The 60,622-nt window shown below is 48.2% G+C and overlaps 1 protein-coding gene across 1 annotated transcript; it reads left to right on the top strand.

The window, feature by feature from the left end:
- The first annotated feature begins 22,091 nt into the window (after positions 1-22,091).
- PLA2G4D (phospholipase A2 group IVD) lies at positions 22,092-44,645 on the top strand. Its single transcript, XM_065547579.2, has 20 exons — positions 22,092-22,178; positions 23,697-23,898; positions 24,090-24,226; positions 25,201-25,332; positions 26,010-26,050; positions 26,402-26,444; positions 27,776-27,839; positions 28,221-28,357; positions 29,502-29,609; positions 30,053-30,090; positions 30,272-30,407; positions 30,749-30,885; positions 32,436-32,658; positions 39,865-39,982; positions 40,337-40,474; positions 40,703-40,810; positions 40,939-41,133; positions 41,372-41,538; positions 42,155-42,341; positions 43,309-44,645. The coding sequence occupies exons 1-20, from the start codon at positions 22,092-22,094 to the stop codon at positions 43,533-43,535; spliced, it is 2,625 nt and encodes an 874-aa protein (XP_065403651.1). The 3' UTR covers positions 43,536-44,645.
- Positions 44,646-60,622: the final 15,977 nt, after the last annotated feature.

Here is a 60,622-nt window from a genome sequence, read left to right as displayed (position 1 = left end):
TTTTTTTCTTTATCTTTGGTTTTCTGCAGTTACTCTACAATATGTCCAGGATGAACTTTTTAATTTATTCTCCAGATTTGCTGTGATTCCCGAATAATAGCTTATAATAATAATGTTATAATATCTGTTCAGTGTTAGCTGTGTGATATGGTCTGGATTTGTGTCCTCACTCAAATCTCATGTCCAGTTGTAATCCCAATGTTGGAAGAAGGGCCTGGTGAAAGTTGATTGGATCACGGGGGCAGATTTCCTCCTTGTTGTTCTCATGATAGTAAATGAGTTCTCAGGAGATCTGGTTATTCAAAAATGTGTAGCACGTCTCCCTTCTCTCTCTTTCTCCTGGTCTGGCCATGTGAAGATGTGCCTGCTTCCTCTTTGCCTTCTGCCACTATTGTAAGTTTGCCTTCCCAGCCATGCTTCTTGTACAGCCTGTGGAATCTTGAGCCAATTAAATTTCTTTTCTTTATAAATTACCCAGTCTCAGGTATTTCTTTATAGCAGTGGGAGAACTAATATACTCTGTACCAGGCGCTAAGTAAGTGTTAACTCATTTCATATCCACAATGATGCTTTTATCATATTCATTTTACAGGCAATTAAGTCACACAGTGGTAAATACTGAAGGTAGGATTTGAACCTAGGTTTTTCCCAGGGCTTCCCATGGACTTTATGGGACTCCATGAATTGCTTTTCTACTTAAGCCATTTCAAGTTTGGTTTCTGGTACTTGCAACCGAAAAAATACTGACTAGTCTATGGGCTAACTGGCTGGATATACCTGCGAGGGAGAAGTTCTTCTTTTGAAAAAAGTAGATACAGCATGATCTTGTCTCATCTAGAAACCTGATGAATGTCAGGAAGTTTCATAACCATCTCTTGAACTTACTGTTGCTGTACTCCGTGTGTTTCCTGCCCATATGGCCTCGCCTAGAATTGAGCATCTAAAGGGAAAAAACTGCCTCTGAGCTGTGGTTTGCAGTCCAGTGGCAACTAGTTGTGATATGTGTTTAAGTCAGTTATTATTAATGACAAAACATCCACATTTTCTTTTTTTTTTTTTTGAGACGGAGTCTCGGTCTGTCGCCCAGGCTGGAGTGCAGTGGCCGGATCTCAGCTCACTGCAAGCTCCGCCTCCCGGGTTCACGCCATTCTCCTGCCTCAGCCTCCCCAGTAGCTGGGACTACAGGCGCCCGCCGCCTCGCCCGGCTAGTTTTTTGTATTTTTTAGTAGAGACGGGGTTTCACTGTGTTAGCCAGGATGGTCTCGATCTCCTGACCTTGTGATCCGCCGGTCTCGGCCTCCCAAAGTGCTGGGATTACAGGCTTGAGCCACCGCGCCCGGCCAACATCCACATTTTCAAATAATTTTCATTTAATTTGAAATGTTTATTTTGATCAAGTAATTTTTATTTTATTTATTTTTTTAGACGAAGTTTCGCTCTTGTTGCCCAGGCTGGAGTGCAATGACGTGATCTCAGCTCACTGCAACCTCCGCCTCCTGGGTTCAAGCGATTCTCCTGCCCCAGCCTCCCAAGTAGCTGGGATTACAGGCATGCACCACCACACCCGGCTAATTTTTGTATTTTTAGTAGAGACGAGGTTTCTGCATGTTGGTCAGGCTGGTCTCGAACTCCTGACCTCAGGTGATCTACCCACCTTGGCCTCCCAAAGTGCTGGGATTACAGGCATGAGCCACCATGCCCGGCCCAAGTAATTATTTTTTTAGAAAGACAAACAACTTTACAAATCTTATGATGAAGAAACATAAGCTTCCTCCCCTGCTCCTATTCACCCAGCAGCAACTGCTGAGGACTCTTTTAGTTGTGTCTTTTGGTATTTATCTCCAGATTTCCAGATTTCTTTCTTTCTTTTTTTTTCTTTCTTTCCTGAAACACAGTCTCGCTCTGTCTCCCAGGTTGGAGTGCAGTGGTGCGATCTTGACTCACTGCAACCTCCGCTTCCTGGGTTCAAATGATTCTCCTGCCTCAGCCTTCTGAGTAGCTGGAATTACAGGCATGCGCCTCCACGCCCAGCTAATTTTTGTATTTTTAGTAGAGATGGGGTTTTACCTTGTTGACCAGGCTTGTCTTGAACTCCTGACCTCGCGATTCACCCACCTTGGCCTCCCAAAGTGCTGGGATTACAGGCGCGAGCCATGGTGCCCAGACCTATCTTCAGATTTCTAAATAACATGCTTATACTATTATTTCTTGATTTTTATTGACTTCCTATTATGGAAGATGACAGCTTAATTTTTTGTTGCTCTAACCTCTCTCAGCGCCTCAATATTGTTATGTTATAATTTTTCAGTCAATATTCATTTTTTAATTGTGATTATGTAGCATGATATGGTTACTTTCATTCTTCTGGTTTTCCCTGGAGTTAATAATTACCTTACTTCCTGATTAGCTTAGATTTCTGTGTTACTATCAGTAATTTGTCTTTTAACTCTCCAACAGAAGTATAAATCTCCTCTCGATATATAAGGTAATCATCAGTTTCATTATTTTCTCCTCTTCAACTTCCTCCTCCTTTAATATCTCCTTATAGGTCCTAGTCTGGACTGGTTTCCCTTTAGGTAATGCCCTGGGATCTCCCTTCAGCATCATTTTGGATATTAACTTGCTTTTATGTTGGATCCTTAATTTCTTGGGTCCTACTTCTTCCTTTTTGTTGGTTTATTCTTTCATTTTGGTGAGACGTGTCCTCTAGCACCTCACTCTCACTGTGTGGGATACAGATCAGCAGCACTGGCATCACTTGAGCTTGTCAGAAGTGCTCAGGCCCCACTCCAGACCCGCTGAACCAGAATTTGCATGGTAACAGGTTCCCATGTGATGCATGGCACTTTAATATCTAGAAAGCATGTTTTGGTAGCCTATGGGAAAGGCTAAAAAAATTTGAGTCCTTGCATTTCTGTATATGCCTATATGCTACTCTCACTTTTGACTAGCAGTTTGATTGGGGAAAAAAACTTCTAAGTTGTAAATAATTTTCCATAAAACATTTCAAGACATTCCTCCATTGCCTCCTAACCTCCAGTGTTGCTGTTAATAAGTTCAATCCCATTATGATTTTTAGTCCTTGGTGTGTGACCTTTTTATTTCCAGTTTTCTAAAATTTAATAAATATCCTTTGGTGAGGGTTTTGTTTGGTTTTTTTACTTGTTTGCTGGGTGTTCTGTGTACTCAGCGACCCCTTTTATCTAGAGACTCTTCTGGTCCTGCAATCTTTTCTTGTATTATTTCTTTGATAATTTTCTTTAATTATTTCTTTTATCCACTCCTGGAACTCCCAAGAAGAAGATATTACTCCACTCCAGCTGAGCAACAGAGTGAGACCACATCTCTAAAGAGGAGAAGAAGAAAAAAATGGAGGAGGAGGAGGGGGAGGAAGAGAAGAAAAAGGGGGAGGACGAGAAGAAGATTGGGGAGGAAAGAGGGAGAAGGCAGAGGAGCGGGGAAGAAAGAATAAATTAGGCTTCCTAGCATGCTCTTTTAAATACATAGTCTTATCTTATCTCCTATTTTCATTTCTTTGGTTTTTTTTTTCTTTTTTTTTCTTTTCTTTTCTTTTTTTTTTTTTTTTTTTTTTTTTGAGGCAAGGTCTCACTCTGTCACCCAGGCTGAAGTGCAGTGGCGCCATCACGGCTCACGGCAACCTCTGCTTCCAGGGCTCAAGCAGTCCACCCACCTCAGCCTTCCAAGTACCTGGGACTACAGGCATGTGCCTCCATGCCCAGCCAATTTTTGTATTTTTTTGTAGAGACGGGGTTTCACCATGTTGTCTGGGCTGGTCTAGAACTCCTGGGCTCGAACAATCTGCCTGCCTCAGCCTCCCAAAGAGCTGAGCTGGGATTATGGATATAAGCCACTGGGCCTGACCCATTTCTTTGAATTTTTGATTTGCTTTTCTAGGGAGATTTTCTCAACTCTATTATCTAATTCTTCCATTAATTGTACTTATTTCTGCCATCATATTTTTAACATACGAGGGTTCTTTATACTCTGAACATTCCATTTCATGGCATCCCCACCCTTTTCATTGCAAAGATCCATCATCTTTTATCTTCATCATCTTTTTTGTGTCTTTTCATGTAAAGACATTGTTGGAGCAAACTAAATATGGCTTGAGAAGGATTCTGTACTTCTATATTTGAGTCCTTGTGGACGAACTGCAACCTAACTAATAGGTAGACAAGACTGAACCTACCTTGGGACTGTGTGCCTTAACAGTGGCTGGGTCTTGGCCAACCACTCATATACTGTCGAGTGTTTAAACTGTGTTCAAATATGGCAAATGCTGAGCTGTAACCAATTCAGCTATTTCTGTACCTCACTTCTGATTTCTGTACATCACTTCCCATTTTTGTCTATAAATCTTCTTCTACTACATGGTTGCATTGGAGTCTCTCTAAGTCTGCTGTGATTCTGAGGGCTGCCCAATTTGCGAATTGTTCATTGCTCAATTAAACTCCTTTACATTTAATTTGGCTGAAGTTTTTATTTTAACAACATTACTTACAGCTTTGTAAAAAGTTTTCTCATATTTCCAGCATTGTCTCTGTTTCTGTGTCTCTTTATTTGGTTTGTAGTTTTAATCTTTAATCATGTTAGAGGATTTCTTCAAATGTTTGGTGATCCCAGGTTGTCTGGTCACATTTAAGAGTGAGGCACTAAAGTGATCGCTGGAAGCTCTGGGCACGTGGCCTGACCTGGCTGAATAGGAACTTCCACGTAGGTTGATTAGGCAGGGACCTGGAACTCTGGAGTACAACAATCACCTGTTAGTATTGGTAGTTTTTTGTTTGTTTTTGTTTTTCCTTTTGTGTTGGTGTGTTTCCCTGGAAAGGGATCTTCTGTTCTCTTGCCTGGTTATACTGGTGGTGGTGGCAGCAGGGGAGGTGTAAGACTGGATGCCAGCATTCTCAGGGCTGAGTGGAGAAAGAGGTCTGAAGGCAATGACTCCCATTCCAGTACGTGGACTCCCATGTCTTCTGCCTGCTCCTCCCTAAAGAGCAAACCTTTAATCTTCTGCTGAGGCTGGACAGGTGGTTTGTGGGACTATTATGCTTCTGCCAACTTCCAACTAATCCTATTTTCAGGTTAATCTGCACCTTTACCTTTCATGGTAACTAAGCTCTTCTAGAAGTTGAACCACCAATCAGTTTGCTTATAGCTCTTTGCTTCCATCCCCAGCTGCAGACTCTTAATGTTTTTGTTTTTTTTAAAAATGTTACTGAGTATAACATAGACAGAAAAGCACAAGACCATAGGTGTGCAGCTGGATCAATGCTTATATATCTCTACCCCTGTGACCACCACCTTGATCAAGATACAGAACATTTTCATCATGTGTGAAGATTCCCTTGTGACTCTTTCCAGAAAATACCACTCAACCAGAGGTAACCACAGTTTTAAGTTTCATCACCATTGATTAATTGTGTTCGTTCTAGAGCTTGGTATCCACGGAATCACACACTATGCACTCTTCTGTGCCCGGCTTCTTTCAGGATACATTATGTCTGTACAGGTATTTTGTTTTGAGTTGCTAGTCTTGCTTTCTGATTCACCATCCTTTCTTCTCCACCTCTTGACTCTGTGGCCTCCCCTGTCCCTCTTCACAACTCAGCGTCTCCTTTATCAGCTTCCTGATGGCTGTGAAGGGACAAACCCATCCCGGCACGGCTCCAGCTGGTGGGTGTGCACAGTTTCCTTGATAATTATCCACAGTCAGCTCTTTGAACTTGGGCCAGGTACATAACTGCCACCCCATGCAAATACATTCTTTGTTCCTGGTAGCTAAACAGTGTCTGTGAGAAAGTGTGCATGGCAGGGTATGTAAGTCTGATCTGAATTCTTGGCTCTTTCACGATGCATCTTTTGATCTGGGCAAGTCTGTTTCTCTGTCCCTCTGATTCTCATTCCTCCAAGCCCCTTGGATCCATCAAATATTGTGAGTTTCTTTAGGGTCAGTAGATTTTAGGCTGTGAAGAAAAGACTCATTCTCAGCCAGTGGTGTCTTCCTGACACCCTCTGGCCTTTTTAAATGTTATTTATTTATTTATTTTTCAGACAGAGTTTCACTCTTGTTGCCCAGACTGGAGTGCAATGGCACGATCTTGGCTCACTGCAACCTCCGCCTCCCAGGTTCAAGCAATTCTCCTGCCTCAGTCTCCCAAGTAACTGGGATTATAGGTGCCCACCACCACATCTGGTTAATTTTTTGTATTTTTAGTAGAGACAGAGTTTCACCATATTGGCCAGGCTGGTCTTAAACTCCTGACCTCAGGTGATCTGCCCACCTCAGCCTCCCAAAGTGCTGGGATTACAGGCATGAGCCTCCAGGCCCGGCCCCAACCCCCCTTTTTAAAGACCAGTGGGAACAGCAGCAGAAGCCACACAGCAACCCCACTGCGGGAAGCTCAGCACGGCCAGGGTGACAGGCATGACACTGGTGGGTCAGAATGAGAGTAACACGTGAGATTTTTGAAAAGTATGCTGTTGAAGAAACTGAGTGTGTCAAAGCTGTTACCTTGGAGTTAAGAGCCAATAATTCTACCTGCTAGAAAAGCTCTTCTGAATCTATATGAGCCATGGGAATGGTAAACAGCTAACTTGAAACTAACTTCAGACTTTCAAACTTCTAGCTTTTCTCTCAGTCCTTCATCTTCAAATAAGGCCACCCCTTATTTGAAAACTGAGGACATCTTCTTTTTTTTTTTTTTGAGACAGAGTCTGGCTCTGTCGCCCGGGCTGGAGTGCAGTGGCCGGATCTCAGCTCACTGCAAGCTCCGCCTTCCCGGGTTTACGCCATTCTTCTGCCTCAGCCTCCCGAGTAGCTGGGACTACAAGCGCCCGCCACCTCGCCTGGCTAGTTTTTTGTATTTTTTAGTAGAGACGGGGTTTCACCGTGTTAGCCAGGATGGTCTCGATCTCCTGACCTCGTGATCCGCCCGTCTTGGCCTCCCAAAGTGCTGGGATTACAGGCTTGAGCCACCGCGCCCGGCCGACATCTTCTTAATAAAATTTACTTCATATCTTTTTGTAGAAGTTGCATTTTTTTTTTCTTGCTCTGTCACCCACACTGGAGTGTAGTGGTGCTATCTCGGCTCACTGCAGCCTCGACCTTCTGGGCTCAAGTGATCCTGCCACTTCAGCTTCCTGAGTAGCTGGGACCACAGGCGAGCACTCCCATGCCTGGCTAATTTTAAAAAATTTTTGTGGAGACTAGTTCTCACTGTTGCTCAGGCTGGTCTCAAACTCCTGGGCTCAAGCAATCCTCCCACCTCAGCCCCTCAAAGTGCTGGGATTACAGTCATGAGCCACTGCATCCAGCCTGCGATGTTTTAAGATCAAAGAAAGCATTTACCGGTTGTCTTGGTCTTTGATTTCATTGTATACAGACGGCCTATTCTATTCAGAATGATCTTTGCGGATTTCAATACTGCCACGTTTATAGTCCAGATACTCTCTTTCTTGAGACAGAGTTTCACTCTTGTTGCCCAGGCTGGAGTGCAGTGGTATGATCTCAGCTCTCTGCAGTCTCTGCCTCCCGGGCTCAAGCAATTCTCCTGCCCCAGCCTCACAAGTATCTGGGATTACAGGCATGCACCACCGGGCCCAGGTAATTTTTGTATATTTGGTAGAGACGGGGTTTCGCTATATGGGCTAGGCTTGTCTCAAATTCCTTACCTCAAGTGATCCACCCACCTTGGCCTCCCAAGGTGCTGGGATTACAGGTGTGAGTCACTGCGCCCCGCCCAGAAATTATTTAACTAAAGTATACATTATTTTTGCAGTAGGAGTTTTGCCTTGTTGATTATAATTTTCTTTCTTTTCTTAAAGATTAAAGAAGTATAAAGATTAAGGAAAACTTTGAGAGGTTTTAGAAACAGAATGCGCCTTAGTTTGGCTTCACATTTTATTGCAGGGCCTGCCTGTCTGTACAGGGGAGAGCTGTATTCAGCAAGTATTTTCAGCTTACATAGAATTACAGAGTCACTCATACTGCCTTCAAGATGATTCTGATTCCATATTTTAAATGCCGAAAGGATTCTAGGGCCTTGTTCCTCTGTCCTCCTGGCTCTGACACCTCTGATCTTGGTGCCATCCTCCCTGGGTGTCCTCAGAGGGGCAGCCCTTGATGAAAGGGGCTGATTTCCTTCCTGCTCTTCGAGGCTTCTAGGAATGGAACTCCCAGGACTTCTGCTTCTGGGCTGCTGCTGTGCCCTGGTGAAGGGGCTGTGGTGGGTGCCTAATCCCCCCGCATGCCTGGTGGAGCATCTGCTTTGGAGACCTCCTCTACTCAAGCTTTTGTTTTTTGTTTTTGAGACAGAGTCTCACTCTGTCACCCAGGCTGGAGTGCAGTGGCACAATCTCGGCTCACTACAACCTCCGCCTCCCATGTTCAAGCGAGTCTCGTGCCTCAGCCTCTCGAGTAGCTGGGACTACAGGTGTGCACCACCACGCCCAGCTAATTTTTGTATTTTTAGTAGAGATGGGGTTTCACCATGTTGGCCAGGCTGGTCTTGAACTCCTGACCTCAGGTGATCTGCCTGCCTTGGTCTCCCAAAGTGCTGGGATTACAGGCATGAGCCACCGTGCCTGGCCCAACTCAAGCTTTTTTGAGAAGGGCTGGCAGTATGATATGGAAGAGATGGCGGTTTGCAGTAGTTGAATGAGGAAGAGGGCTTAGGATGGAGTGTGGTGAGAGGCTCTGAGAAGAGGGTAGACGGGGATATGGGGAGGGGTTACAGACAGCCAAAAAGGCTGAATGCAGCTGCTGTATGACCTCTGAAGTAGAGCTTATGTCTAATAATGGTACTCCACTTTTAAACAGCACAGAATGCTGTAAATTGGTGTTGCAATAATCTGTAAGCACCAACCCATCTTCTAAAGGCTCAACTTAAGAAATGCCTCTTCTGCGAGTCTCTTTCCAGATATCCCCTTTAGATTCCTTTTCTGCTTCGTAACTTGTGACATCTTATTTCCTAGTCCCCAAATCTCTGGACAGTTGTGTAAGGAGGAGGTTGCAAATAGGCTGGGAGGAATTACAGTTTCCCACTTAACATAAGAAATTCAGGTTCACTTTTGGATAAACTGAGCTTCTTTTAGGAAATGCTCATTTTGGAGCTCTCTCTACCCCATCCTTGTAGCCGAGATGGCAGCTAAGCATGCGGGACCCTCAGTGGTCTTGGGAGGGTTATAGTCTAGGATCTATGTGGGGTCTTCTGAGGTGTCCCTGGCCGGGCCTTTGCGTTCCTGCTTGTATGCACAGCCAAAGCCACAGCTGATGGGACCACTGTTGTGTTCCATGCTGGCCAGGTCGGGGCAGGCCCTGGCTCAGGCTGACCACCCCCAGCTTCTGCCTCACCTCATCCTATCCACGGCAGCTCCAGGCAGGCCTCTTGCTCTCAGCTGAGCTACCTCCACACCCCCAGTGGGAGTTCAGGAAGACTTCTGGATCTTTCCATCAGGATCCAGAAGGGCACTAGGGGCCTAGGAAGATGAGAGAGCACCACCACAGGCCCCCCATCCTGCCTGGGCCCTTCCCCAATCATTTCCCACACCCACGGTCGACAGGCATCACTGTGAGGGACACAGTGCTCCTGTCCCGGGACGTGACTTTTCCCAGGATGTGCCTGTGGAGACAGGGCCAAGCCCACAGTTAAGGGATTTCACCCACGTGATTCGTTCATGCGGAATACCCCCGAGGGCTTGGGCTGGGCCGGGAGGACATGTGAGTCCTTCTCCCTGCTCCCCTCCTGGAAGTAGGGGGGCTTTCTCCTTTCATCGTATGCTGGGTGGGCACTTTCTCCAAGACTCTCTCTTCACAGGACCCACATTTCAAAGCCATGCTTATGGTCTGTAAAAGGAAACTTTGGGAATTTAGAAAAGTCTTTATTTTCCTCACAGTGGTCAGCCTTCGAGCCTTGTTTCTGGAACATTGGCTCTGAGACTTGAGGCAGAAGGAGCCCCCCCCCCACCTTTTTTTCTTTTTCTTTTTCTTTTTCTTTTTTTTTGAGACAGAGTTTTGCTCTATTGCCCTAGTTGGAGTGTAATAGTGCAATCTTAGCTCACTGCAACCTCCACCTCTATGGCTCAAGTGATTCTCCTGCCTCAGCCTCCGGTGTAGCTGGGATTACAGGTGTGCACCACCATACCTGGCTAATTGTTTTGTATTTTTAGTAGAGACGGGGTTTTGCCATGCTGGCCAGGTTGGTCTCGAACTCCTGACCTCAGTTGATCCGCCAGCCTCAGCCTCCCAAAGTGCTGGAATTACAGGTGTGAGCCACTGCGCCCAGCCAGGAGCGCCCCTTTCTTTCTCTCATCTCCAGCTTTAACAGTCGGTGCCACTGGCCGAAGATGGGAGAAATGAGTAGGAGGAAGGGGAGAAATGAATAGGAGGAAGGGGCAAAACATTAAAAGCACATCCACATATGCACTTCAAATCCTGTCACGTGAGGGAAGTCATCAACTGTGGCTGGTGCTGAGGGAGTGTGATGGGGAGGGCTGGGCTTGGCCCTCAGCTCTGGGCTTCACCTCAAGTCCCCCTGGGCCACCCACGGTGGCGCACAGAAGGGAAGTCTCCTCTGCACTGGCGGGGGGCTCAGGTGCTGCTTCCTCAGGGGCAGGAGGAGAGCAGGGTGGCTGGGGCCCTTGGCCTTGCAGGTGGGAAACGTGTACCCCACTCCCTCCTGAACCCAGGGCAGGCTGGTCGTTACCTCGCAGTCATCCACCTTGGCAGCTGTTGGTGAGCTGGGTGTTTACAGGAAACCTATTGCCTTTCAGATGAGTCAGTGCTATGTGGGGAGGGGATGGCAAAATTTCATAGAACTCCTGGCAATAGAGTGTTAGGATGAAACTCTGAACATAGAATCTGGACTGGGGATTCTCTTACCAAATCTGCGGTCAGCAGGGGGTCACTACTGGAGTTTCGAGAAAGATGTGTCTTCTATTCAGATCAACCAGCCTACAGAAATAATCTTTTAGAGGGCCCTATTCATACCTAAACCAGTTTTGTTTCGGTTTATGTTTTGAAAATGTATAAAAGTCTCAATCTATTTTTTAAAAAATATTATGAACTAGAATATGAAAGTGACAAATACAGTACATTTAAAACACACATACACATTTCCATTGCTTGGAAGCTTTGCGAAAAACAGAAATCAGAGGAAAAGGCCAACAGGGCAGAGTGGGGAGCAGGGAGATGCCCTCGAGGTGGAGAAGGCCTGGTGAGGAGAGGCAGAGGGGTTCTGGGAGAGGTCAGAGCAGGTACCTCAGGAGATCTTAAAACATTGTTCTCAAATAAAACGATAACCTCTGATAGTGTTTATAGAATTCAGAAATAATATTGATTTAACTTTATTATGAGGCAACATGTATTTTCCTGGATTTCTAGATATAGTTTGGAAAACTCTCTTTAATAGTCTGTTTTATATGCCTTGTATTTAAAAGTTTGTTTTAGTCATTTTTGAAAGACTATTGCTGCTGCAAATAGTTGTGTACTTTACATTCTCAACTTCAGTCAATTGTTATTTAAGAGCATCGTAATCTAACCAGAGCATCCACTTGGAGAATGTTTTTTTGTGTGTGGTCTAGGGTGACAAAAGACCACAAAAATGTGTGGCCTAGATTTTTCCAACTATGTCATTAACTTTATGATTCAAGACCAGTTATAGGATGAATCTATATGTAAAAATAAAGTCTGATTTACAGAAGGAATTATTCTAAAGGAAAAACCCAGGCTCAAGCTATATCTTTTCTGTCCTCTATATTGTGTGTCTATTTCTGTTACACAATGTGTTATTTCTTCAAATTTCCTATGGTAGCATGACAAATCATCAAAGAATCTGTTGGGGATATAAAACTTTCATAGAAAATACTTGATGAGTATCTTGATTATAACCTAGAATATGTACACATTAGTAAAATAACCAGATATACTACAGAATTCTCTGTTGGCTCAAACGGGGTGACCTCAATCCAGGTTTACTCTTGATATCACTCTATGGGCTGAGGGAGGAAACTCAAACCTCAGGGTTTGTTTTCCCAGCACAGATAGTACTGATAGTGCATTCTATTTTAATAAGAAAAACCAGGAAACCTAGAGAAATTTTAAAAAGCATAGTTGAGGCATATTTTTTTCATAATTATATCCTTATCTATTTATTGTCCATGGAAAATACATGTGTAGAAGTATTTCTTCTGTTATTTGTTACTACTTTTTAAATTTGTTCCGAAGATAATACTGCCACACTGTATTCCCTCTGTAAGGAAAGCAAACCAAACCAAACTCACTCAAAACCAGCAGTGCTGCTGTCAGATAAGTAGATGTCAATGTATACTTACAAGGAAAGACTAAAAAATGTAATGTGTTAGTTAATTCAACCTTTTTCTATATAGTATTTCCAAGTCAGACTTTCCTACATTCCTGGAATTTAGTTTGATATACCAAGAATAATATGGTAAAAATAATGATAAAATGTTTGCTTTGATTACTGTGGGAGGGATGAAATGTTCAATTGTATTAAAACAAACAAAAATTTCAGAGAAAAAACAAAACGAAACATGGTTCTATTTCTTATCCCAAAGCTCAAGGGCCTGCTACCACTGCCTCCAAACTAAGTTAATTAGCTGACTAATATTTGTTTACAGTTCTTCCATGGCTCTTTACATGGAATTCCAGAGGCTCTGTTCTGGGTTGCATATCTGCCCCAGCACTCCAGGGCCTGAGGTGTAATGTCCCAGGTTCTGGAACATTGTACTTACCCCGTTGGCTGAGAGACATGGAGTGGAAGGTGGGTTGTACACCGGAGGTGGGGATCAGGCCTGTTTTTACTCTCACAGCTGTCTGTCTGGGACATGGTAGATACTCAATAATGATTTGTGGGATGAATGGATGGCTTGGCTTGGTGGTGCCCTGTCCCTTGCTTACAGCAAGGCTTATCCTTTCCAGTAGCCCTAGAATGCGGACAGGGGTGAGGTATCCCTTTCCTGGTTGGTCCTGAGCACTCCTGGACAGGAAATGGTCCTTTGTCTCATGTCAGCAGAGTAAATAACCACTTCCTCATGAGGCAAGAGTACAGGCCCACTTGTGCCTTCCCATGGTACTCAGCGCCGAACACTGAAGCATGTGTCATGCCTGCCTCACGCTACGTATCTTGCCATCTGACCAACCACCTGCTCCAGGGCTTTTGCCTGGAATGGAAACTCAACAGATGATCGGCCCTGATGCTTCCTACACCCCTTTCAGTCAGCTGCCTCCTCTTCTCTGTGACATTGTCATCGAGTGCTGTTCTAAGCAAGGATAAAGGGAAGGGGGTGGCCAAACCCTTCTTTCCTGGGGTAGGTGGGGAGGTGCTGAGACCCAAGGGAAACGCCCAGGACTAGATCTACTCCTTCAGGCAAGGCTTGATCCAGGAACTCTATGCTCCCTTTTGCCTGCACTTCCTCTGGAGGGAGACTGTGCTGTGGCCTCTGGGCTCTACTCCCAGGGTGACCTGGGGGCAGTTCATCAACCAACTCCTGCCTCCGTTTTCTCATTTGTAGAATGAGGATAATAAAAGTTCCCCATCTGACAGGGCTTGGGGAATCTCCTTAGCCAGATCCTAAAAACATCCATAGCCACACCAATGTCGGTAGAGAGGCAGAAACAGGAAGACAGCCAGCTTCACCAATTGCAGATAAAATAACAATGTTCTCTGTATAGAGTGCTTTGAACAGTGTGACACAAGGGTGTGTATTACGGAGCCTGAAGGTTATACAAGTTGACACAAAGTTAGGTACAAAAGTTAATATTCTTTGCAAATGATAAAAATAAATCACACAAAAATTCAAATTTTAAAAGGTCGATAAATTCTAAAATATCACAAAATTTTTAAAAATACCATGATATGGGCCGCGTGCAGTGGCTCACGCCTGTAATCCCAGCACTTTGGGAGGCTGAAGCGGGCAGATCACTTGAGACCAGGAGTTCTTGACCAGCCTGGCCAACATGGTGAAACGCTGTCTCTACTAAAAACAGAAAAATTAGCCAGGCGTGGTGGTGCACACCTGTAATCCTAGCTGCTGGGGTGGCTGAGACACCATAATCACTCGAACTGGGGAGGTGGAGGTTGCAGTGAGTTGAGATCATGCCACTGCACTCCAGCCTGGACCATAGAGCGAGACTCCATCTCAAACAACAACAACAACAACAACAACAAAACACCATGATATTTGTGTGAATCAGCTGCCAGGCACACCTCCAGGCTTCTCCCTCCACTACTTGCCTGAATACACCTTGATTGCCTTTTTGTTCAACACCCATTTTGTGAGGTTTTTTTTTTTTTTTTTCATTTCTTCCTTGCTATATAACAATATCAATTTTGTAATATCATTTTCTTTGGTGCAAATAGGTAGCAATCTTTCCTCTAGTCTGGTGGTTTGGAATGTTTAGAAAATTACTGATAGTTAATAGTAGTTCATTATTGTTTCTTTCAGCTTCATAATTCTTTAGTGGTAATGTTACATAAAACTTCAGGATCATTGCCAATTTAGGAAAACCTCTGCTTTACTTACTATGGCTATGTAATAAATCACCCAAAATGTAATGGCATAACACAGCAACCACTCTGTCAGGCTCACAGATATTTCGTGTGTCAGAAATTCAGAAAGCGCCCTGGCTAGGGGTGACCCAGCGGCTGGGGCTAAAATCATGGGAAGGCTCATTCGTCCATGGGTCTGGAGCCTGCGCTGGGCCTGCAGGAAATTAGGGCTGCTGACTCCAGCGCCCACTGGTGGCCTGTCCGTATGGCTGGGCTTCCCAACAGTATGGCCGCCTCAGGGGAGCTGGGTGTTTCACCTGGTGGCTCAGGGCTCTAACGGGGAGTGTTCTAGCCATTAAAAAAGAGAGCTGCATCACCTTATGATCTAACCTGGGGAGTCAAGCAGTCACTTTTCTCACATCCTGTAAGTTACCAATCACAAGCCCACCAGAGTTAAGAGAAGGGGAGTTGGCCTCTATTTTTTGATGGGGAGTGGCAAGGTGCTGGAAGAGCATGGACAGGAGATATTGGTGCAACCATTATTGGAAAACAGAATCTGCCGCAGCCTCTATCAAGCTTCTTTGGTGTATAAGCTGTTGTAGGTGTTGTGCTAGCTGCTGTAGTATAGGAATCATGATACATATTCTATTAATATTTCTTAAAATTACCCTCAGATAAAGGAAAACATGCATTCAAGACATGATGGGAAACACCTTTTTCGAGAGAGAGAGTTTCTGTTTTGATCAGGTGTCAAGGAAAACCAGGTCTTCCACATATAATGTCATGTGTTGGATTGGAGGAATTTTTCAGATTGGTTTCTGGCTCTGGATATTTCAGACCTCGTTTCTCTTCCTCTATCCAATTCTTCTGGCACCAAAGGACACACCCACATCACAGTGAATTTCACTATACATGAAGCTGACTACATGTGAAGCTGACTTCACTATATGTGAAGCTGACTGCCAATCCCATAAATATATCTCACTAAACTGAAACAAAACATACCTCTAACTCAACCTCTCCTTAACCAGATCCTAAAAATATCTATAGCCACACCAATGCTAACGGAAGTGTAGGAATGGGAAGACAGCAGTCTTTACCAATTGTGGATACAATCGTTTACTACTGTGAATTTTACTAAAATGTATGATCACAAGAACCTACTGCTAGGGCTCCCTTTGGAGCCTTGGAAGGGCATGTGTGTGCAAGGAGAAGACCCAGCTTAGGCATCATTACCTGCACAATAAAACTGCCTCTGCCTGACACATAGGAAGTGTTAGTTATATAGGTATTTATCATTCTTGGCTCCATTTTCCTGACAAATTTTCCTCTCGTGGTGGCAATATGGATACATTTAGCAGGCCCAGCTTCATATCCTCCCAAGTTCTGCCCAGCAGGAAAGACAAAGTGTCTTTCTCAGAACTTCATGCACCAGCATTTGTTGTGATTGCACCAGCTGGAGTCATGAGTCCAATGAACCAAATACCTTGGTCAGAAAGATTCCAGGAGCTGACTGGCCAGCCTTGGACCACATGTTGTGTTTTTGCAGCTGGAAGTGGAGTCAACAGCACCCAAACCCAGGGGAAAGAGAGTAGGGGAGGGCTGGTTTCCAGAGAAAATCTGGGGAAATTAAAGGAGCCTTGAGTGCCGCATGAAAAAAATGATGTTTGTTTACTGTGAGTGTAGAGCAAACGTTGAGAGAGACAGTGGTGGGAAGGATACCCTGTAAGGGAGAGGGATGAGAGAGTGGAAAGCATGGCGCCCAAGACCTCCTCCAGTGTGGCTGCTTAGGTCAGGTCTGCTCTGATGGGCTCTCCAGGCGTGGCCCTCCTTTGAGGACCCCCCTGGCCTGGGTGAGCAGAGCAGCATGTGGCCTCAGCCCAGCCCCGCTGTGCCTGCCAGCCCTGTTCCAGGCTGACTGCCTCCAGGTCACCTCTGCCTGTCTTCTGTCTTCTTGTCCTGACCTTTGTCGTTCTTGCTCTGATCCCTATTCACAGCGCCCTATTCATAGCCCTTGGAGGGTTGGAGTGGGGAGATCTTTAGGACTTCAGCCTAAGGCCAGCCACTGTGCTTCCCTGCTCCGGGTGCTTCTGCCTTCCCACCTTGGGTCTCCACCATGTGTCAAAACCCTAAGTCTTGGCACATAATTCATGGAAACTGTGATGGGAGCATCCTAAATATTTCCTCTCATCCGTGCAGAACCCTGCGGCTCTCTTCAAGTGGGGGTAGCCACGTGCAACCTGTTGAGCAATGGTTTCCCATCTATTTCAAACTCTTTTTGAGAGTCTGATTAAAGTTGTAGACCTGAGTTCTCTGGTAAGGTAGGCTGTAGCCACATGCAGCTGCTGGACTCTGGAAATGTGGCTGGGCTGAACTAAGATGTGCTGCAAGCATAAAACACAGTGGATTTTGAAGTCTTAGTATGAAAAAAAGTAAAATATCTCCTTAATAATTTTATATGTTGATTACATGTTGAATTGATAATACCTTAGATTACTGGGCTAAATATATATTAATTTCACCTGTATCATTTTACGTCTTTTTGTGTGGCCACTAGAAAGTTTAATACAACATCTGTAGAGCTCCCAAACATTCCTACTGGACAGTGCTGTTCTAGACCCCTTCTCTAGAAACATTCACACATGCATACATAATCACATAATTTTTATACAATTTCAGGGCTGGTTAAAACTATCCTAATTCCCATCCATGGACCCTAGCCCCAAATTAAGAATCTCTGAATTAGGAAGTTCGTGGTTTTCACCAGGCCCAGCATCTACCACACCATCATTGCACAGGTGGGGAAACTGAGCACCATGCCCTCCTCCGGGCATGCCCAGCTGTCCTCTAGCGGGGAGGGGGTGCCTGGCCCTCCCATACTGGAGTGGGGTGCTGGGGCTGAGGTCACCTCATGGAACGTCTTGCTACAGCTCTGCCTCCCTAGGCTCCCCCAGTGGATCCCAGCGGGCGTATGGAGATGACGGGCAGGGAGGTTAATCAAGACTCCTAAGGTCCCAGGATTCCTCTGGAACAGGCCTAAACAATGGAGGCCACCAAGGACCAGGGAAGTTCTGGTGGGTGGGCTTCAGGATAGAGAGTACAATCCCAGCCTTTCCAGTCACCAGCTGGGTGACTTTCTGTATCGCTCTGTCTGTGACCCACTTGAAATAAGTTGTCCTTTGTAGTTTTCTCCATCTTACACTTACTTCCTTTTTTTTTTTTTTTTCTTTTTTAAAGAGACAGCGTCTCACCCTGTTACCCAGGCTGGAGTGCAAAGGTGCAATTATAGCTCACTGCAGCCTTGAACTCCTGGGCTCAAACAATTCTTCCACCTCAGCCTCCTAAGTAGCTGGGACCATAGGCACGTGCCACCATGCCCCACTAATTTAGAAAAAATTTTTTGTAGAGATGGGGGTCTCACCATGTTGCCCAGGCTGGTCTCCATTTCCTCCTCAAGCGATTCTCCCTCCTCGACCTCCCAAAGTGCCGGGATTACGGACATGAGCCACCATGCTCAACCACTCCATTCACTTTTTTATTAGATTTTATATCTGGTTCATGCAAATGACAGGTATTTCCATCCAAATAATGTTTACTTGTTCATAGACCATTAGATTTCTGTTTTGGCCAACTCTAATACATTCGAGATCCATTTGTAGTAATTTAACATTAACTCAGTTTCATTTGCTTTGAAAAACAAATCATCACTGTTCAACTGTATACAGAATTGATGGTAAAATGACCGAATTCGTGTCATTTTAGGAGAGTGTTCAGTGCTCTCGTGCACACTGAATGCTTTAAATGGTGAGGTGGCTTCACAAGGTTTCTTCTACAATTTTCATAACCTAGGAGTCTCCTGATTGCTCTCTCTTACCTTTATTACAAAGTCTAACGGAAATCCCCTAAATTCTTAGGGCCCGCCGCGTGGAGGTGGGGGGCTTGTGATGGGGGATGTCCAGACCCCTCTGCCGCTCCCTGGAGCCTGCTCAGGTCAGGTGAGGAGGACGCACTAGCCTGGGCCTGTCACCATGACTGCTCTTGTTTTCATCCCCTGGACAGGGATCCCTGCTGCACAGAGCTGCCCAGGAGGGCTGGCCCCTTGCCTAGTCTCAGGTGCTCAGCCCTCCCCCCCTCTAGAGGCTGCCCTGGCTCTGGTGGGGCTGGGGGTTTCCTCAGCTCTACCCCTACCCCAGCCTCTGCCCTCAGCCTCAGGGGAACCAGCTTCCTGCCACCACTCCTGGGACTCATCTGCCTCCCCCTGGCTGCGTCTTCTGTCGTGAAACTCCAGGTCTGGAAGAGGTGCTCCACCTGCAGGTCCTGGAGCCCTGCCAGAGGTTTCTGGAGATGCTGGTTGACCCAGCCTCCTGGGGAAGAGCGGCAGGTGCAGGGCTGAAGGAGCGACCTGGGGGTGGAGCCCCAACCTGTTTATAGGATCGTGGCTCATCGAAGGCTGGCAGATTCATGCTGGTCCCATCCCATTGGGACCGTCGCTGCCACCCAGCCAGAGAGGTAGCATCTTGGCAAGGGCTGGGCCTGGAGTGAAGCTGGAAGGGCTAGCATGGAGAGTCTGTCACCTGGGGGACCACCTGGCCATCCTTACCAGGTAATAGTGTCTGCAGAGCATGTGGGCACCAGTCAGGGCAGGCCTGGGGCCAGGGTGCTTTCTGGGAAATGTGGTAGCTGGAATCAGGGTGATTTCAGTCTCTACCAGACTGGGCCAGAGGGCGAGGGAGTCTGAGATTTGGGATGCAGAGTGGGTGGGGTGGGTGCGCAGCATCCGTAGATGCGGGGGCTGGGAAACATGAGTCTGGTCAGCAGAGCTTCCTTTCGCCACCACCAGTGACCGCAGCAGTGCCCTTAGGGACCTGCCCCCCACCAACATCGGAGAACACAGTGGCTGCGTGTGTCACAAAAGGAGACCCACCAGGTCCACAGCCCCATCACCACAGGCCAGCAGACTTCCTGGAACTGGCTGGACTCCTGGGATCACCCTGTGTGTCTCCGGAGCTCTGGGGGCCCAAATCCCCATCCACTGCCAAGTATTTACTAGGCCCAAGAGCTGGGGGCTGCCCCCAGGCCAGGGAGGCCTGCAAACTGCTCGCGCCCACCTCTGGCATGTGTTTCTCCAAAGCCCAGAGTTGTCATCCTCTGCCAGGGACCAAGGCCAGCAGGGCTGGCTCCTGGTCCGGTGCCCCAGGTGGTGGCCAGGAATGAGGCTAAGTGTGCCAAGGTTACTGTCACCTACAGGTGACTGGGCTGATGAATGTCCTCCAAGAGCCTCTGGGTTCGTCATCAATTAAGCTGGTATTTCAGATGGGAAGATCTTTCACAAGGGAAGGTGACACCCCTATGCCCTCAGGAGAAAAGATTCCTATCAGTTAATTATGTCGGTTAGCTCAGTAATCGTATTAGTCAAATCTGTGACCAATCTATGAATATCTATTAGTCAAATTAGACAAATCTATGAAAATCTAGTGTCTAGATATCCTAGATATCCGTGGGGCAATGAGGGAAGAGTTGCATGCTTTTCCAAAGGAGCAAAGTCCTGGGAAGGGAGAATAGACGGGTTGTGAGCTCTGGCCTCGAAGTTTGAATTCCAACTCTGTGTCTGCTAACTCTGTGACCTCGGCAAGTTAGCCTCTCTCAGCCTCAATTCCCTCATCTAGAAAACGGGAGGAAATGGGAGTACTGTCTTTTGAAGTTGTGGGAGGATAAATAAAGTTACAATAGGTAACATGCTTAGTACAGTATTGTCACCCCACAGAAAGACACGAGAGAAAATGATCTCTAACTATGTTGTGTTTACTCTGGAACGATAAATGACTGTGGCTCGGAATGTGCCGAATGACAGGCCGCCAGGGCAATGGTGAGGGAAGGCGAAAGGGAAGCTTTCACTGGAAAGAAAAGGGGAGGCTCACAGAAACTGCTTGGAAACAGAATTCACTGGTTCTGGAGGCTCAAAGCCAGAGTTGTCAGTTCATTGGTGGAGATGCTGTTACTGGGCACGTGTATTTTTTGAGGGCATCTTATCTGAATTGCTGCAGTCCTAATGGATGTCTAGTGATAAACCTTGTCAGCTAATCTCCCTGGCGAAGGCTGTGCCCCTTCCCCCTTTTCCCTCAGCCTGCTCGAGGTCTAGCTCCCGGGTAAAACAAAAGCCTAAGTGTCAGCGATTTGGGAGCCTGAGTCTTCCCCACACCTGGAAAACACCTCGCCTCCAACTGGCATTGGCAGGACTGAGTCCGCAGGACCAGGGGCTGTGCCCAGGGGTTCCACCTCTCTTCTCTCTGACCTCCTGCTTTGCCCCACCACAGGGCACTGGTGCCAGCAGGGGACAGGGCGGGTCCGCTCATTTCCGTCTTCCTGCTGAAGAGGGACTTTGGCATGAAGATGCCGAAGGATGTGTGAAGGATGTGAAGCTGTTTTCTGTGGGGTTTGCAGAAAGTCCTTGGAAACAGCTCTCATCGCAGACATGTAAACATGAGCTCTGCTCTTTCATGCATTCCCAGCCCTAATTTGTCGGGGTCTGGCAAAACTGATTTCATCTTGGTATCTGCAACATCCACAGTGCTTGGAAACATGACAAATACTTAATGAACAGTAGTAGTAATAGCAGTTACTTAAAAACTGCTTACTTTATTCCTAAGCAGCCTGCAGGCATTAACATTCTAAGCCTCAGAATACTATGTGAGGTCAGAACTCTTATTATTTCTACTATACATGAGGAAACAAAGGCAAAGAGAAGTTTAGTGACTCGTCCAAGGTCACACAGCAAGTAAGTGGCAGGGCCAGGGTTTAAATCCAGACAAGCTGGCTCCGGAGTCTGCCTTGAAGCCCCCGTAAAGACCAGACATTGTAATCATTGTCGCAATAATACCATGTTCTGGGCACTCCATGTTAGCGATGATCTTAGAGGCGAAGAGAATTGGGATTTCTCTTTAGGGAAAATGGGCTTTCTGAGGTTGAGAAGCTCTGGGTGATGGGAGGGAGAAATGAACTACAATGCTTAAACCCGGGATGGTGACTGGCTAGACAGTGAGTAACTGGGGCCATTTCTTAGTAGCCCAAGTGGCTTTAGAGCAGCCCACAAGCTGTGGACCTGTGGAGCGTCGGCCTGGCCCCGGGGAGCAGGGGAACGAGGCCAGGCTGCCTCTGCCCTTCCCCTGTCTTGTCTTGGAGTGGGACATTGAAACTCAACACCCTGCAGGGCCCCAGCGTCCCAGCCATCACCTCCCTGTGGCCGGCAGTGGTGGAGTCTGAGTGAGGGGAGGAAATGGAGCTACCTGTGGCCGGCAGCGGTGGAGTCTGAGTGAGGGGAGGAAATGGAGCTACCTGTGGCCGGCAGCAGTGGAGTCTGAGTGAGGGGAGGAAATGGAGCTAGATGCCCCGAAGCTCATGAAATCTCTGCCGCTGACAACATCTATGAGGCTTAAGGTTTGTAGAGTTGACATGTTGCTGGTGCCACTGGAGTTAATCCCCAGGAAGAGAGAAACAAGTCTACCTTGCTCAGGGAGGTCGTGTATGCTGTGCTGGAAAGCTGCCTGGAGTGACAGGGACGTTGGCATGGAACCACAGAGAGGAAAGATGCAGGGGCAGGGCCACCAGGCATATGGCTTTGCCGCGGCCCGTGGTCCTTTATGGTTTCTGGTGGTGAGTGGAGAGTCAGGTCCCCGTGGGTGCTGAGCCAGCCCCTGGCAAGCAGCATCTGTGCAGAGCGGAGACCAGTCCTTGTAGGCACCGAGAACTTCCAACCACATGCGTGGAAGTGGGTCTGGTCATGGGAGAGCGCAAAGCAGGAAACAGCTCTGGTTTTGCCACAACAGTCTCCCAGCCATGCGATGTCGAATGTTCACTGTGCAAACACTGCACTGCCTGGTGGCTCCCTCAGGATCAGGGGGGAGCAGGTGAAGGGATATAAGGGTCTGAGACAATCATACTTACTTAGTGGGGAGTCTAACCTGGTGGCAGAGCCGCTGAATGGCAGAAGCCCCAGCAGGGTTTTATTTTTCTGGAATGAAGGTGGTCTGTGGGTTCTTCAGCAGGGCCGCCATACTGCATGGCTCCTGCGTTCAGCATTTCGTAGGCCTTCATGTGCCTGGTGCCCCTTGGGGGTCCTGCCACCCTGTGGCCCAGCAGGGTCCCCTCCTGGCTGGGGGCTCCCACTACCCCACTCCCTGGCATAGGCAGTGCTCCTTCCTGATAGCCCCTGTTCTAACGGACCTTCTGTACGTGGGCTCTTTCTGCTGCGGCCACGTGCCCCATAGGTGGTCCTCCTAGGAAGGCTCCTTTCCAAGAGGATGCAAGGCCAACAACCTTCCTTGGGGTCAGCCCACAGGAAAAAAATGCCATTTGCCCTGCCAAACCCATGTGAGTAACTTCACATCAAAGGGGCTTATAAGAAACCTGTGCTAGGTACCCAGAAGAAGCCGTGCAGCAGGGCATAGGAACAGAAACCCCAGGGCCCTCCTGATCCCGGCAGTGCCAGGGACCTCAGCAGTGGGGTGTGGGGACACCCCCAGTGCTCTGTCCCCAGCAGGTCTCAGCCACGCCCCACTGGCCATCCGCTTTCCCTCCTGCCACCTACTCTCTGTTCATCTTCTCCTCCAGCTTCTGCTCACTCAGCTGCTTCTCCCTCTCACCTGGGCTGCCTGTGGCTGACATGGCCTCATCAGCATCTTAATACTTAGTGGCCTTTCACCCACAGCACCGACTGCTCCCTACGATGGCCTAGTGCTCCTGGAGTTTCCTCATTCATACGCTTTACAGTGCAGATTGCCAAGATCCAGGGTAGCACCTGTGGACTGGGCTGCCGAGGCTCAGCCTCCCTTAAGTCATGCGCCTGTTTCCTGTCCGGAAGGGCTGAGGGGTGGGCAGTGCTGGCAGTAGGGTCACCAAAGGTAGCCCTTGTTTTGCCAAAGGGCTGCCCTCCCTGGGAGCTCTGGGAAGGGCTGACATCTAACTGACCTATGTGGTGGCCACTCCTTGGCCCTCAGTTCCTTGCTCTGTCCACTACCCCATGTTTCTGTTCCTGAGGGGGAGGGGGTTCCACAAATCCCACCCTGGGTGGGCTGCTATTCCCTGACTGCTGCAGCCCAGAACCCTGACCCCAAAGACAGAGGTGGACAAAGGCTGTGTGGTCCCCAGAGGGTGTCTCGGAATGCCTGGCAGCGGTCGGTGTCGGCACCGCCAAGTGCCAGGAGAGCGGTGAGGGGTGTCGGCAGCCCGGTGCAGCACAGCAGCTCCAGGCATAGGGGAGGGAATGTGGGAAGGACTCTGGAGTTTGATTTTTCTCTCCAGCAGGAGGCCTCTGCCTGCTGGCAGCTCACCGTGAGGGTCCTGGAGGCGCGGAACCTGCGCAGGGCTGACCTGTGTGAGTAACCGTCCTGTGCGCTCTGGCGGGAGCAGGGAGGACCGGATCCCATGGGAAGGGCCAAGATGAGCACCCTGGGGCTGTGCTGGGTCACCTGTGGTGACCGCCAGGGTCTTGATAGGAAACTGGCGTGGCCCGTGGAGAGGGGTGTGAGGAATCCTCCCTCATGGAGCCTTCCTTAACCTTGGCAGTGAGTGAGGCCGACCCTTACGTGATCCTACAGCTGTCGACCGTGCCTGGAATGAAGTTTAAGACCAAGACGCTCACCGACACCAGTCATCCTGTGTGGAATGAGGCCTTCCATTTCCTTATCCAAAGTCAGGTCAAGGTGAAGGCCGGGGACTCCCGGCCACTTCCCTGTGAGCAGGCCGGACCCCCATGCGAGGGTTCCTGGGGTCGAGCATGCTTCCTCCAGGGCTGTCAAAGAAACTGTTAGGAGAAGGGGGTCTCTGTGGCCTGGCCCATCTGTGCTGTGTGCAAGGAAATGTATGAAAGCATGAACATGGTCCTTTCACCAACTGACGGTGGGACTGACTCCCGCAAGCTGGGTTCCTCTCGAAGCCTAGCTATGAAACAGAGACAGTAAGAGCCCCCTCCTGACTGGGTCGTGCTGTGGGGTGAGATGAGACTGTGTGTGGAAGACCGTGGAAGGTCACCAGCACATACCTTAGGGTGCAGCTCAGGGAGCCAGAGAAGCCAAGGAGAGAGACAGAGACACAGACAGAGAGAGAGAAAGAGAGAATTCTTTGACAGACTTTTATGTGTTTTGTTTTGTTTTGTTTTTGTTTTTGTTTTGAGACGGAGTTTGCTCTTATTGCCCAGGCTGGAGTTGAATGGCACAATCTCAGCTCACCGCAACCTCCGCCTCCCAGGTTCAAGGGATTCTCCTGCCTCAGCCTCCCGAGTAACCGGGATTATAGGCACCCATCACCATGTCCAGCTAATTTTTTTGTGTTTTTAGTAGAGATGGGGTTTCACCACGTTGGCCAGGCTGGTCTCGAACTCTTGACATCAGGTGATCCACCCACCTCAGCCTCCCAAAGTGCTGGGATAACAGGCATGAGCCACCATGTCCAGCTCAGAATTTTATGTTTGATAAAAACAAAAATTAGAAGGAGGAAATTTGAAATTTAATAAGATTTCCTTATATTTAAGTTTTACAGTTTTTTTTTTTTTTGAAGTGCAGAAGAGTGGGGGCATAATAATCTTCTCTGGCTCTAGACATCAAGTAAGGGCTCAACAGAGGTGAGCTACTCTCGCTATGAGCAGGTAAAATGCTAAGTCGCTGTTCCTGGTTCCTAGAATGTTCTGGAACTTAGCATCTATGATGAGGACTCAATCACGGAGGATGACATCTGCTTCAAGGTTCTCTATGATATCTCAGAAGTCCTCCCTGGCAAGCTGCTCCGGAAAACCTTCTCCCAGAGTCCCCAGGTGGGTGGGGAAGTCCCCGTGGGCCGCACTTCTTCTGACTCCAAGCTGAGGAAGTTGCTGTTTCTCCCACCTGTTGGGAGACTGCTGAGGTGAACTCATTCACAGAAAATCTAAACCCCTTCCAGAAATATTTGCATTTTAATAAGCAAGGAGAAGGCTTCACTTTACAGTTAACAGGCTAAATCACCCAGTGGAGGAATTTTAGCCACCGGTGGCAGGAAGTCTTTGGGAGGTGGAGAACTTCCTAACACCCCTCAAAACACAGCTTAGCATCCATCACTCCTGCTGGTGGTGCCAAGGCCTGCTTTGTGAAGGCCTTACGTGCCTTCCTGCTGCAGCCTGGGGGTGGGGATGGCAGAGTTCGGGGGTCTGGGCCCTCCTCAAGAAAAACAAATGGGTCCTGCACATCATGCCTCCTTTGGCTGTGCTCCTTGTCTTCCCCTTCAGTCTTGCCCAGAGTTGTGGGACCTCCAAGGGAGGGAGACCTGTTCTCTGCAGACTTACTAGCCACGGGCAATGTGGGCAGGTAGCCTCAGTTTCCTCATCTGTAAATTGGAGATAATTGTACTAACGTGCCTCCCTTAGAGACTGCTTGAGAGGATGAGATGACACCTGTAAAAGAACTGTGTCAACTCTGAAGAAATAGGTATGTGCTTGCTCATCCTCTCTAATTTCAGGGAGAGGAGGAGCTGGATGTGGAGTTCCTGATGGAAGAAACGTGAGTAATGTCACACAGTCCAGGGAGTGTCTTGGGACTCAGGCTCTGTCTGAGGAAATGGCCCTGACCTAGATCTCCCTGTGGTCAGTCTGCCTGACTGGCCCTCATCTCCTACCTCTGCCAGAGAGGTTGGGTGTGGGGTGGGGCTTCTCAGGGAAATGCAGAGGAAGGCCGATGTTTTCAGTGCCTGCTCTCTCCCCTCCCGTCTCTTCCTGCAAAGCATCTCCCCTTCCCTCTGAACCTTATCCAGGACCTACAGAGCCCTCAGCATCACCCAGGCAGACCCCACATGGGCGGGAGGGGGAGGTCAATGCAAGAAGCGTTTGCCTTTGTATGGTTTGATTTTTCCAGGTCGGATCGCCCAGAAAACCTCATCACCAACAAAGTCCTTGTGGTAAGCGCTTTCCCCAGGCTTAGGGGAGGGGCCCCAGAGCAGCTGCCTGGGGTGTGGACCAGCAGGGACAAGGAAGGGGCAGGGCTTCGTGGTAAAACCACCCCTAGCGTTCCAGCCAGGTGGTCACCTGGGGCTGTGGGTCTTGCAGGGGCCTGGAGCTAAGGGGCGCATAGAGAGAGGGGAGGCAGGGCTCTGCCGAGAGGAGGTTCTGGCCCACAGCTGTTGGGGGTGCTTCCGGAAGGCGTTTAGTCACCTGCGGTGAACTCATAGTTTTAGGGACTGACTGAGCGCTTCCCTGGGAAGTGGTGAAGAAATCAGGCAGGCCAGGCCCACCTTCTGGTTGTTCATGTTGAGGTCACCGAGGTTCAGAGGGAGCTCCCAGGGCGGTGTGCTGCCGACCTCGGAGACCCGATCCTAGAGATCGGATCCGGGGCTCAGGCAGTTCCTACTGGGGACGGGGAGAGTCCCCGTCAGCGCTCCTGACCGCGGGCTCGCGAAGCTGCAGTGAACAGAAATGGCCGCAAGGGGGCGAGCGGGCGACGCGCTAGAAGCTTTTATCACAGTGTCCCAGATCAGCCACACGGTATCCCAGACCAGCAGCACAGACCTGGGAGCAGGCGGGTCCAGGGTCACGTGCGAAGGCACCTAGAGCCCCAGCATTTAAGCTCCCAGGGGCTGTTTGATGGGCGGGTATTACTTTTAAAAATACACATGAAAATAAAGTCAAGCCAATGGCACTGCCTCTTAGGAGGTGATGGAGACACGCAGCGGGTGGGCAAATTCAGTGATTGTGTGGAGCGTGGGTGGCGGGCATCCGCTGGTATGCTTCACAGATCGCACACAGACTCCCTTGGCAAGGCCACGGGGGCCTGGCCTTGTCGGTGTCCCCAGTTAGGCCACAGACGACAGCCAGGAGATGTTCGGAGTGTTTCTCCGGCACCCAGTCCACCCTCCTGTGGACGGGCGGCTCACTTAGATTATTTGGAGTTGTGGTAGAATATCTCCTCCAGCTCCAAGCCACAGGGAAACAAGAGAAGAAAGAGCTATATCTGAGGATTGGGCACTCTAGGAGGTTTCGGGAGTTTGGCAATGCCAGGAGAGCTGGTGGGGAGATATGGAGCCGGGCCCGCCTGGCTGCTGGGGAGCATCAGTTTCAGCAGCGGCAGAGGATCGGCCATGGGGTCAAGGGCCTCTGCAGCCAAACTCATCCTGAGCCCACACAACTCCTTGTGTGTGTGGTGGATTTGAGACAGTGGGGCTCAGAGGGTTGAAGTTGAGGGGACCTCAGCTTACCCTGCAGAGGCCCCCGTCCATGATGTGGTCTTCCCTAGGCCCGAGAGCTGTCATGCCTGGATGTGCATCTGGACAGCGCAGGTAGCACCGCTGTGGTTGCAGGTGAGACCGGCTTGGAACCAGGCCTGGACTCTGCCTGGATGTGGGGGTGAGGAGGATTGCTGGGAAGCCTGCACAGGGCGGGAGGCCAGCAGCAGGATAGAGCATGCCTCTCCCTTCTCACCAACATGGCACAGAGGCCCATGGGTCTCCTTTGGGCAGGAGGGTCCCCTGACCTGGGGGAGAGCATGTTGCAGAAGGCAGGTGTCTGGGGCAGGGAGGTTGTGGGCCCCGTGGACTGGGAAGGGCCCTTTTCAGAATGCCATTGACGATGGCCCAGGCTCCCAGGCATCCTCTGAGTCCAAGTGGTGGTGCTGCTGTTCCAGGTCCGAGCTGGGGTTCTGGGCTCTTGTTCTCATGCTAACCTGCCCGCTCTCTCCCTAGATCAGGACAAGTTGGAGCTGGAGCTGGAGTTGAAGGGGTCCTATGAGGACACACAGACATCCTCCCTGGGCACAGCCTCTGCCTTCCGCTTCCACTACATGGCAGCCCTAGAGACAGAGCTGAGTGGGTGCCTGAGGGTAGGTCTTGGCTCTAGACCTCATTTGTAATCCCCAGGCTTGGGCAGCTCCAGCTGCTGCAGGCCCCTCCCTGCTCTCCCTGCCCACCAGGGCCAAGGCCCCTGTGGCCTTGTCAGCCTCCCTAGTTAGGTACCTCACCCTTGGCAGACATGGAGGACCACCAGGGGCCAGAGTGGTCATGGGGTTGCTGTACCATATCAATCTTTGAATCCTCCAGCAGCCCCTCCAGTGATACCCTTAGAATAAGACATGACGGGCTGGGCTCAGTGGCTCAAGCCTGTAATCCCAGCATTTTGGGAGGCCAAGACGAGCGGATCACGAGGTCAGGAGATCGAGACCATCCTGGCTAACCCGGTGAAAACCCGTCTCTACTAAAAAATACAAAAAAACTAGCCGGGCGAGGTGGCAGGCGCCTGTAGTCCCAGCTACTCAGGAAGCTGAGGCAGGAGAATGGCGTAAACCTGGGAGGCGGAGCTTGCAGTGAGCTGAGATCCAGCCACTGCACTCCAGCCTGGGCGGCAGAGCGAGACTCCGTCTCAAAAAAAAAAAAAAAAAAAAAAAGGAATAAGACATGACATCTGTGCCCACAAGGCCCTGCACAGCCTGGCACTCGCCCACCTCTGCTGCCTCATTTTGTTCCACACTCCCCCTATGCACAGTGTGCCAGCCATCCTTGTCTCCTCTGTCATTTCCAACATGCCAGGTGCTCTCCTGTCCCCCACTGGCTCCTTCCAAGACTGCCTCCTCCTCCTCCTCCTCCTCCTCAACATCTTAGCTCAAATGCTGCCTCTTCAGAGGGTCCTCCTTGACCCCCACCTCAAATAAACCCCACGCACTCCACCTTCGGTTGCATTAGAAACTGTCATATCACACCACTTATTTCCTTCACGACATTTACTAACATCAGTTCATTACCCATGTCTTTATAAATTTACACATGCTATTCAGTGAGAACAATGCCTTTGTACTACATAAATGGTAGCTCTTATAATTTTATAGTTATGATACTTATCAATATTATACTTACGATACTTATCAATATTATAATATTCTGTATTATCAGGGAGAGACTGTGTCTGTCTGGATTACAGTCTAGATACTCAGTAGGGATTTGTTGAATGAATGAATGATGCTTTCCCTCCAGAGCTCCACAAGCAATGTCTGGAATGGGGACAACTCAGCTCAGCACCTCACTGTGCCCCTGAGGCCTTTGATCGGGAAGGAGGTGACCATGGATGTTCCTGCTCAAGATGTAAGTGGCCTCAACTGGATGGGAAATGACAGTAAGAATGAAGATAAGGCTGGGCTCGGTGGCTTAAGCCTGTAATCCCAGCACTTTGGGAGGCCGAGCCAGGCGGATCACCTGAGGTCAGGAGTTCGAGAACAGCCTGGCCAACATGGGGAAATTCTGTCTCTACTAAAAATGCAAAAATTAGCTGGGCATGGTGGCACATACCTGTAATCCCAGCTACTCTGGAGGCTGAGGCAGGAGAATCGCTTGAACCCAGGAGGCGGAGGTTGCGGTGAGTCAAGATCGCACTACTGCACTCCAGCCTGAGCAACAAGAGCGAAACTCCATCTTAAAAAAAAAAAAAAAAAGAAGAAGAAGATGAAGGGGACCAAGGCCCCAGGGGATACCCATGTGCTGCTTAGGGTCTAGGAGGGTCTCAGCAGGGTGTCTGGCTTTGATTTCAGGTCCCAGGAGTGAGGCTGCAGCTCAAGGCAGAGGGCTGGTAAGGGACATTCACATCTGTGGGGACAGTGAGAGGCGGGCATGCAGGAGGGGAGGGCTGTGGACAAGGGTGGTCCTTGAGATTGGAGGAGGGGCTTCTTTGGCAGCTCGCTGTGGGCTTGGCCAGCCGGTGGCTGAGCTCTGCAGGTGTCCCCTGACCCCTGGATCCTCCATTGACACAGCTCCAAGGAGCTGGCCGTGCACCTGGGCTTCAATCTGTGTGCAGAGGAGCAGGCCTTCCTGAGCAGGAGGAAGCAGGTGGTGGCCAAGGCCCTGAAGCAGGCCCTGCAGCTGGACGGAGACCTGCAGGAGGACGAGGTCTGGGGGCGCAGGGAGATGTGTGTGCAGATATCCTGGACTGGCCATAAGGGAGTACCTGATTCCTATGCCTCTCCAGAAACTCCAGTCAGTGGAGAGTGGGCATATGTGGGGAGACATGGGAGCGTGGGTGGGCTTTGGGGATCTAACTCCCTTGGGAGCTCCATCCTGGGCTGAGAGCCGTTGCTTCCAGAAGAAGGCTGGACCTAGCTCTGACCCTGACTCTATCAGGCCTCAACCATGTGGGCCCTGGAGACAGGGAGCGGGCAGGGCTTTGGGTGAGACAGGAGGCAGCTGGCCCCTTTCCTTGTTAATCCAGCCTGTGTCTATATGTGGTCCAGGTACCCATTGTGGGCATCATGGCCACAGGAGGAGGTGCCCGGGCCATGACCTCACTCTACGGCCACCTGTTGGCCCTGCAGAAGCTGGGCCTGCTGGACTGTGTGACCTACTTCAGTGGCGTCTCAGGCTCTACGTGGTGAGGATTCTGGGGGACTGGACGGCAGAGATGATCAGGGGCCATAGCGGGGCAGAGTGGACACCAGAGGGACCCTCTGTATGGGGAGGCCAAGTAGGTGTGAGCAGTGTGATCTGATAGGAGCCAAGCAGCTTTCCCACAAGGGAGGAAACAGATGTTTACAGAAGCCCTGCCGTGAGCAAGGTGGTGCAGGAGGTGTGTTCCGGATGTTACTGAAGGGCTGTGAGGTAGCTGGCTCAGATGCAGCTGGGTCTGAGTCCCGGCAGCACCACTTACTGGCTGGCTGACCCTGAGCAACTTATCTCCTCCGATTCTCAGTTGACGCAGCTCCAAACAGGGGCAATCATGGCACATACCACGTGGGACTGGGGTCGGAGGATCACCCAAGTAAAGCACTTAACTTAATGCCCGGCACAGCCAGGAGTTCCTAACTGGTAGCTCTTTTTATCGTTCATTGTTATTATTTCATTTAATCTTCACCACACTTGAGGTAGATTCCCTTATTGTCCATTTAAGACTGTGTAGACATTGAGGTCGAAATGCTATTTTTACCTAAAGATAGCATGACCTCCCTACGCCCTCATCCTGCAGCATGATAAGGTGCAGCATCCCACTGTTAGAGATTCGTTCCTTTGAGTCTTATTGAAATGTGACTTTAAGGAGTAAAAGAAGAGGAAACTCCTCAGAGGAGTTTAGGTGACAGCTGTTGACAAGCACAGTGTGAAAAGGCTTCAGGACAGAACCATGAAGATGGGAGTGGGGTCCAGAACTGGGCTGTCCAGTACAGTAAGCCACTATGGTAGCCAGTAGCCACATGTGGTTATTGACCACTTGAAATGCAGCCAGTCCACATTGAGGTGTGTTATAAATAGACAGTGAAGGCCGAGAGCTGTGGCTCACGCCTGTAATCCCAGCACTTTGGGAGTCTGAGGCGGGCAGATCACGAGGTCAGGAGATTGAGACCATCCTGGCTACCACAGTGAAACCCCGTCTCTACTAAAAATACAAAAAGTAGCCAGCCATGGCGGTGGGTGCCTGTAGTCCCAGCTGCTGGGGAGGCTGAGGCAGGAGAATGGCGTGAACCCAGGTGGCGGAGCTTGCAGTGAGCTGAGATTGCCCCACTGCACTCCAGCCTTGGCGACAGAGCAAGAGTCCGTCTCAAAAAAAAAAAAAAACACACACAGTGAATTTGGAAGACTTAGTTTGAAAACAAAAATAGAAATTACATCAGTAACTGTATTGATTACATGTTGAAATGATAATTTTTGAATCTAGCGATTAAATAAAATATTAAAATTAATTTTACAGGCTTGTATATCTTTTTAATGTGGTTACTAGGAAATTTTAAGTTTCGCGCGTGGCAAACATTGTATTAATATTGGACAGCGCCGGTCTAGAAGGAGAGACCGCCCTGAGACCCGCTTCCCAGATCGGCCCAGCCTTGGCGGCAGAAGCCACGCGTCAGGAGAAGCTGCAGGGTGGGAAGGAGGGCTTGCAGCGCCCCATGCTGGGCCTCGGGCTCCTACTGTTCTGTCCCCTCGTTCTCCCAGGACAATGGCCCACCTGTACGGGGACCCTGAGTGGTCGCAGAAGGACCTGGAGGGACCTATCAGACACGCCCGGGAGCACCTGGCCAAGAGCAAGCTGGAGGTCTTTTCCCCAGAGCGCCTGGGGAGTTACCGCCGGGAGCTGGAGCTGCGGGCTGAGCAGGGCCACCCCACATCTTTTGTGGATCTGTGGGCGCTAGTGCTGGAGTCCATGCTGCACGGCCAGGTAGGGCGGCTGAGCACGTGGGGAGAAGTGTGTGTGCACCGCGGGGGCAAAGGCAGAGCGCCCAAGCAGCTGACATGCGATGCGCATTTCCTGCAGCGTGGAAGACCCTGTGTTTTAGTGTCTGCCTGACTTTGGAATTCTGCCTTTCTGAGTTAGCAGATTCTTTAATTAACTGCTATAAAACAGAAATTTCTGGATCTCCCAAAAGCTGGGAATGAGTCAGTATCAAAGTCAGTCAGGCAAACAAAGCTTTTGTTTTGAGTGGGTAAGATTGCTAGAACCATTTTTATTTATCCTGCAATATGAAATGTACTGTTCTTCTTCATCTTCAGGGTGGTGTTAAAAGCACAAACTCTGGAACCAGATTGCCTGAGTTCTAACCCCACTACCTCTTACTAGCTGTGTGTCCTTAGGCAAGTTATTTAACTTCTCTGTATGTCCGTTTTCTGATCTGTACAATGGGGATAACAACGGTTCTTAAGTTATAGAGCTGTTCGGAATACTCAGTGATACCTCAGCATAGAATAAGCATGAAGTGTCAGCTATTTTTCTTTATTCTAACAGCATCAAGACAAAACTAAACATTCATTTTTTTAAAAAAATTACAGTGCTCCTTGAGGGAAAGCTTAGTAAGTTAACTGCTGAACTTTACACTGATACAATTATTAAAATCAGCTATTTTTTCACACTATTGTTTTACTGCACATAACTATCTGAACAAAGTTTCAAAAGCATTTGAAACAATGAAAAGACAAAATATAAGGAAAAGATTAGTAGCAGAAGGACTCATCTTTATCTTTGGGTCAGGAGTTTGATCAAGTATGATTATCATGGGAGGGGAGGAAGAAAAATTGGTTAATGGGTATAAAAATAAATTTTTATAGAAGGAATTTAAAAAGAATGATTATCGTGTAAACTAACCAAAAATGAATTTGCCTTGAATTTTTTTCTTTAAATATTTTTCTTACCGGTTAAGTACAACACTGCTTAGAAACTACCATCCTCATTTTTTGTATTAGCTATAAATATTTATTATGCAAATCTCAATCTTTACTTATTATGAAACTCTTCACACCTAAGACATTGAATAAACCATAATGACATAATGAATATGCATGACCTTACCAACCAGCCTATGAAATGAAATGTTACAGATACAGTTAAAGCCCTTTGTATTCCCTCCCCAGTCTTATTTCCCTCCTGCCCCCAGGGGCAAACACCATCCTGAATTTAGGTTTATCATCATGTTGCAGAGCAAGGGAGCCTCAAAACTGGGGTTCCACCCATGGAGGTTCTTGGCTTCCCCCAGGAAGAAATTCAAGGGCTAGCTGGTGGTAGAAAAACAGCTTTATCAAGGGCACAGTGTTACAGCTCTGTGACTGCTCCTGCAGAGCAGGGCACCCATCAGCAGTGTGTCCAGAGCAGCAGCTCAGGGGCAGTTCCACAGTCACATTTATACCCATTTTTAATTACATGCAAATTAAGGAGTAGGTTATTCAGAAATTTCTAGAAAAAGGGTGGTAACTTCTGGGTTGTTGCCGGGGAATGAGTAAACTATCATGATACTGGTGAGCATGTCTTATGGAGAGGTGCTTTCAGCCTTTCCCTGTTTCAGCCAGTCTCCAATCTGGTTCCAGAGTTGAGCCCCGCCTCCTATCTCATTCCTGTCTCAGAGATTAGACCCTCCTCCTTAATCTTAACAGGGCTGCAGAAGGGTGAAAATCTGTCTTCTGTAACTGCTTCCTGCTTATGTTATGGGCGTAGGCCCTGGCCAAGCACCAGAGGAGTAAAAATCTCTGGATACCCGATCTAAGGGGCCCATAGGCAGAACACTTTCATTCTCCTGGTCAGTAAGCAAGATGGATTGGAAGCCTTGTACCAGCATTGACTTTACCTGGAACTACTGTAATCTAAAAGACACAAACTTTACTAAGAGGTTAATCAAGCAAGGGCCAAAGATTAGTCATAAAAAGATAGCTCTCAAAGGTTCTAGGAGAGGTAAGAACAAGGTGAGACTTGGGAAGGCATTTTTGATTATGTAACCAGGGCACTGATCCCAACTATATCTGTTGATATGATGTATCACATTTATTGATTTGTGTATGTTGAACTATCCTTGCATTCCTGGGATGGATTCCACTTGATCAATGGTGAATAATCTTTTCGATATGTTGCTGAATTTGGTATGATAGTTTTTTGTCGAGAACTTTTGCATCTATATTCATCAGGGGTCTTGGCCTGTAGGTTTCTTTTTTTGTTTGTGTCCTTATCTGGCTTAGGTATCAATGTAGTCCTGGCCTTGGATAATGACTTTAGAAGTATTCCCTCCTCTTGAATTTTTTCGAATAGTTTGAGTAGAATTGGTATTAGTTCTTTAAATGTTTGGTGGAATTCAGCAGTGAAGCCATCAGGTCCTTGACTTACCTTTAATGGGTGACATTTTATTACTGGTTCAATCTCATTGCTTGTTATTGGTCTGTTCAGCTTTTCTATTTCTTCATGGTTCAATCTTGGTAGGTTGAATGTGTCCAGGAATTTATCTATTTCTTCCAGGTTTTCCAGTTCACAAATTTTAACATATATATCCTTAAGAAAAATATGATACTATTTGCATGAACAATTTTGTACAAGTCTCCTTGTACACCTGCATTAGAGATTCTCTAAGCCTCCAAGATACATACCCAGTAGTTAAATTGTTGGGCCACTGGGTTTGTGCACCTTCAACTTTCCTACCTATTGCCAAACCATTCTCCAAAGGAGTTGTGTTAATTCACACTCCCACTACCAGTGTATAATAGTTGCTTTTTCTCTATATCTTGGGCAGACTTTTAAATTTTTGTTTAACTATGGGGTGTGAAAGGAACATTTATCATTTAGCATTTCTTTGAATTTTAGTTAGACAGTATGTTTTTAAGTATATTTATCATTTGGGCTTCCTCTTCCATGAATTACCTATTCAAACCCCTTTCCATTTTCCTGTTTAATTTGACTTTTTCATTTTTTTTTGCAGGAATTCTTTATATATTTTTGATGTGAACCCTCATCAGTTCTAATGGTTTTAATGCATAAGTTCAGTATAATCTAATTTATCATTCTCCTTTATGGTTTGTATTTTGGGGAGTCTTCCTTTTCCCTCCGCCAAAGTTATAAAATATCTTTCTATACATTCTTATAAAATTTTTAAAAGATTTATTTCTTATTAATAGGACTTTAATCTACCCAGAATTTATCTCCAGGTATCATGTGGCTAGGGATCCAACTTTGCTTTTTCTCACATTAATAACAAATTTTCCCAGTCTCATCTACTGAATTTTTTCTCCACTGATCTGCATTGCTAGTTTTGTCATATATCAGGTTTCATATATTTTTCGTATATTTATATTCCCGGGACTCTTCCTGAGTGCCCTATTCTGTTCCAACAGGACAGATTCTCTATCCCTATGCCAATAGCACACTGACTAAAGTTTTGTGATAAATCTTGGTATCTGATAGGCCAAGTTACCAGTCCACTTGAATTCTTCTTCAGTATTCTCTTGGTTGTACTTGCCCCTTTGCTGTTTCTTTCCTTCCTTCCTTCCTTCCTTCCTTCCTTCCTTCCTTCCTTCCTTCCTTCCTTCCTTCCCTCCCCTCCCCTCCCCTCCCCTCCCCTCCCCTCCCCTCCCCTCCCTCCCTCCTTCCCTCTCCCTCCCTCCCTTCCTTCTTTTCCTCAGAGTCTTGCTCTGTCACCCAGGCTGGAGTGCAGTGGCACAATCTCGGCTCACTGCAACCTCTTTCTCCTGGGTTCAAGTGATTCTTGTGCCTCAGCCTTCCACGCACCTGGGACTACAGGCATACACCACCATGCCCGGCGAATTTTTGTATTTTTAGTAGAGATGGTTTTTCACCACTTTGCCCAGGCTGCCCTTCAACTCCTGGCCTTGAGTGATCCACCTGTTTCAGCCTCCCAAAGTGCTGAGATTACAGGTGTGAGCCATTACACCTGGCCTGCTGTTCTAATTATATGATAGAATCACCTAGTCATGTTTTGTGACAAATGTTTTTGGGATTTTTATTGAAATGGCATTGAATTTATAAAGCCAACATAATTACTAGAAATATTTTCGTTTTATCACTATGTGCTATGTAGTCTTTGGATCTACTGTTTAAGTTCATATTCAGTTTTGATGATGTCATGTTTTATTAACTGACTTTCCTGCTGGGTGGCAGCAGTTAGTTACTATAGAATGGGAGAAGCTTGTTTTAACAGTTCCCTTTACAAGGTGCTAGAAAATGCAGTTTGATTCTAGGCTATACAGCAGACTTTTATTTAATTACCATTGGATCCTCCAGTAATGACTTAATGCATGGTTTTGTGTGTAAGCTTTATAAACATTTTTAGAAGACAATTTTTTAATTGTTCACAAAAATAGAAATGCTTGTGGTATTATTAGATACCTATATATTCTTAAAAATGAACCTGAACAACATAGTGAGACCCCGTCTCTACAAAAAATTTAAAAATTAGCTGGGCGTGGTGGCACACACCTATAGTCCCAGCTACTCAGGAGGCTAATGCGGGAGGATTGCTTGAACATGGGAGGTTGAGGCTGCAGTGAGCTGTAATCATGCCACTGCATTCCAGCCTGGGCTTTAGAGTGAGACTCTGTCTCAAAAAAAAGCACCTATGCTATTTTTAAAATTTTGTCCCAATAGGAAAGGTTTTCAATTTATTATTTTTTTTCTTCTGTTTATCATACCTTACCTCTTAAAGCCAACATTCATTGTAGACTTTATAAAATAATGTTTTATTCAGGCAATTTTAGTGTCTATTTCTAATTTTTTAAAGATGTTAGATAAAAACAGGTATTTATTACCTCTATAATGTAATAATCTAAAGTACCAAAAGTCACTTTACAATGTCAGAAAATATAACTCCATTTATGACAAATCACAATTTCATTAATATTAATGAATATCATACCCTGAAATTTTGCTCAGAATGACTTTATTAGCCTACATACATCTTTAATAATGATTAGGTTTTTATAAAAACCCATTCATAAAATACACTAGCTATAATCAGTGCTTCTCAAACTCTCATCTCTTTGAAACTTTTTTCTTCAGTCTTTTGCTGGCAAGTACCGAACTGCTTAGAAGCTGCTCATCATTCCTCAAGGAGAAACTCAGAGTAGTTCTCTTATCCTTTCCTGAGTTAAGAGCTGACACACTTGCCTTCCATTTAGTCTGCATTGCCAGTACTGCACCAAGCTCCAGTGTTTCCCATGGGACCCTCAAATCATCAGAACGGTGTTCTGCAGGGTTGGGGTTACTCGCTTGGAAACTGGGGGGTTAGAGACTGAGAGTCCTGCCGCAGCTTACTGGTGAGCCATTAGACATACTGGGTGCGTGCTGTTTCAGTAGATGCAGGGGTGTGCTGATCTTTTTCCAGAACTTTCCCTAGGGCATAAATTGCACAACTGTAGTAAAAGGACACATTTTCCCTCATCATATGTATCAAAAGAGCAACAGAGTTTCTAAATAAAAAGATTTTGAGAAGGGATCATGTACACACATTTGTACCTAAGGACTGACTTGTCCATACACCACCACCATCCATGGCAGGGGATTGAGCCCTGTTTAGAGATTTCCTGCAAATTCCCTATAACTCATACTGGGGACCATTGAAGAATGGGGTGGAAAAACGACTGGTTGACACATGAGTGTTCTTGTCAGGGACAGATGAGCTGCCAGCGAGGAGGACACACACACTGGGTGTGTTGGGTTTTGCCATGGATGTGGGAGAGGGACCCTCCTTGAGTGGGCTGGGTAGGAATCCTCACACCTGGCTGGCCATCAAGATCATCTGCAGGTTTTTAAAAGGCAAACTCCAAAGTGACTTCTGACAGGCTGATTCTCAGTGGAGACCCAGAGGTCCACATGCTTCACATGCTCTCACATGTACACATTCACTGAGTCAATCTGATGATAAGGGCTGCTGTGGCAGGTTGGGAGCCTCTAGAACTAGACACTCTTCAGCTTGGAGAGCCCAAAGGAAGGATGACATATTCGTGGTACATGTACTGCCCAGTAGAAACAGCCCAGGGCTGAAGGCATCAACCTCAGCTCTGGCGGCAGAATCCTTCCCAAGGTGATGCTCCCGGCAGGCAACACCATTAGCCTTGCTGGTGCTTGGGAAGAACTCCATTTGCAACTCTAGTTCAGCATAGAATGAGGTCTTTCTGTTCCCCCACAATTCAGGGAGGCTCTGTGGAGGCTCCCCCAAAAGGCAAGCTATAGTCGTTGCCATCAAAGAACTTGGGCCATGGATGGTGGTGCCTCATGCCTGTAATCCCAGCACTTTGAGAGGCCAAGGCAGATGGATTGCTTGAGCTCAGGAATTTGAGACCAGCCTGGGCAACATGGTGTAACTCCATCTTTACAAAAAATACAAAAATTAGCCAAATGTAACTTGTAGTCCCAGCTACTCTACTCAGGAGGCTGAGGTGGGAGGATCACTTGGGCCTGGGAGGCGGAGGTTGCAGTGAGCCAAGATTGCACCACTGCACTCCAGCCTGGGTGAGAGAGTGAAACCCTATCTCAAAATAAGATAAAACAAAGACAGAGCTTGGAGCTCTGTTGAAGAGGAAATTAAGAACAGAAGGCAAGAATAAACAACGGGGTACAACCTCATGCTGTGCAAAGCCAGAAATAAGAGGGACAATGGGGGGTGGGGTAAGGATGTAAGGAAAGCATTCGGGAGGGGCTGAAACTTGAACTGCATTAAGGAGAAGCTAGAAGAGGAGGCAATCCATCCCTGGCATAGGCTTCGGTATATGCTAAAAGGGCATTGCTGTGTCCTTTCTGCAAAGCAATACATGTATATGTGCATGTGTCCTTGTGTCTGTGTGTCAGTATCCACACCCACTTCACCCTTAAACCCACGAAGATGGGCCTGGAAGCACTGCTGGCATTGTAGTCCCTGTGAATGGCCCTTGCTGGAGATTGACAGTACACAGCCTGCATGCTCTGTCCAGCGACCCTGCATCTAGGGCTGGTCGGAACATGGGGGCACGAGTGGGAACTGACCCACATATGGTCCCCAGATCCCATGGGAGGAGGTGCCTCCTCACCCCCAGCCTGGTCCCCCATCCTGCCCCTGTCCTGGTGGAGCCGCTGCCTCCAGGACACTCCCAGCCTCACTTAGGCCCTGATGCCCTCTGGCCCCAGGTGATGGATCAGAAGCTGTCAGGACAGAGAGCCGCCCTGGAACGGGGTCAGAACCCTCTGCCCCTCTACCTGAGCCTCAATGTCAAAGAGAACAATCTGGAGACGCTGGACTTCAAGGGTACAGTTCTACCCACTCCCCCTTCCTCATACTCCACCCTCCAAATCCTCTGCACCCCGAGAGTCCCCAGAGAATTCACGCTGGAAGCTCCGCACAGATTGCCCAACCTTCCTGAGTCCTGAGGGACTCGGGGCCGCTCTCTGTGTTTGGCAGTGGGGAGTGCTTGAGGGTGTGGACCAAGGCCTGGGAAGGGTGTGGTCAGCCCAAGAGTGCACGTTGCTCACATCTGCTGCATTGGCGTCAGGCACAGCGGGGCTTGGGCCTGCTGGGGGCAGGGGCAGTATCTTTGGCCAGAGCTGGGGCTTCCGTAATCCACTCCCCTCACACTCCTGCCTCTCCCTCCCACCCCATTAGAGTGGGTTGAGTTCTCCCCCTATGAGGTCGGGTTCCTGAAGTACGGAGCCTTCGTCCCTCCTGAGCTCTTCGGCTCCAAGTTCTTCATGGGACGGCTGATGAGGAGGATCCCGGAGCCCCGGATCTGCTTTCTGGAAGGTGAGAGTGGTGGCTCTGAAGGCCCTGGGCAGCCCTGGGCCAGGCGTCTGAATGGACATGGGTCCTGTAGCTCAGGTGGGGTAGAACCTCAGGATGAGGGGGAGGGGTAGGTGGCGGGGGGCGGTACATGGTAGGGGCAGCCCTCTCCCCACTCCCATTTTCCATCAGCACCCGAGGGTGGGGCCGCTGGCTGGGGCCTGAGGCTGACCTCTCTTGGGGTTCCCTCAGCCATCTGGAGCAACGTTTTCTCCCTGAACCTGCTGGACGCCTGGTATGACCTCACCAGCTCTGGGGAGTCCTGGAAACAGCACATCAAGGACAAGACCAGGAGCTTAGGTGGGAAGGGTGGGGGCACTGAGGGGGCTGGGATGATGCTGTTCCTTCAGACTCTGCTTGCGGTGTGCGGCGTCTGAGGGGAAGAAGTGAGGGGAAGAAGGGTCCAATGTCTGTTTCTCTGGCTTCAGAGAAGGAGCCCCTGACCTCCTTGGAGACTTGCTCGTGGCTGGAGGCCTCGTGGCTGCAGCCGGGCACGGCGCTGGCCCAGGCATTTAAAGGCTTCCTGACCGGCAGGCCCCTCCACCAGCGCAGCCCCAACTTCCTCCAGGGCCTCCAGCTACACCAGGACTACTGCAGCCACAAGGGCTTCTCCACCTGGGCAGGTCGGGGCCGCGGCCAGGGGTCCTTAGGTCACAAGGTTGGGCCTCTGGGTGGTGTGGCAGGGACTGGCCGAAGCCTAGGAGGTCAGCATCCATTTCTGGGGTATGGGCTGGAGAAGATCCCCTTGGAAGGTCCTGGGGAAGGACTGGTGGCATTCAGGGAGTGACCCAGAGGAGAGAAGGGGACATGGATGACCTGTGGCAGGGTGGTGGCCTCTGACCATCCTGCAATTCCTACCAGACTGCCAGCTTGACTCCACGCCCAGCCAGCTGACTCCCCAGGAGCCCCAGCTCTGCCTGGTGGACGCTGGCTACTTCATCAACACCAGCTGTCCCTCCATGTTCCGGCCGGGCCGCAGGCTGGACCTCATCCTCTCCTTCGACTACTCTCTATCTGCGCCCTTTGAGGTACGCTGGTCACCCCAGGGGAACCCCTCTGCCCAGCCAGGCCAAGCTCCAGAGGCAAATAGCAGGGCCACTGACCTACTGCCCCACACCGCCTGGGTCCCGAAGGGAAGGAGGGGTGTCAGGCCTTGATCTGCTGGCTCCTGCCAGGGTCCTCAGGTGGGAAGGGCTGTGGTGGTACAGGGGCCTTGGGCTCCCAGGCCAGGTGAACAGGGAGGGAACTCCCCACACCTCCAAAGAACAGCTGGACAGAGCTGAGAGGAGACCCTAGCATCTCCATGTCCATCCCCCAGACCTCCCCTGAGACGCCGTGCAAATGCAGGTCCCCTCCCGGCTCTGGGATTTGAACAATCCAGCAATAGCAATCCAGAGTTGGAGTTTGGGGGGTTGGGGGTGGGTCTGTACCCCACCTAGAGATTTTAACCAAGCAACATTGCAGGCCACCAGAGTCCTTGGACTCCCCCTGGGTCTCCCTCCGAGTCACTCTGCAGCTTGGCCTGACCACAGACAGGACAGAGCCAGGCCGCTGTCTCGACACAGGCAGCTGGTGTGTGCTGGAACTGGCCCAGCACTGACCTGGGACGGGCTGGTTCTCTCCGGGCCACCTTCTCCCCACCAGGCACTGCAGCAGACAGAGCTGTACTGCCGGGCCCGGGGGCTGCCCTTCCCCCGGGTGGAACCCAGCCCTCAGGACCACCAGCAGCCAAGGGAGTGCCACCTCTTCTCAGACCCCGCCTGCCCCGAGGCCCCGATCCTGCTGCATTTCCCGCTGGTCAATGCCTCCTTCAAGGACCACTCAGCCCCCGGTGAGGCATCCCCTCGCAAGCACCCAGGCTGCCTGGCCCCTCAGAGGCCTGCCCTGGGCCCCCTGCCGCCCAGCAGAGGGAAGGGAAGTGAGTCTGCCCGGAGAAGGCTTCAGGACAGGCCCATCCAGGCCCACCCAGACCTTAGAGCCCACCCTGGCCTCCTTGCTGATGCCCTCATCCCTGCAGGCCCTCTGTTGGCAGGGTCACTATGCAGTGGTCCCCTTTGTCATGACGCCGGGCTCCTGCGGCCCTTCCATCTGCCCTAGTGCCCCCAGCTGCCCGGGGCTCCTCTGCTTTCCTGCTCTGTGGGAAACTCAGTCGGCCTCTCCATCATCCTTCCCCAGCCCAGGCTGGGCCCCTTCTCAAGGAGATGGGCCTCTCCTCAGGGGCTCCCGAAATGTAAACCCCCATCATATTCCTTCCTATCCTCTCTTCTCACCAACTGGTCAGAATTTTATTTCCTTCTGGTGGGAAAAACTCATTGCCGTCTTTGTGCGATATTCCCAGCTTTCCGGTTCCCACCATCATTCTAGATCTCCCAGCTTTCCTCTGAACATGCTCAGCCCACATCTGAGAATTCTAAAGAACCTTCATGTCTCAGCAAGTTCTCGCTGCCCCCTTGCTTCCACTGTGAGTCCTAAGAATCCGTTCACAAACCCAGTTGACTTCCTTCTTCTGGCTATTTCCACCTTGCCTCGAAGCAATGTACAGACATGTGGGGCTGCCAGAATAGCCTAAGGAGTGTCATGCTGCAAGGCAACGAAATATGAAATTGTATTTTCTACCACCAAATAGTATCCTTCCAAAGAGCACCCTGCCACCCACACTTACATCCCTGGGCAAAGGACACAGAGAGCTGGGAGGAAAGCAGGGGCTCCTCCAGTGGGGGCAGCCCTCCCTGTGCGCTGCTGCCAGGCTGTGGAGACCCCAGCGTTCTGCTCCTGACACCCCTCTCACCCCTGGGCAGGTGTCCAGCGCAGCCCCGCAGAGCTCCAGGCTGGCCAAGTGAATCTCACCGGGGCTACCTCCCCCTATGCCCTGTCCAACATGACCTACAAGGAGGAAGACTTTGAGCGCCTGCTACGGCTCAGTGACTACAACGTGCAGACCAGCCAGGGTGCCATCCTGCAGGCCCTGAGGACCGCACTGAAGCACCGGGCCCTAGAGGCGAGACCTCCAGGGGCACAGACCTGAGGCTGCTCAGAGCCCCCAGGACCCTGAGGGCCACAATCTGACCCTCCAGGGCCTGCGGGCATAACCTGATCTGCAGCTGAGCTCAGCCACAGGCCTTCCCGGCTGGAGTTCTGGGCACTCCCAGGCCTGGGTGGCCTCTGCAGCTGGTCTCACTGCCCAGAGGGAACTGCATCCAGTGCAGAGTTCTCCCTTACGTTCATGGCTGGCTTGAGAAGAGTAGAAAATAACTTCGCCAGGCCAGTGTGTGGAACAGCTGGTCCAACCAGGCAGACTTTCACACCACAATTACTTCCATGCCTGAGAAGAATAGATTTGAGGTGCAAGCTGGAGGCGGCAGATCAGGAGTAGGGAGAGGAAGGACAGGGGATGCCTGACCTGACAGGTGGCTTCAGGTCTCAGGAATCACAAGACATCCTGAACACATTGCCTCCCCGTCTTCTTCCTGCTCCTCCTCCTCCTCCTCCTCTCCTTGTCCTTCTCCTCTTTCTCCTCCTGCTTTCAGTATGCAAGTCTAGTACTTGTTTAAATTTATTCCTAAATATTTTATTCTTGTTTATAAGTGGAGTTATTTTCTTAATTTCATTTTAGATTATTCATTGCTATTTTATAGAAATACAATGGATTTTTAAATATTGATCTTGTATTCCACAGTCTTGCTGAAGTTGTTTACCGGCTCTAGTACTTTTGCAGATTTCTTAAAATTTTCTGTAGACAGATCATGCCATCTTCAAATAGAGATGGTTTTACTTCTTCCTTTCTGATCCGAATGCCTTTTATTTATTTTTCCCAATTGCCCTGACCAGTACAATGATGAATACACGTTTCAAGAGCAGACATCTTGTCTTGTTCCTGACACTGAGAGGAGAGCATACGTCTCTAACCATTTAGTGTGATTTTAACTGTGGGTTTTTCTTAGACATCCTATATCAGGTTGAGAAAGTTCTCTTTTATTTCTAGTTTATTGAGTGTTTTATGATGAAAGGGCGTTAGGTTTTGTCAACTGATTTTTCTGTGTCTATGGGCATGATCATGTGGTTTTGTCTTGTATTTTATTAATGTACTCTATTGCATTAATTGGTTTTTGGATATTAAACCAACTTTGCATTCCTGGGGCAGTTTCCATTTGATTATGGTATATAACCCCCTTTTTTTTTTTGAGATAGAATCTCATCATACTCTGTCACCCAGGCTGAGTTCAATGGTGCAATCATGGCTCACTGCATCCTCAACTTCCTAGGCTCAAGTGATCCTTCCACTTCAGCCTCCCAAGTAGCTGGGACTACAGGCATGTAACACCATACTTGGCTAAATTTGAAAAAAATTTTTTTGTAGCGATGAGGTCTCACCAAGTTGCCCAGGCTGGTCTTGAACTCGTGAACTCAAGCAGTCCTCTTGCCTCAGCCTCCCAAAGTGCTGGGATTACAGGCATGAGCCACAACAGCCAGCTGCTGGCACATTTCTTACCTTCCTCATGCAAGGGTGCGGGCACGTGTGTGTGTGCATGCTTGCGCACGCACACACACACACACACACACACACACACACACACACACACACCTGGCCCCAGGAGCTTCGGGACAGATCTTGGCTCAGGGACTGCCCTTATCTGATGTCCTCTCTCAGCTTCCTTCCCTGTGCCTCTTCTGCATTTGGCTTTATTTTGATTCTTCACTTTTTCCATTTTATCACAGACTTTGATTTTTTTTTAACAATGATAATGGGAATTGACTGGCCGTTGTGTTTTATTTTATGCTGGGCGTTTTACATTATTCCCCTTAATTCTCACAGCTGCCTAATGTGTTAGGTAGAATTACCGTCTCCGTGTCATCAATAATGAAACTCAGGGGTGGGAAAGGAAAAGAACAAAGCATCCCGTGACTCGTCTGCCGGGCCCTGGTGTCTGCCTGATGCACACAAACTTCACAGAACGCCCGCGTCAGGCAGGGTCACCGTGCCCCCATGATGCAGCAGGACAGAATCAAGGCCACTCCATAAATATGCCTGAGCGTGGACAAAAAAACGAGGTCACTGTGAAACCACAAAAATGGCCAAACAGTGCCCTCTCCTGTTTCACACGAGAGACTGCTGTTTCCCTGCCAGGCTTTTCGTACCTCCCCTGTTCTTCCACCTCCTGGATACAAATTGTGAAGATCCCCAATTGTAGACTCACCCCACTCCCCAACAGCACCCAATCCTCAGAGAAACACTTTGCTTCCTTGAACATTTCCTAATATCACCCCTACAAATGCCCAAATCCTTCAGTAAGCACCCCTCACCCCCACAACACACTTAATGAGACTCTGCGCTGCCCCCTAGTGTGCAGTCTTCTTAGTGCAGTGGGTACCAATTAACTCCAATTTGCTTGACTGCGGGGCTGTTCTTGATGGCCTCTGGCTGGTAGGCGTCCACAGGGATTAAATAACTTGCTAACCTCAAAGGTGGCGGATCCAGGACTGGAGCTTCTGACAGCCACACCACTCTGCGTCTTTGGTCACTGACTTTGTAACATGCCCTATTCACAGTTTAGAATTAACCTCACCCAAAGAGAGGTCCAGCCTCTGCCCTTGGCTAGTGGGAGGTGACCTGTGGGTCCTGGAATGTCCTGTGTGACAGGAGTGTCTTTGTTTGCTGGGGGGCTTTGGAGACTAAAGGTCCATCACACAGGCAGCGTCTGATCAAGCCTCAGTAAAGCCTCTGGGCACCAAAGGCTCAGGTAGACTTTCTTTGTGGACAACGCCCTGTACGTATCCTCACACATTGTGGCCCAGAGGAGGCAACGCTGTCCAGAACCCCAAAGGGAGAGGACGCCTCCCTGGAAGCTTGCGACTGGACCCCTCCCAGATTCTGCCCTAAGTGTTTCTTCCTTTGGCTGATTTTCATTTGTATCTTTTCGTGATCATAAAACTGTAATCATAAGTTTAGTGCTTTCCTGAGTTCTGTGAGTCACCCTAGAAAATTACTGAAGCTGAGGGTGCTTGTAAGCACCCCCAATTTTTGTAGCCAGCTGGTCTGAAGTGAAGGTGGCCCTGGGGACTCTGAACTTGAGGCTGGTGGCTGAAGTTGGGGCAGTCTTGTGGGGACTGTTCCCTCGGACAGGACAGTTTGGTAACCTCTGCTGCAGAGGTCAGACGTCCAGGAAGATGTGGTGGTCTGGAGGACTGTGCTCCCAACCTCAGGGTTTGGCCAACTGCAGGCACTCTGGAGAGCGAGCCAGCACAGTAGAAAAAAAAGAGACCTTTTCCGTTTGGTGAACTTCCAATAAAGCCAGCCAGACAGCTGAGGAGAGTGGCTGGGCTGAGGCTCAAAGCCACACCTGGCATGTGAATGTGGGTGTTTATCTGTCTCATACACCAGCCCCCCACTAGCTGCTGTCACCCCAGCCCCTGACTACCTGAACACCCGGAGGCCCTCCCAGCCCCACACTGACCTGGGTGAGGACCGTGACTCCAAGCTGTCAGGCCCTCACACAAAGGCATCAATGTAAATTGCACAGTGCTTTTCCTGCAGCCTGTGGGCCCCTCCCAGGGCCGGCCCAGAGACAGGAAGACAGCAGGCTATCTGTCAACAGTCCCAGGACATGGCTGGCACTCTGCCCTCTGCTCACCACAGGCTGTGGGCAGGGGAACGGCGAGCAAGATGGACTGAGAGACGCTCCCTTTTCCTCAGCGAGTTGGATTTATCTCAACTATGCAAGAATGCTTTTATATTAGAATATTTACAATTTTTAAAAAACAATGTATAAACAAATGAGAACAATAATATAAAAGTAATTGCTTGATAAAATTCAACACAAACTCGGAAATTATGAACAGCTGTTAATAAATTAGGGCATCTGCATAACTTGATGTAGGTAACTGTGCTGGTTCGTTTTATGTGTCAACTTGGCTGTGCTCCAGTGCCCAGAGATTTGGTTTAAAAGTATTCTAGGTGCTTCTGTGAAGGGACGTGAGCATTTAAATTACTGGATTTTAGACTGAGTGCAGTGGCTCATGCCAGTAATCTCAGCACTGTGGGAGGCTGAGGCAAGAGGATCATGTGAAGCCAGGAGTTCAAGACCAGTGTAGGCAGTAAAGTGAGACCCTGTCTCTATAACAATAATAATAATTATAAATAAATTAGTGGATTTTGAGTAAAGTAGGTTATCCTCCACCATGTGGGTGGGCCTTAACCAATCAGTTGAAGACCTTAATAGACCAAAGACTGACCTCCCTGCAGCAAGAAGGAATTCTGTTGGCAGAGTGCCATTGGACCCCAACTACAACTCCTCCCTCGGTCTCCAGCATGCCAGCCTGCCCCATCAGACTCTGGACTCAACAAGCCTCCACCATGTTGAGCTAATTCCTTAAAATACATGTCTTGGCTGGGTACGGTGGCTCACGCTTATAATCCCAGCACTTTGGGAGGCCAAGGTGGGTGGGTCATCTGAGGCCAGGAGTATGAGACCAGCCTGGCCAACATGGTGAAACCCCATCTCTACTAAAAATACAAAAATTAGCCAGGCATGGTGGCACATGCCTGTAATCCCAGCTCAGGAGGCTGAGGCAGGAGAATTGCTTGAACTCGGGAGGTGGAGGTTGCAGTGAGCTGAGATCGCACCATTGCACTCTGGCCTGGGTGACAAGAGCAAAACTCCATCTCAAAAACGAAAACAAAAATAAACAATAAAAAAAGTCTCTCTCGCGCCTCTCTCTCTCTCTCTCTCTCCCCCTCTCTCTCTCTCTGTTGGTTCTGTTTCTCTGTAGAGCATTGACAAATACAGTATATATTTGATGAAAAAACCAAACCTGTCATCCTGAATAGTGAAGTGAACTCCTAGATTCATTTCCTTACAGCTGAGGAACAAGATCAGGATGCCCACTATCTCTGTTGCTTGACAATGGTTTTCTGGAGCTCATTCAGTTTCTGTGGGTCAGGAATTGAGGCATGGCTTAGCTGCCCTCTGCAATCAAGGTGTTGGCCGGGGGCTGTACTCACCCCGAGGCTCAGCTGGGGAGGGATCTGTCTCCGGCTCACACATGTGGCTGCTGGCAGGGGTCAGCTCCTCGTGGGCCATGTGTCCCGAGGCCGCCCTCAGTTCCTTGCCACATGGGCCTGTCCATGGGGTAGTCACAATATGGCAGCTGGCTTCATTGATGTGAACAAGCAAGAAGAACTCTGAGAGGAGGAAACAAAGGCCCAAATTCCATAATAGAGCAGGTTTAGGGGCTTAAGGAAGATGGAGATCCACAGAAGACTCTGAAGGCTGTGGCCTGAAAGGCCGGTGGTGGCGAGCATGATGAGGCACTCTTGAGAGGCTCCCGGTCTTGGCAGAGGGTGCAGTTTGAGGAGCTGTCCTCCTGTGGGCTACCTCTGAGAAGCCATGTTGTCAGCAAGAGGAATGAGCTCATGGAGGTGATCCCAGAAGTATGCACTCAACATTATAGGGGAAAGATCTGGAGGACTGGACAAGCTATGATGTTAAAGACCACAAGAGTGGCAAGGAAGAGGACGACAGGGCAGCCAGAGCCCACACAATCAGAGGTCAAGGCCCGATGGGATCTCAGGGACCTTCAGCTCTGCCACACTCACCCAAGATGAAGACTCAGACACTTGGGATGTGAAGTCTCTTGTCCAAGGTCACACAGCAAGCCCAGGGCGCGTTGGTCACTCACTTTTTGTTTGCTTTTTGTTAGAGACAGTCTTACTCTGTTGTCCAGGCTGGAGTGCAGTGGCGTGATCATAGCTCACTGCAGCCGTGATCTCCTGGGTACAAGTGATCCTCCTGCCTCAGCCTCCAGAGTACCTGGGACAACAGGTGTGCATTATCCCACCTAGCTAATTTTATTTTTTGTAGAGACAGGATCTCACTATTTTGCTCAGGTTGGTCTCAAATTCCTGGCCTCAAGCAATCTGCCCACCTTGGCTTCCCACATGCTGGGATTACAGGTGTGAGCCACCAAGCCTGCTCGACGCTTACTGTTTTGGGCCGTCTGTGGTCATTACCCTTCTTTTAGGAGCAGTACCCCTATTTCCCTGGGAAGAAATCCCCTTGACTTCACTCTCAGCCTGAAAGCTTAGGGCAGTGACTGACTGCACCCTAACTCGAGGGATGGACTGCATTCCTCTGGCCACAGAGATTAGCATAGGCATGAGCAGGTGACCAGTGACACACCAGGAGGCTTTTTTAAAGCTGCAGAGAGAGACACTCCCTCCCACTGGACTCAGACCTGGGCACCGCAGGCAGAAGTGACTGCCACTGTCTGTTCCCGAGGAGGGAAGAGTCTGTCCAAGGATGGAAAGAAAACGGGGGTGTGGCCACTGTGACCGAGAGATCCACAGGGCTATGTGGACAGCGCTTAGGCTAAGATTCAACCAGTCCCCTCTAACCTGCTCCATCATTCATCCCAATACAATTCTCCTCTCTACCCCACCTTTTTTTTTTTTTTTTTGGCTTGATATCACTTGAGTTTTTCTGTCACTCATAATCCTGAATCCTCCTTTAAATACAGAAAAAGATTTTAATGCAGCAGAGAGGGTTGGGCTCAGAATTCTGGTCACAAGGAAAACCAAACCAGAGGGCAGGCCGTTGCCACTGAGCCATCAGTGAAGGCTTCTCGGATTAGATGGATCCTGTAGAGTCATTTGTGCGCACGTGCACCGGGAAACCTATGAAAGCGTTTGTGGTGGCACTGTTTGCATAGGGGAGTAGATTGACGAATGACCACACATTCAAATAGTGGAATGCTGTACAGCAGGGAAAAATAATGAACGACAGCTTCATACATTAACATGGATGAATCTCAAAAACACAATGTTGAATGAAAAAAGAAAATAAGTATGATTGCATTTGGATCAGGACCCAAATATCTCAAGCATAACAATATGTTATTAGCAATACATACATATGTAGTAAACATATAACAAAAAGTGAGGAAATGACAAAATTCAGATTAGTTATCATTACAGGGAAGGTTATGATTAGAGGGGGATACAAAAGCATTGGTAATATTATTACTATTATTATTATTTTTAGACAAGGTCTCACTCTGTCACCCAGGCTAGAATGCAGCAGCATGATCTCAGTTCACTGAAACCTCCACCTTCCAGGCTCAAGCGATCCTCCCACCTCAACCTTCCAAGTAGCTGGGACCACAGGTGCACACCACCCCTCCACCACCTGCTAATTTTTTTTTTTTTTTTTTTTTTTTTTTTGGAGAGATGGGGTGTCGCCATGTTGCCCAGGCTGGTTTTGAACTTTTGGGCTCAAGCGATCCTCCTGACTTGGCCTCCCAAACTGCTGAATTACAGATGTGAACCACCGTGCCTGGTCGGTAATATTCTATTTTAAGGAGAGGGAGGGAGGTTTGAGTACATGGGTATATATTTTGTTACTCTTCACATTTTATATATGAATATGTGATCTATATTCTTTTGTATTTATGAAGCATTTCATAATAAAAATAAGTAAGTCTTAGGATTAGAACTTGGGAGGCAATTTGGCAGCTCGTGGAACAAAGAGAATGGCAAGGGCTGTCATTTGCGGAGCACAACCTGTGAGCTGAATGCTTCCAAGCATCCGCATTTTCATATTGAGTTTTCACAACAGCCACAGTGAGGTATGTGCTGTGCTCAGCATTGGGTTCTGAGGTCAGGTTGGTGAAATAACCTGCTCAAAGCCACAGAGCCAGCAGGAGGTGGAACCAGGATCCGAATCCAGGCCACCTGCCTGCAGAAGTCACATGCTGGGCTACCGGACGTGCTGCCAAGGCCTGTTTTCACAGGCAGGACAAGCCCCTGTTAATCCTTAATCCCAACGCAGGGCTCTGGTTTGCTGGATTCGCCGACGCATCATAAGCCAGGAGACCTAACGAGTTTCTCATCCTCGCACAGGATCTAGGACAGCTGAATCTGTGGTGCAATTTGGGCCTGACTTGCCCAAGATTGAGGGGGAAAGGCAGCTTGCCTGGAGCCAAGGGGGTTCCTGAGATGGGAGATTTTCAGTGCAAAAATGGAGAAGCGGGGCAAGTTGGTTATTCTACCTGCCACCTGGTCATGAGCAGCCAAGGAGGGACGGAGGACAGGCCAGCCTGACACTGCCTGGGCACAGAAAGATGGGGAAGACACACACGTGAATCCCAGCCGCTAGTACAATGTGCCCCAGATAATGCCTTGGGCTTCTACTAGTGGGAAAAACAGATTGTCCCCCTGGTGGGTATGGACGGGGGAAGAGGAACTAGAAGTATGTACCTCCCAGCAGAGAGCTGCAGGAGAAAGTGGGAGCTGTTCTCTGACTCCAGCCCTCCTCGGGGCGGGGGCTGGTCTGTGGGAATGAACCTTGAGTGAGCGTGGAACAGCCAGGTGCCTCCAATCGCAGGGGGCAGAGGAGACCGGGATCGTGGGAGAAGCCATCCTGGCTCCATTCACCTTGAAATGATTCCTGAAGGTCTGCAAGCTTCTGCTTCCTCGTCTCTAAAAGGTGACAACGATGGCACTCCGCAGCACTGCTGGAGGGATGGCGCTGAATACTGTATGTGAAGTGTTTGGTATGATACCAGAAACAGGAAGTACTTGATAAATGGTAGTTCTTTAAAATTTTTTATCATTATTTTAGAGATGGACTTGTATCCTGATTGGATACAATGCCATGGAGATGGAGCACTTTTATTCACATAAATGATTACTGGTTTAAGTATAAATTATGTCCTGGGTTGTGACGCTTGCTGTAATGCCTGGTTTGAAAACCAGCAATTAACCTTTTCTATGAGGTAAGATTGCAGTTCAGGTGGCTGCCACCAGGGGGCTGTGTTGCCAAGTGACTGTGTTGCCAGGACAATTATTTACCTGGAGTAGTGGACCCCAGGATCACAGGACATACTCGTCACTCTGTAAACCTTTCCACAAAATACGCTCTTATTTATAGAAGTCCTGCTATGTTGCTCAGGCTGGTCTCGAACTCTTGGGCTCAAGCAATCCTTCTGCCTCAGCCTCTCAAAGTGCTACGATTACAAGCATGAACCACTGCACCTGGCTGAAATAACACTTTTAAACTCATGTAACAACCTTATATATTAATTAGCAGCCAGCATTTACACCTATATTCAAAGAAGGACATGATTCAAAGCAAAATTCAAAGACATAAATGCCTAGCTAAAGTCTCTCACAGTACTGTCACAACCCAATGGCACTTGGGATTTTCCTCTTCACGGCTAGGGTGTCCCTCAACAGTAAAATGGGCAAATAAAGTTTGGTGTATTCATACAATGGAATATTATGCAGCCACGAAAACAAACACTGTGTATTACCCACAGTATGGATGGGTTTCATAAACATAATGTTAAATGTAGGAAGCAAGGCATGAAAGAATAAAATATTGAACAGCTGCGTTGGTATAAAGTTCCAAAATTGATCAAACTAATTACATTAGCAGAAATCAGGATAGCACTTACCTTTGGAAGACAGGAGCGCCACGATTGGAAGCAAGCCAACGAGGGTTTCTAGGATGCTGGTGACGTTCTGTTTCTCAATCAGGATGCTTTTTACATACGTGTATTCAAAAGGGAAACTTCGTGAAGCTGCACATTGTTTTTCTTTATGCAGTATACTATTTTATTTTTTAAACGTGAGCCTATAAAAATGATTATTGGCCGGGTGTGCTGGCTCATAGCCTGTAATTCCAGCGCTGTGGGAGGCCAAAGCAGGTGGATTGCTTGAACTGGGGAGTCTGAGGCTACAGTGAACTATGCTTGCATCACTGCACTCCAGCCTGGGCCTGGAGTGACCCTGTCTCTAAAAAAAAAAAAAACACATAAATAAATAAATAGAAATGAGATTCTTGAAGAAAATAATAAACAGTGTTATCTCTGAAAGGTGAACTTAAAGGCATCTTTCATTTTGCTATAAGTATTTTCGTTTTTAAAACAAATTTTAGATTCTGGGGGTGCATGTAGAGGTTTGTTACATGGGTATATTGCATGATACTGAGGTTTGGGCTCTACCCAAATAGTGAACGTAATACCCAGTAGGCAGTTTCTCCACCCTTCTCCCACTCTCTCCCTCCCTGCTTTTGGAATTCCCAGTGTTTATTTTTCCCATCTTTGTGTCTGCCACTTACAGGTAAGAACACATAGTATTTAGTTTTCTGATTCTGTGTTATTTCAATTAAGATAACAGCCTCCAGCCTTACCCATGTTACTGCTAAGGACACGATTTTGTTCTTTTTAATGGCTGTGTAGTATTCCATGTTGTATATGGACCACATTTTAAAAAAATCTACTTTTGATGGGCGCCTGGGTTGATTCCATGTCTTTGCTCTTGTGAATAGACACTGCACACTCATCATTCATGCAGTTTTCTGTGTATATGTCTCGCTTTAAGAGTTTACTAAGGAAAAGAAAATCTGAGGGTGTCATCATCTGTATAGTGGAGCACAGCAACCTATGATTTGTGCCTGCCAAGTAAGTGTTCCTGTCACTCTTCTCTGTTGATGACTCCTGCCCAGCGGCCCCAGGCGAGAGGGTGTGACCAGGACTGGCCTATCTCAGTGTGTCATCTCCTTGCCACTGGGGATTGCCTAGGGGTGGGGGGAGACACCTAACTTGAGCAAGCTCATCTGAGCCCTCCCCTATTATAAAGCTTCCTGTTGAAAAACTTCTCCCTTGATGTTGGGGTAGCTGAGCCTGGGCTGCCAGCGGCTGTATCCCCACCAGTGGAGGGGGGCTGTCTACAGCAGGAGAGAATGAGGCCAATGGGCGAAGGGGGACAGAGGAGACAGGGGCAGGACAAAGAGTCCTGGCCGCTGCCAATCCCAGGTTCTGTTCTTCCTCAACTTCCCGGAATCTTCCTTGTGTCAAACCTGTGAGTTAGTTCGGCCTCTTGCCCAGCTAGGTGAGGCAGTAAATTGCTTTTTATGCTTCAGCTTGCTTAGTTTGGCTCCTACCTATGACTGAGGGAGTCTTGACTAATCCATTACACAACTGGGTGGATGGCAGGGGCACTTACTGAAGCAGGCACGGCCAGAGGAGGCGGAGAAAGTGTGAGCTGGCGAGCCACATCATCCAGGAAGGGGTGGGCGCTCCTCGACGTCAGGAGGCTGTCACAACCCTGACGCAGGTGTTTTACATCATCTTTGTCTAGGCCGGGGCGATGACTTGTCCCCAAGGTCAGGATACATACTCCCTACTCTGGAACTCACCTTGAGATTATATTCTTTCTCATTATTGATCGAATTGACTTCTAAGTCTTGAAGCCTTCAACCTTTGAGCTTAGACACGTTCCTTTCCTTCCTGGACTTCTCCCATCAGCGATAACCAGGAAAGTCCCAGGGATACTGATTAACGTCCCGAGGAAAGGAAACGGGACAACCTCCCGTTGCCAAGGCTTTCAGCAGACCCCTCGCCTGCTTTTGCTCGGTACCACACGGTGTCAGTGCTGAGACATAGATAAGCCTATGGCGCCGGTGGTGCGCGGCTCCTGTCATGCAGCCCTGGTGAGGACACACAGACGCCACGCTGCGCTGGCCGATCTGGGTAGCCTGGCCACGCACCCCCCAGCACCTGCTGCCTGGCTCGCCCCTTCTTGCCCCGTCTCTAGGAATGAAACTGGGAGGGCTTTGCAGACCACAACCCGAAGGCTCTGTGCCGGGGCAGGTGACTTTGCTCACCCACCATCCTCAGGCACATTCCCCAAGGCCGGCCCTGCCAGGGTGGCAGCTCAAAGGGTTTCTGCACGCATCAGCAGCCGCGCTGGGCCCCCAGCTACCTTTCTCCTCTTTCTGCATTCTGCCCCTGGAATGGGGAAAATTCTAATGGGCCAAGCTCTATCCCCATTTCCAACTGTGTGATGAGGAACACTTAAGAGGGGGGAGGGGAGGACAGAAAGTTGCTGAGTCCATCACCCTAATAGCTGGTTCTGGAAGGAAAGTTAGAAAAATGCCTCCCCTCCCCTTCATGGGATACAAAACAGTCAATATAGCTTATTTTTGTAAAAACGATCATTTTGAGATCATTGTAGAAGTTGCGAATGTATCTGTGATATTCCTATGAATCGGTCTTGGCATTCAGCTGGGTTACTGAAGCAACACTTTCTGTACTGAGCAATTGGGCAGAGAAGGCACTAACATTAGTTGCGCCCTACTATTTGGCAGGCGTTAGTTCTCACACTTCTATAAAGTCGGTATCATTATTATCCCTGTTTTACCAAGGAAGAAACTAAGGCTCAGAAAGACTGGATAACTTGCCAATAATACTGTGAAGAGTTGTGGGAGCCCCACCCTCCCACAGCGCCCCAGCACCTCCTGGGTGGGTGGGCACCATCCGCTTTTGAATCAGGAACCACTGGAGAGGCACTGAGCCTCACCTCTCATGTCTTCCTGTTGTCACCCCGTATGTTTTCCGTGGACCTAGAAGGAGATACACCTGGATCCAGGGCTGAAGGTAATCAGCTCCTTTTGATAAAGCCCCATCCCCCTTTTGTAGAGGAAAATTAAGTAGACTTTTGCTTCCTGAAATGTAAGTGCCTTGGGCAGATCCTGCTTGTACCTAAGGGTGATAGCAGCAGGCCCTGTCCTTGCCAAGCACGGTCACTACTCCATGTCCTTTACAAACTGAACCAGTTCATTAAAGAGCCTCAGCTCACTCCGGGGGCAAACATGAAACAATTTTATTTTTTCTACTAACTGTCCCCGACTGATATATATCACATATATATATATTATGTGATATATAATATATGTATTATCATGTTATATATAATATATGATATATAACATATATGATATAATATATAACTTATATGATATATAATATATAACATATAACTATGTTATGGTCTCATACATTATTATGTGTAAACAACCTACATTAATTGCTATGTGTATTTTTTGTATTTGTTAAATTTTTTTTTCTTATTCAATTCCTAAAATGGAAGATCTACAGGTGGATAGAATGCTCACTAAGTAAGTCCTCAGCTTCCAAACCCTAGAGGCACACTATTCCCCTGCACGTTTAGTTAAGTGTGTCAAGAGCCAATCTGGACATTTTAATTTAAGCTCCAATGGGACGGTTCTTCCCGAGTGGTTTGAAATCTCTGGTGTGTCCAACAGCCCCTCTCCCTGTGTGATCTCCTCACTCTGCTTCCGGTGAAGGGCTTCTCTTATTGGAGAAAATCTTTCCTTATTAAAGAGCCTGCCCCTGGAAACTAAGGGTGTTTTGTTTGTTGGTTTGTTTCTTTGTAGGCTTTCCCACATTGTAAGCAACTATTTCAATGTGACAAAGCTTCCTGACATTTTAGCCATACCATGGAAAATGCCTCTTCTTTATCTGTTCTTTTTGCAATAAAAAATAAAAACAAATGATCAGTCCTTTATCCAATGCAGTGAGCATTACTTTTGTGAATAACCAATGCAAAATGAAACCAACTAAAATTTCACATGATAAACTTTTAAAGAACCACATATTAAGAATAAAAAAATTGTCCTGGCAAAAATTAGACTTGTAAAGAGATAGTGGTCACAAAGAAAAAGGTAAAACCCATCATAATGGGTATGATTTCATGGTGTGTGGAAAAGACTTTGTCCTACTGAAGATAAGCAGCAAAACTGGAAATCGCTGAGTATTATTCTACTAAAAATAATCAAGAAGATCAAAAATTAAATTGGCTTAATTGAATTTGCTTCAGATAACACATTTTTCTCTTTTTCTTTTCTTTAAAATTATGTATGCAGCCCACCTTTATGCACCAGGTTCTATTCTACTCCCTATTATATATCTTAGGTATTTTTCATAAAACATTTTCCAGATAAGAGTTTATTAAATTAGGATACTTCTCATAAAAGCATTTAAGCTTAACAGAATGAAGTTAAAACTTCTCCAGAAAAGTAAAAAAGGGAGAAGCTCAAACATATACACATCAAAGCCACACAGCAGGGCCCAACATTCCAGTCCTCACTGTAGCCTTCTCAGCTTGTTCTGTTTTTCATCATTTAAAGCTGTCGTTACTGGTCAGGTGCGGTGGCTCATGCCTGTAATCCCAACACTTTGGGAGGTTCAGGCAGGCGGATCACTTGAGGTCAGGAGTTCGAGACCAGCTTGGCCAACATGGCGAAACCCCGTCTCTATTAAAAATATAAAAACGTGCCTGTAATCCCAGCTACTCAGGATCCTGAGGTAGGAGAATTGCTGGAACCCGGAGGTTGCAGTGAGTTGAGATCACGCCACTGCACTCCAGCCTGGGTGACAGAGTGAGACTGCGTCTCCAAAACAAAAGAAAAAAGATGTCATTACTTCTGCAAATCTTCCCAGGCCTTGCCTTGCTTTTCTTCCTTTTCCCCTCTCTCCTCCTTCCCTCCCTCCTTTTCTCCTTTCCATTTTCCCTTACCTAAACGTGTAGGGTAATAATGTGCCTGTAGGTTTTGGAGGCTGAGGACTTACTTAGTGAACATTCTATCCACCTGTAGATCTTCCATTTTAGGAATTGAATAAGAAAAAAAAGTTAACAAATACATAAACTACACATAGTCCTGTGGAGTCTCTCTAGGAGTGGCCAACTGTGGGGCCACCTAGAGCCTGGCTGGGCGGGGAAGTGGGGAATTTGGCAGGACCAGTGGCCAGGTGCCCTTGAGGGACTCTGGGCATGTGGTGCTCAATGCAAGAATGTTTGTTGGAGTTGTTATTTCAGCTGAGGTTGAAATTCTTTGTTTGGCTTTTCTTTTTAATATGTAGGAGGTGAATCTTACAGGAGACTAAGCTCAACAAGGCCTGGAGACATCCCCTAGAAATGTTTTAAAAGGGTAAACAAACATTCAGATACTCCCTGACACCAATCTGGAAATGACATGAGGGTTCCTCTCTGCTCCGGCCCCTGTGCCCACCGGGTCAGGGAGTCAGAGCCCCCTCCCCTGGCACTAAGTTCCTGAGGGTCTGCAGGGAGGGTCCCCTCTCTCACCCTGTCTATCTGTCACCATAGTTCCTGGCTTGGAGAAGTCCTGGAGTCTGAACCACAGGACAGAAAAATAACCCAGGCGACAGGAGGGTCTTCAAGGGCAGGAAGAAAGAACAGGAGAGAGGATGTCCCGAGAGCAGGGAAAGGAAGCCTGGCTCCTCCCTGCCTGCACCCCACACTCAGTCTACCAGCGAGGCTGCCCTCTCTGCTCTCTCTCCAGCATGCCACCGCCTCCACACTCATCCTGGCCCTCAGCCCTGGCCGCCACCAGCTGCCCCAGGTCAGATCCTGACCAAGGATCCCACTGGTCAGCTGCCTCAAAGCAGCGCCCATTCTGGGTCTCACCTGCACGGGGGGGTGAGCAGAGCTATGAGGAAGAGAGCCCTTCCGGGTGCCCCCAGGTGCCCTGGACAGGGCAGAGGCCTCTGAATGGCAGTGCCTGGGCATCCTTTCACCTTGACTAAGCCAAAAACACATCTACCAAAAGATGTCTTAAACGACCCCATTCTGATCTCTACATTTCTTTTTTAAATTACAGTCCAGGTAAGACGTAGACAAATGAGAATACCTAGGTCCACTCGGTTATTCCACTCACTAATCCTCACTAGTTTTCCATTATAGCTTGACTTTCGTGAATTTTCCTTTGTGGCTACTATTGCTTAGCGTCTAATTTTTTTTTTTTTTCTTGCCAGGTCGGTTTTTTATCCCCAAGATATGATTCTTTCAAAGTTTACCACATGAAATGTTAGCTGGTGTTGGTTTTATTTTGCATTGATTATTCACAAAAGTAATTCTCACTGGAAACTGGATAAAGAACTCTTAATTTGTGTGTTTTTTTTAAATTGCAAAATAAACCATCACCTATCAATATTTGGTCTAATCCAGGTCTCCCTCTCACATTCTAAGTTCACCTTGAATCAGAAGTTATTCTGGGTCTCACACGTAACTTTCTCTTTGACTTCAAGGAAGCTTGATTTCAAACACCTTTGTATCTACATATCTCCAGCCACAGAACTTTCTTTCTTCCAATGTCAAGATTCCTTTCTCCCTTGTGCAAAATAAAAAGTAAAATATTATAGCCGTGTCTGGCGTCTGCACACTTCCTCCGTGAAGAGTTACCTTTTCGCCACTCGCTTGCCAGCCCTGGCTTCTCGTAAAGACCTCCAGAACAAGTCCCCTAAGAAATGGAAAACGTAAACGAACGAGCTTTGTAAACTGTGAAATGCCGTGTGGGGAAGAGATCTGGCACCTCTTCAAGTCACTTCCAAACTGATGTTTTTACAATGTATTTTCCATTTATTTTATTTCATTTTATTTTTAAGTCTACTTTTTATTGTTTTATTCCAAACTGCCTTTGCTTTGTAAGGGAACCAGGTGTGTGCTTGACGAACGTCAACTCCTTTTATCCTTATTAGCACTGCTATTCAAGCTATTTTTTTCCGATACAGCACAAATGGAAAAATGACACTTTATACCCGTCTCCTTCCCAAATACATGCCTGGTCAGTCTCAGTGTGGGTCTGGCTGTTGCTTGATTTCTTGATTGATTGAGACAGGGTCTTGTTGGACAGCCCAGGCTGGAGTGCAGTGGCATAATCTCAGCTCTCTGCAACTTCAACCTTTTGGGCTCAAGCGATCCTCTCACCTCAGCCTCCCAAGTAGCTGGGACTACAGGTGTGCATCACCATGCCCAGCTAAGTTTTGTATTTTTAGCAGAGTCAGGGTTTCGCCATGTTGCCCAGGCTGGTCTCAAACTCCTGGGCTCAAGCGATCCACTTGCCCTGACCTCCCAAAGTGCTGGGATTATAGGCATGAGCCGCTGCACCCAGCCTGTTGCTTCATTTCTGATAGGGCTATTTGGGGCAGAGACACCCACTGGAAAACTACAGCCTCAGAAAAGAGAGGGGGACGGTGGGATACTCCCAACTAGAGAGGATGCAGGGTGCCTCAGAGCCAGTACAGACACAGGAAGATGAACATTTCAAATGTGTGTTAAAAACAGTTGTAAACAGAACATAAAAAAGAGTTACTTTTTTTTAAAATTTTTGTTTTTAACATGGAACTAGGACGCATCCCCTTTAGGCTGCCAGACATGGCATCTATTAAACCAAAGAGAGCCAGAGTAAATGATTAAATTCTATTCTGGCCCGTGGCCCTGCCATCAGCTCTGAA

This window comes from Macaca fascicularis, chromosome 7 (genome assembly GCF_037993035.2).
Source record: "Macaca fascicularis isolate 582-1 chromosome 7, T2T-MFA8v1.1".
In the NCBI taxonomy this organism is placed as follows: Eukaryota; Metazoa; Chordata; class Mammalia; order Primates; family Cercopithecidae; genus Macaca; species Macaca fascicularis.
The sequence above is the reverse complement of the archived record's forward strand: the minus strand, read 5'-3'. Positions and strand labels throughout refer to the sequence as shown.

Excerpts from the sequence above, each read along its gene's own strand:
- PLA2G4D (XM_065547579.2), top strand. The coding sequence starts at position 22,092 with ATGGAACCACAGAGAGGAAAGATGCAGGGGCAGGGCCACCAGGCATAT. Across the intron at positions 23,899-24,089 it reads CCTGCGCAGGGCTGACCTGT|TGAGTGAGGCCGACCCTTAC; the intron begins GTGAGTAACCGT and ends TAACCTTGGCAG. Across the intron at positions 40,475-40,702 it reads CCGGATCTGCTTTCTGGAAG|CCATCTGGAGCAACGTTTTC; the intron begins GTGAGAGTGGTG and ends GGGTTCCCTCAG.